This window comes from Schistocerca serialis, chromosome 3 (assembly GCF_023864345.2).
Source record: "Schistocerca serialis cubense isolate TAMUIC-IGC-003099 chromosome 3, iqSchSeri2.2, whole genome shotgun sequence".
In the NCBI taxonomy this organism is placed as follows: Eukaryota; Metazoa; Arthropoda; class Insecta; order Orthoptera; family Acrididae; genus Schistocerca; species Schistocerca serialis.
Window position 1 is genome coordinate 583,257,795 of NC_064640.1, and position 72,089 is coordinate 583,329,883.

Below are 72,089 nucleotides of genomic sequence, written 5' to 3' on the forward strand. Positions count from 1 at the left end.
GAAATCCAGGGGGCTATCTGCCTTTTACATAGTCCAAGTTTGTCATGAGCTTACCTTCTTGGTCAACTACATATATGGTTCGGCGCCGATCGTGAACATGTAGACACTTCCCATTTCCCGTCCTCCTCCTCCCCACCCCTCCAGGACGTTTCAGCTCTTATCCAGTGTCAACTTAGAATCTAATTCACCACTCAATTAAAACTACCCTTTTTCTTATCGCTACTATTTTTTACCAAATTGGGATGGTTATTTAGTATCTAATTTATGACCCAAGGTGCTTGCCAGAAGTTTTTTCCAAAATAGCATTATCTTCATTAATATAATTATGACTTGAGATTTCGTCCAAGATGACTGCCACTACGATGTCACGATCGAACGTGGTTGCCCAAGATGGTGGAAGGTCGAAAGGTCACAAAGATATCAGATACGTAAATTGCCTCATGAGTCTCAAACTTTGAGGTTACAGTGGACACAGCCCAATATGAAATGACGGGAAATTAAAAATATCAAAGTAAGATAGTTTGCATGTTATATAGTCTATTTACTTACAATTGTTTCTGTGTTATTCACATATATTGTGTTGAAGACATGCTACGGCCCACATGCAAGACATTGTCAGCGATGTGCTAGGTGTGAAGTTTGAAAGAGCCAAGTGGGACAGCTTGTTTGACTTCTGTATATTGCTTGATCTATTTACATAAATATTTTGGGGACTTTTGCTTAACCGTCTTTCTTAAACTAAGTACAGCCTAACCTTCACATTATGGAGATGCAGGGATGATTTATTTAAAGTTAAAATGTTTAAGTAAACATGCACTTACTTCAAAAAACATTTCCGCAGACCACCGGGGTCAGAACGCACTGCCTACCGCTGCCAGACATTGCCAGTAACTGCACCAGTTGAGAGGAAGTTTCGCTATCTCAGCCAACACCTCATTCACCACTAAACTAGTGCAACTGTAGCCATAAAACCTTTCATGCTGCTGCCAGCTGCGGTCCTTAGCTCATCTCTATCCGATGCTTCGAGTACCCAATATTTACTTCAATATGCGATGGCCCCCTCTCACAAGCCTAGGCAGAGAGATGTTGAAAAACACTAACCAGACATATAGCCATTATAGTGTCTAGGCACTATTCTTTCCAGATATCTGGGGGTCACAGAATCTAGACGTTCAAGGCCTGCTGTATAACCTTCAAATGTCTGAAGATCATAGATATTTAGGGCCAGCAGTATACCCTCCAAATGTCTGCAGACCATAGGGTCTATACATTCAAAGCCACCAGGCAGATACGCCTGCTTCCTCCTCACTCTTTTCTGCCCTGTAGGAATTTCTCCTAGTGGCTGCAAAAATGGTGAACTTTTATCCAACTGGCTAGATTCATGGGAATTGACCCCACCCACAAGGTAGATGGGCAACCTTCCTCCCTGCCTCCCCTTCAACCCACAGCGACTATGTACAGGACACCGTTGCACCAGTATAAATGTGACTATCGGCAATAAAGCATCTATGTAACAATCACTCTGGTCCTGGTGACGAGGGACATAAGCCTCCATGTCTGGATGACGACATTCCGAATAAGTATCTACACATTATAGGTGCATGTGCTTGTGTGTTTGTTCATGTACAGGCATGATATAATGATTTTATCTTACTGACGACGGCATACCAGCACTGCTGATGGGTGACAATATGTTAAGCCTCCTGAAGGAGATAATACACTGGGTGTTCAAAAGTATCCAGACACCTGGCTCAAAATGACTTACAAGTTCGTAGCACCCTTCATCGGTAATGCTGGAATTCCATATGGTGTTGGCCCACCCTTAGACTTGAGGACAGCTTCCACTCTCGCCGGCATACGTTCAATCAGGTGCTGGAAGGTTTCTTGGGGAATGGCAGCCCATTCTTCACCGAGTGCTGCACTGAGGAGAGGTGTTGATGTCGGTCGTTGAGGCCTGGAACGAAGTCGGCATTCCAACACATCCCAGAGTTGTTCTATAGGATTCAGGCCAGGACTCTGTGCAGTCTAGTCCATTACACGGATCTTATTGTAGTGTAACCACTCCATCACAGGCCGTGCTTTATGAACAAGTGCTCGATCTTGTTGAAGGATGCAATCGCCATCCCCAAATTGCTCTTCAACAGTGGTAAGCAAGAAGGTGTTTGAAACATCAACGAAGGCGTGTGCTGTGATAGTGCCACGCAAAACAACAAGGGGTGCATGCTCCTCTGTGAAAAACACGAGCACACCATAACACCACCGTCAAGGAATTTTACTGTTGGCGCTACACACGCGGGTAGATGACATTCACCAGGCATTCGCCATACCCACATCCTGCCATCAGATCGCCACATTGTGTAGCGTGATTCGTCATTTCACACAACGTTTTTCCACTTTTCAATCGTCCAATGTTTACGCTCCTTGCACCAAGCGAGGCGTCTTTTGGCATTTGCCGGCTTGATGTATGGCTTATGAGCAGCCGCTCGACCATGAAATCCAAGCTTTCTCACCTCCTGCCTAACAGTCATAGCACTTGCAGTGGACCCTGATCCAGTTTGGAGTTCCTGTATGAAGATCTGGATAGATGTCTGCCTATTACACATTACGACTCTCTTCAACACTGTCTGCGGTCTCCGTCAGTCAACAGACGAGATCGGTCCGTACGCTTTTATGCTGTACGTGTCCCTTCACGTTTCCACTTAATTATCACATCGGAAACAGTGGACCTAGGGACATCTCGTGTACAGACGTATGACACAAGTGACACGCAGTCACCTGATCACGTTCGAAGTCCGTGAGTACCGCGGAGCGCCCCATTCTGCTCTCTCACGAAGTGTAGTGACTACTGAGGTGGCTGATATTTAGTACCTGGCAGTAGGTGGCAGCACAATGCACCTTATATGAAAAATGTACATTTTTCGGGGTGTCCGTATACTTTTGATCACATAGTGTAGGTGCTACAGAGGCAGGTGGCTGGTTTGAGATGGCTGAAATACCACTACTATCCATTGATGATTATGCTCGAAAGTACCACGATTCTTTTATTTATTCTCTGTTGAGTCTCTTTCTGTCCGCAGATCACCTTGTACCTGATGTCTTTGGGACTTCATTCTCTGATGTAACATTCCACTTGTATACCTTATCTCTGCATATATTTCAGTCATGATCTTCTGTTGGATCAGTTTATGCTTTTTATGGGTCAAGTTTGACTTATGTGATATATGGTACTGTTAACTTGACCCCGCGAGTGGATATCAGAATTATATTGGTGAGTCTCTTCCGTGATAGCCAGCTGATGTGCCTATTGACTTTTAAACATCTTTTTCTGACATCGGCTACTATGTTCCACACCTTCTCTTTGGCTTTTCGAGAGTGTAACCTGTACTCCTCTTCTGTCAACTTTGGGCAGAGAATTTTTCTCATGGTTTTGCGTTCTTCCTTCAGTACGCTTCCATGTCGCATTTCGTCTGGTGCATCAGTGTCTCACTTGCGCACAGTATTTCCGGCATGGTTACTGTGTTGTAGTGTCTTTGTTTGAATGGACACGCATTTCTTATTATATGTTCCTTATGTTCCACCTTTAGCGCTCTTCATTTTTTGTAGTCGAGTTTTCTGTGAGGACTGTTTTCCTCCTGCAGGTTCGAGGATTTCACCTGGGTATTTTAAATGTGTAGCTCTGTTTATATTGTGGTATTTTGTGTCTAATTTTTTCACGTTTAATTTTTAGCAAAGGAATTCACACTTCTGGAAAAATATCTGCAGGCCAACTATTTCTGTACGTTCTTTTGATGTTTCTGGTTTTTTGGTGGGTACTGCTTCTGTATACGAGTGTATGGCCAGGTCGTCTGCAAAATCTAGGTTTGAGAAATCTATCTTGTGCCGGAATCGTCCTAGTCATTGGTTTCCAGTGTCCTTGGGATTTTAAGTTCTTTTTCTCATTCCCTCATCGATTTGTCCTGGAATAAGTTGAACAATAGATGGACAATCCATCGCCTTGGTGTACCCCATTTTTGATCATGAAGGGGTCAGAGACTTGACCCATGAATTTAGCTTGCGATGCTGTTCCAGCCACTGTCTGTTTGATAAATCATAGTGTTTTTGATTCGGGTCCGTGTTCATATAAGAAACTGAATAAGGATTGTCGGTCAACAGAATCATACGCTTTCTTGAAATCTACGAAAGTGTGCATGACTGGAGTACTGCTGATAGCCTTGTATTCTGGAGTACTCCTGATAGCGTTGTATTTTTGAATTGTTTTGAGAATGGAGAATATTAGACCAATGGGAAAAGTTACTTAACAACGAAATATATTGTGCATTATGGCACAAAAGATAAATCATCAGACCAAATTTTAAATGTGACACAATCTCCCACAAAAAATGCATCACTCTGGAGATGGAACAGCCTTCAGTAGAGCTTACAAATCCTGTTTATGTTTGCATGTATTTTCTGGATCTATACACACTCCACATGAACCAGTTTCAATATGAGTTTCCAGATGCATAGTTACGTTGTATGGATGCAGAGAGCTTCATCTATTTGATGAAGTGTTGCGATCCGTGTGAAGCAAAAGATGCCACATTGACAACTTCTGAATTTGTGGCTGATAACCCTTATTGCATAACACCTGAAAACAAGGTCATTGGTCTAACGAAAGACAAGGCAAATCCGTTACACACAGAGGTGTTTGTAGACATTAAATACACTCCTGGAAATGGAAAAAAGAACACATTGACACCGGTGTGTCAGACCCACCATACTTGTTCCGGACACTGCGAGAGGGCTGTACAAGCAATGATCACACGCACGGCACAGCGGACACACCAGGAACCGCGGTGTTGGCCGTCGAATGGCGCTAGCTGCGCAGCATTTGTGCACCGCCACCGTCAGTGTCAGCCAGTTTGCCGTGGCATACGGAGCTCCATCGCAGTCTTTAACACTGGTAGCATGCCGCGACAGCGTGGACGTGAACCGTACGTGCAGTTGACGGACTTTGAGCGAGGGCGTATAGTGGGCATGCGGGAGGCCGGGTGGACGTACCGCCGAATTGCTCAACACGTGGGGCGGGAGGTCTCCACAGTACATCGATGTTGTCGCCAGTGGTCGGCGGAAGGTGCACGTGCCCGTCGACCTGGGACCGGACCGCAGCGACACACGGATGCACGCCAAGACCGTAGGATCCTACGCAGTGCCGTAGGGGACCGCACCGCCACTTCCCAGCAAATTAGGGACACTGTTGCTCCTGGGGTATCGGCGAGGACCATTCGCAACCGACTCCATGAAGCTGGGCTACGGTCCCGCACACCGTTAGGCCGTCTTCCGCTCACGCCCCAACATCGTGCAGCCCGCCTCCAGTGGTGTTGCGACAGGCGTGAATGGAGGGACGAATGGAGACGTGTCGTCTTCAGCGATGAGAGTCGCTTCTGCCTTGGTGCCAATGATGGTCGTATGCGTGTTTGGCGCCGTGCAGGTGAGCGCCACAATCAGGACTGCATACGACCGAGGCACACAGGGCCAACACCCGGCATCATGGTGTGGGGAGCGATCTTCTACACTGGCCGTACACCACTGGTGATCGTCGAGGGGACACTGAATAGTGCACGGTACATCCAAACCGTCATCGAACCCATCGTTCTACCATTCCTAGACCGGCAAGGGAACTTGCTGTTCCAACAGGACAATGCACGTCCGCATGAATCCCGTGCCACCCAACGTGCTCTAGAAGGTGTAAGTCAACTACCCTGGCCAGCAAGATCTCCGGATCTGTCCCCCATTGAGCATGTTTGGGACTGGATGAAGCGTCGTCTCACGCGGTCTGCACGTCCAGCACGAACGCTGGTCCAACTGAGGCGCCAGGTGGAAATGGCATGGCAAGCCGTTCCACAGGACTACATCCAGCATCTCTACGATCGTCTCCATGGGAGAATAGCAGCCTGCATTGCTGCGAAAGGTGGATATACATTGTACTAGTGCCGACATTGTGCATGCTCTGTTGCCTGTGTCTATGTGCCTGTGCTTCTGTCAGTGTGATCATGTGATGTATCTGACCCCAGGAATGTGTCAATAAAGTTTCCCCTTCCTGGGACAATGAATTCACGGTGTTCTTATTTCAATTTCCAGGAGTGTAGAAAATGTACATATACCATACAGTGACAAGTGCGACACGAACACGGGTGACGGGCATGCAGTCTTTGCAGCCTCAGTGGCTCTCACGGTTGACACTTGCAGTGCCTCTGCAGTGATATTGTCGGTCCTCGAACTCTTCCTCCGCATATGGTATGCCAAGTTAATATTCAGTCATGAGGTCATAAGTTACGTACTATACCACTGCTGAACATCTTCCTGTCACCTTATGATGATGAATATGCCAATTGTGAGGATATATATATATATATATATATACATATATATATATATATATATATATATATATATATATATATACAGGGAGAACATAAATAAAACCGACAAACTACAGGGACGGATTATTGACTGGAAGCGGAGGAAGTAAGGTCCGGAAGTGGACGGTATGGATGCAACGACAACACATCATCCCGAAACACAGTACAGAGTAGCATCACATCCACGTCACAACAAATGTTCAAAGTGGCCGCCTTGGACCTGCAGGTTAGTAGCGGCTGTCATGCAGGATACACTTTGGGATTCACCATGTTGGCTGTCCACTTGCCTGGAGATTGTACTAGCATTCGTTTCAACATCCTGTAGAACTTTGGCTCCAAAGCTGGTGTACGCACAGTCAGTCACCTTCCTGCACATTCGTCTGTCTGAAAGGAATAATGATGACACAAACGCCCACAAAGGGCTAGAAATGATGTGTTATGTGGCTGGTGTCTGTGATGGTACTTGTTTTGGTGTAGTCGTTTCGCCTCTCGGACGTTTCCATCTGCTTGGCTGTACACAAAAACACCATCTCGGCTTGTTCCCGACACGAATAGCGGACCAATCTGCTGCTTGCAGTACGCAGAGTCAATCATACAGCATGCAACACACAAGGAACACAAGGTACGTGATCAGAGGAACTGACATTCGTCACCGCCATCCACCGTGGCAATGATGCACCTCTGGACACATATTCACAGAACTTTTCTCCTCTATTTCCATTCACTAATCCGTCCCTGCAGTTTGTTGGTTTTATTAATGTACATTATTGCCATTTTTGTTGTATTCTCTAAGTCTTCAGAATATTCATATGAGAATTATCGTATACTAGTTCTTAGACTAGACTGCTATGTAAACCGTAAATAAGAAAATAACTTAGTGCTCATTCTGACGAAGGGCTCAACAACAGCATGTCCTTAAACACACTGACGTGACAAAAGTCATGGGATAGCTCTCAGTATCATGTCGAGCCTCCTTTTGCTCGGCGAAGTGCAGCAACTCCACGTGGCATGGACCCAACAGGTCCTTGGAAGTTACTGCACAAATATCGAGCCATGCTGCCTTTTTAGCAGTCCATAATTGCAGTGCAAGACTTCTTGCGCAAACTGACATTTCGATAAATGTCCAATGTGATTCATATTGGGAGATTTGGGTGGCCATATCACTCGCTCGATCTGTCCAGAACGTTCTTCAGGCCAGTCGCGAACAGTTGTGGCCCAGTGACATGGCGGGTTGTCATCCATGAAAATTCCATTGTTGTTTGGGGACATGAAGACCATTAATTGCGGTAAATAGTCTCACAGTAGCCGAACATTAGTATTTCCGCTTGAGCTGGATCGGAGGACAGCCCTCACCATTATGGAGCGACCGCCAGCTGAGACAAATGGTTTATTGACATTTTGGATCCTTGGTTTCGCGTGGTCTGCGCCACATGCGCACACTACTAACAGCTCTTACCAACTGAAGACTCATCTGACCAGGCCTCGATTTTCTGCTCGTCTAGGGTCCAACCGATATGGTCATAAGCTGAGAAGAGGCGCTGCAGGTGATGTCATATTGTAAACAAGGGCACTCGCGTCTGTCGTCTGCTGCCATTGCCCATTAACGCCAGATTTCATCACACTGTCCAAACTGACACGTTTGTCGGAGTCCCACATTGATATCTGTGTTTATTTCACGCCGTGTTGCTTGTTTGTTAGCACTGACAACTTTACTTAAATACTGCTGCTCTTGGTCTTTAAGTGAAGGCTGTCGGCCATTGCATTGTCCGTGGTGAGAGGTAATACCTGAGGCTGGTATCCTTGACACACTCTTGACACTTTAGATCCCGGAACATTGAATGCCTTGACGATTTTCTAAATGGAACATCTTAGGCATCCATCTCCAGCTATCAGCCTGCATTCCAAGTCTGGTAATTTCTATCATACGGCCATAATCATGTCGGAAACCATTTCACATGAGTCACCAGAGTACGAATGACAACTCGGCTAATGCGCTGCCCTTTTATGATTTGTATATACGATACTACCGCCATCAGTATATGTGCATACCGCTAGCCAATGACTTTTGCCACCTCAGTGTGTATACAGTGTTCGGACCTAGTGGAGCAACAATATGGTAAGGTACTCCATTCTGATTGTACGGGTTTAATACCTGTGGGGGTAATAGTAGCAGCCTTCAGTACTGAATGTATACAGGAATTTATACGTTCCTGTAACTCATCCACTTAAACAATATTCTCACGCGCGTAGCTCAAAAAGTTAATGAATAATGCCTTGACATTTGGTTACTGCTGATGGAGCCTCTGTTCCACGTTATATAATGCACTGTATAGACCACACAAGGTCGCAACACTTAACTGATGAAAACACTTGCACTGCGAAGAGTATCCAGGTGTTGACTTGAGTGTTGGGGCACCGTATATGTTGATGACGGACATCTTCTTGTTAAAGACGCATATATCTGGAGGAGGACGAGATGGGCCACATTCTGTTGCCACCTGACTATCGATATATTATGCTACATAGACAGTCCTACGCCATCTCAGTAAACTGCACTTCAGCACTGCTTTGAGTGTTGTGAGTTTCCATTAGTACTTGGCAGTCACTATCTGGTGTTATGCCTAGATTTACACGTTTAGATCCATTGGTAGTCAGCTGATAAGTAGTGGTGAATAGCAGCATACATAAACCACTTAACTGCAGCACGACTAATTGTGGTGTAGACGTTGGAGATACTGGAAACTCAATGTTTGGAAGCAGTTGTGTGTCCTGCTCTTTGGTGCACCTGGTAGCCGGTCTGCTGCTTTTTGCTCCATGTCTTCAGGGTGCTGCAGCACTCAGGGAGAAATAGTTATAATAAACGAAGACACATATGCACAATGAATAATAGTAATGAAAATGAGAGAAAGTAAATGGTTAATACTTATGTTTGACTGTGTGATTAAGTTCTCTATTCTTTCTGAAGTTATTAGATCTCTGCTGACAGTTCATGGTGATGACTGGGCTTTTCACGAATGTGTACAGAGAACAAGTGCCGAGTGCATCTGATGGCTAGCAAGCCGAAATGCTGTGGATGAGTGGAAGGTAATTCAAGTGCTATGGAAACTGCTACAGTTATTTCGGACTGGAAGGGTGGTTTACGTATCTGCCATCTTGGGCAGCCATATTTGATAATGACAACATAATTCCACCGTGTCTCGTACTTGCACCATCAAGTTTGATAGTGATGTCACTATGTCAGCCATATTGGACGCCATCTTGCGTCATAAATTATACTAACTGAGATAACGGTTTCTTGGATAAACATCTCGCAGCTATCTTGTGTCATCAATTACAGGCTAAATATACACATTAATAGGTTAACGAACAGTACAAAAGGAAAGGGTAGCATAAACAGAGTAATAAATTAGATCCTAAACAAACACTGGGTAACCACTCAAGTGACCTAGACGTGTGGGGAATGGGGAGGGGGCAGGAGAGTGAGGTCGAGTTTAGATGACGACGGTCAGCACTTCAACCAATAGAATAACAGACTGCCACTTATGCAATATCCAGTTGGCTGACAGGGAGAGCGGTAGGTGGAAGGGAAGGGGGAGTTGGCCTTAACTCAACCCACATGCTCATGAAGCAGACACAAGTGGAATGAAAATTGTGCTCAGACCAGCTTTGTCACATTAATGTCGGATAGTGTATCACCATGGTACGTCCACTGCTTTGCCGTTTGTCTTTCAGCATGAACAATGTGGCACAGGCCGCCAAATAATGCCTGTCCTCGACTCCTATATATTTTAGCAGTTAATCGCTTACACAAATTACTCTATCCATTTAGGAAAAAAAGTATGAAAACTTGCAGAATGTACGTTGTTACAGCATTTGTTGTTGAATTTTATGTGTAGGATGTTGCAAGTCAAAATTACGTAGGTAGAATATGATTGTAGATAATGCAGTGGCGTCCAGATGGCTTGGGTGGTTATGGACCTCGTTATATCTTGTCATGGTGGTTCTACATATCTGGTTGAGCAATAAATATGTAGAGACAAGTGAACAACCATTATAAAGAGGTAGAAGCAGTGAGAAAAGAATAGTGCATTCAATCATTAAAAACAGAAGAACAGTTTTAAACCATGACTTGTTGTGGCGAGTACCCAGTGACACAGGCTGTCCCCAGAGTGTGGTGTGTGCTTAACTCAGCATGTGGCCATAGGAGGCAACCAGTTTACAAAGCCGCCTAGCCGAGCAGAGGGCAACTGTGAAGTAGCACTGTCATCACCTTGGCGAGTGCACTGCATCAGGACCAGCCAGGCAGTAGTCATGCACTGAATACGATCTCTGCAATGTGTTGTTCAATCCATTGGTGCATAATCACAAGTCAGTGAAGGGAGCACTTAAGTATCGACTCAACCAAGGACACCAGCACAGAATACAGCTCAAGTGTCCTTTAAACTCAAGCTTCTGGTAGCAGAGTCTATGCACTGAGGACAGGCAGCTGCTCGGCAAGAAAGAAGGTGCTAGTGGTAACTCTTGACTCCCAGGTAGAAGGATGAAGTAATCTAGCAGATGACCTACAGCTGGAAGCCACTAGTTCAGATCCTGACATCAGGTCTAGGGATCTCCCATAGTTCTGCAGCTAGCGGAGGCACTGTGTAGTAGCAGTAGGCCGGGGACACACAAAGATCAACGACTGTCGTCGAATAGCTCTTGCAGCTGCCTGCAGGAGATGACTTCATAGCCAGGGCAGGTGGTATTTGGAATTACTCCAACCCATCCTCTTTCGACAGGACATCATTTCTGACCAAGTAGGCCCAGAAGCGGCTAAAGGCCAGACTTGGTCGTGGTTTAATCAGGGTCACCACCACAGCTGTCTGGCCCCTGTGCTATGCTTTGTCAACAGTGATCTGCCAGCAGCAATGAGGACTTCACATGTAACTATTCTCGCTCTACGACCACGACGAAGACTTCCGTCACATCAATGTGGCAGCTCTACAGCTTCTTGCATCAGAACATGGTGTCAGCTTCCTGTTTGTTTTGTCACAGATTACAGTCTCCAGCCTGAAAGCCAGTGGACCAACAATTGAGTACTGTTAGATAAGCAACAAGTGGCCCAGAACAAATTTTTTTTTCTTTTTATTTACAGAACACTGTTTATGTCATCATCCACTCAAACACTCACGGCATTTTCAACCTATCGTGGCCAGACTGGGATTTGAAATCACACGTATTGTTTTCGGCAAGCTGTCCTATCGCAGGCCGAGGAGTGAATGAGGTCTTCAATGTCTTAGATATTTCCCTTCTACGATATCTTTGTACACGACTGATCTGGGTATGACCGAGAGAGATGGCGCAAATACATGGCAGAACCCAAGCATACGGGAGGACGGCGGTGCAGAGATTTAGATCTTCTGTGATAAGGTAAATACTGGAACAGTTCTTCTGAAAAGCACCACCGAGTTACTTCTCTAGCGTTCCCACATCCGAGCCTGTGCTCCATTTCTTAACGATATTTCCGTCGACAGGACGTTAAACGCTAGGCTTCCATCTTTCTTTCTCTGCCTATGGGTCCAAATCATATTATAAAATGCGTAGGTGGGATTCTACAATGACTCATTTCTCGGGTCCTCATAGGTTAACAGCCGAAGTGAACACACACACATACACACAGTCACACAGTTACCCACGTACTCACGCTCTTTATCATAAATGCACACATACATTCATTCATTTATCCACGCACACATCGATACACACGGACGTGTCATAAACACGTGCGCACGAAGGCGTATGTGCACTCGGGCGTGTACTTATCTCATGACAGCGGAATTTCGCGCGTTGCTGCTCTTCGATTCGGCATTTGCCGCCGCGCTCATCTGCGGCCTCTCACTACCCTTTGAAACGTCACAACAAAGACCGACGCCTTGTACCTCCAAAATTATAAACAAGCACGAAGCCACGCTGGAGATGAATTCTGGGTTACCGCGCTCCATTGTTTCGTGGCGAATACCCGCTGACCGGCGGGAGTTTCACGCTGTGCAAGAAATGTTCCAGGCTAGTGGCTAACAAAGGTGCGATAACATTGCGTCTTATCAGAGGAAACCACTGTGAATTCTGGAACACTGTCGGGTACGTGTGAAATGAAACTCCTGCACTTCTTCACACTTTATAAAAGACTGCGAGAACCTGTGTACTACGACAAAGCAGCATCTATTCCTAGCACTCACATCCCTGGAAACGTCTGCTCCTTGATTTGGCTGCACTACCGCTTGTCGACCAGAGCATTGTAGTAATAATTTCCTGGCAAAGTAATAAATTCCTGCACTTCCTCTCATTTGATCAAAAACTGCGAGAACCTGTGTACTATGACAAAGCAGCCTCTATTCCTAGCACTCAAATCCCTGGAAGTGTCTGCTCCTTGATGTGGCTGCACTTCATCTTGTCGATCAGAGCATTGTAGTAATAATTTCCTGGTAAAGCCTCCTTTTCTTACGGAAAGTCGGCCGGTGTGGCCGCGCGGTTCTAGGCGCTACAGTTTGGAACTGCGCGACCGCTACGGTCGCAGGTTCGAATCCTGCATCGGGCATGGATGTGTGTGATGTTCTTAGGTTAGTTAGGTTTAAGTAGTTCTAAGTTCTAGGGGACTGATGACCTCAGATGTTAAGTTCCATAATGCTTAGAGCCATTTGTCACGAAAACGTCTGCGTGATAAACCCCAATACACAACGTCTCGCCCGACTTTGAATAAAGCTAGAAGTTGATTTGCCTGTATCTATATGGAGGTTAACTACGTTATAAAGAGAATGAAATGCAGCTGCCAGTTCGTCACTCTCTACATTACCTGACAGTCTCAAATACCATAAACAAACACACAAAAGTAATACCTAATATTGAGTTTTTAGAAGTGCTTGAGACTGATAGCAGTCTGGTTGACAGATGTAACAACGTCACCCTCCACCCCCCTCCACCCACACCTCCAAATTGCAGGTGATAAACCGTAACAAACCCAGTTGTTATGCCAATGTATAAGCTTGAATTTCTCTAATTTGAATATTATACTCATTATGTGAGATGTGGGCATAAGTAATTTATGTTTTTATTCACAATGGGATGTTCGCTTTCGACGAGAGCGCTTCCCGTACTGTAGTAACAAAGAAAATGAGGTGTATAGAACTCTCATGCTCAAAAGTATCCAAACGATCAAAACTCCATGCACATGCACCCCATATAACGTAACCTTCTTGCAGGTCGCCTAATCACTCTTCGGTGCAGTCGTTTGACTACACAATATGGTTACCACAAATAACCACAAGAGAACACAGCTCCTTTGGCAATACTATGCAGAGTTAATCACCTAAAATTTGCACCGCAAATATTGCGGAAATGAAAAGGGCTGTTGATGTGAAGTTTTCACACAATGGATTAGTAGTCAGGGGCTTATATTTTTAACAAATACACAGACTATAATAATACTTAGAAAGTGCATTTTTGTGCAAACATAACCTTTTTAAGTGGAGCAATACCGGTTGACATTAACAAACAAACGTAGGGTATATTAGAATGTAAGTCTAGTTTGTTGCAGAAGTCTAGTGCGAGTCTTCTACAAGATATTGAATTGTGTAATGTTTTCACACCAACACTTATTTGTGCCATTCAATCTGCTTGTTTACCAGGTACGATGTTGTTGTGTTTGCTTACAGTGTGCTTGTGTGTTGCTGGAGTGCAGTGCGACTTGCGAGACAACTAGTGTGTGGCAGTCCAAGCAATAGGTTGTGAGTGGGCGATAGGATTTACCAATGCAGAAAAGCCAACCTGCTCATGGTGTATGGAAAGTGTAGGGAGAATGTAGTTCGTTCTTGTACGATGTACGCGGCATGATATCCTAATAGACGTCAACCATTTCGGAAATTATTTATCAACCTTTTCAACCAGTTACGTGAAAGTGGTAGTGTAACATCAAGACAACGTAACAGAAGGAAAGAAGTGATGACAGGAGGGGAAAAATTAACATTCTTGCTGCTGTTCTAGTTTATCCGCACGTTAGCTCCCTCACAATCGCACAAGGAAGTCGCATTAGCCAGGCAAGTGTCCTACGCATTTTCCGGAGACATACGATACATCCCTATCGCATCTCTCTCCATCAAGAGCTACATGGAAACGATTATGAGAATCGTGTTAAATTCTCACCGTGGCCATTAAGACAGGCTGCTCAAAATGTATCAGTATCTTGTTTAGTTACGAAGCCACATTTACCAATCATGGCCAGTAAACTGCTTAAACACGCACTAGGGTCTATTGATAATCCTCGATGACTTCGTCAGACCGAACGTCAGCGTCCATGAAGTGTAAACTTGTGGTGTGGGATAGTGAAGCATCAGCTGATAGCCTCATGTTTCATAGACGGTACACTGAATTCGCAGAAGTATTGCAGACTCCTAACAGGCCCTCCACCAGGGATGCTGGAAGACGTTCCTCGGCAGATTAGGAGGAACCTGTAGTATCAACATGATGGCTGCGCAGACCATAATGCATAAAGTACTATCGCATGTCTTCACAAATTGTTTCAAAATCGTTTGACTGGGCGCGGGGGATCTGTACCTTGGCCGGCCCCTTCCTCGGGTTTGACGCCTGTACACTTTTTCTGTGGGGATAGCTGAAAGACGCTGTCTACAAGGGCATACCAACAACCGTCGATGAAATTCAACGATGCTTTACTGCAATCTGCTCTGACATCTCCGCTGAAATTCTAGCGCGTCTGCATCAGTCGTTCCATACCAGACTGGAAGCTTGTATTGCCGTTGCCGGTTGAGCACGATAAGTGATGGCCAATTGTCTCGTTACTGGTCAGAATCCACATAACTAGTGTATGCATTAGTGTTGTTCTTTAGTGTGTGCTACCGCAGGTACTGTACAAGTGTCGGTGTGAAAAATTTTGAAAGTACTATACCTCGTAAAGAACTCCCACGAGAATCCTGAAAAGAACACCACTGACATTCTAATTTACCCTATTTTTAGTTTTCTAATGTGAATGGGCCGATGTACACTTACGAAGTGTACGTTTGTGCAAAAAATACACTTCCTAACACACTTATTGCAATCTGTGCAATGCCTAACAATAAACGAGCACCTAACTACCATTCCATTCTGTGAAAACTGCACATCAATAATGTCACTTTCCATTTCCGCAATGTCTGCGGTGTAAGTTTTAGGTGATTCGCCCTGTATATCTAAATTAATACCATGATACTACGAATAACAGGGAACACCTTACTAGAGGTGACACTCCCATAAACGCTTGTAAACTTAATTTTATTACAGTAAGTGTCTTCCCCCCCCTTTTTTTTCAAATAAAAAGGTTTTAGAGAATGTAACGACTCCCAAAGTTGAATGACAATTCGAAGTGATCTTCCTACCTAAAAGGTTTTACAAACACTAATTAACCGTCGTTTGCTTGGTAAGTGATTTTGTATCAAGGGGGTAAATTAGCTAACCACTTAGAAACAGCGTCCAGAGCTCTATAGCAACAACACTGTCAACAACGTATCACTACTGATGTCACAGTATTCATGACGACAAGTGGTTCTAAGTGCAGCTCAAAAATCACCTATCGTCCTTGTAATCCAACACGAAGTGATGTTAAACATGCAAGTTATTCTTGGGCAACTACTTGCGAACATGTTTTAACCTTAAATGACAGGACGAACAGTTGTGTTCTGGATATGGACTCAATCCTAGCACCAACAGGAAATTGTAGCTAAAAAAAGTTTTCGTGTCTGGCCAAGATTTGAACACGCCACTGATCGTCTTTGCCGACTAGGCATAAAGAGACGTGGAATACCTAATTTTTAGCCGGTATTAGTTTGCAAATATTAAATTGAAATTATATGAAGAAAATGTGTGTACTGGCACGGGACTCTTACTTTTCTAACCATGATTGACTCTTAAATGTAGATTTCTTTTATCAGTTGCTCTACAGTACCGACCGACCGCCGTGTCACCCTCTGTACATTGGCGCCATTGGTTGTGGATATGGAGGGGCATATGATCAGTACACCGCAATCCCGACCGTCATCTGTTTTCGTGGCCGGAGCCGCCACTTCTAGAGCAAGTAGCTCCTCAACTAGCCTCAAAACGTATGAGTGCGTCTTGCTTGGGCTTCAATGCCTGTTCGGACAAAGACTGTTTACCAGTAGCACAACATGTACTATTCTCAACTATAAACAAAGTAGTGACAAAGAGCTGAGTGCTGACTTGGAATCGAACCCCGCACATATCCTTGTCGACCACACATGACGAGATGTTAACTATCAACCTCTTTTTCACCAATGGCTGGAACTGGCATGTTTCAACCTGAAATGATGTGACGACTAGTTCTGTGTCTCACTGGGAGTCGGACACGTCATGTCCCTTCATTGTTGACTACGAATGAAGACAAGTATGTAATCAAAATAGTTTTCCACCAGACTTTAGGCGTGCTCATACTAGAACTTTAAAAGACATAGTGAAAATTTTTGTGTCGGACTAGAATTCCAACCCGGACATCCCTCTTACGTGGAGACCTCGAGCAATTTTGATCTTGGCGATTCAACGAATTGATGGAACCGTATCTACACAATGACGTCAATTCACACGAAAGGTAAGATCCGATTTCGAAACCCAGTCCAATATATTCAGCTTCTCAAGCTCAAATAATGTATGGAATAAATGATCCACAAGGTGTTTCGTTCACTATTTAAAATAAAATTAGTAATGTTAAGAAAAGGTTTTTAATAACAGAGCTTTTACATCTCGCCACTTACGTCACTGTTGTGGCCCAACATAAACTCTCGCTGGGACATCACCTTTAATGTGAATCTGGAAGCACGGTGCAGTCCTACGTACTTCATTTTGTGTGACCAGTGGTGAACAGCATCTGCTAGAGCCAATTAAAAATCGCAGCCTAATGTGCGAACTGAATCCAGATTCTACGTATACTAACATAGCATCTATACACCACATCACCAAACACCACACGGGAGACCAGCATGATTCAGTCGTAAGTTAGGTGCAGCACATCGTGGATTGGATTACAACCAGTTCAATGTATGCACTTCCTTGTTCGATCAAATCGCCATTAACCAGCTACCTTGACCACCCAGTGCTTACATCTGACTCGAATTTCTAATCACACACTGAAATCACAAAAATTCAAAAATGGTTCAAATGGCTCTGCGCACTATGCGACTTAACTTCTGAGGTCATCAGTCACCTAGAACTTAGAACTAATTAAACCTAACTAACCTATGGACATCACACACATCCATGCCCGAGGCAGGATTCGAACCTGCGACCGTAGCGATCGCTCGGCTCCAGACTGTAACGCCTAGAACCGCACGGACACTCCGGCCGGCTGAAATCACATAACAGCTATCTATATAAGCTGGAAACTTTGTAGGACGTGAAAATTTCCACAGGAAGTGCTACCTTCCATTTGAGCTACTCTGCTGCACAATCTGTTAGTGGAAAACTTCGCGAAGTGCAAAATATATGCTGAATTACTGAAACCACTTGTACCGTAACTTTTTAACTACAGGAAAAAAGTAGGTTGGTGCTTCTCCCCTTAAAAAATACTGAGCCATGCCGCCTCTATAGACGTCCATAATTGCGAAAGTGTTGTAGGTGCAGGATTCTGTGCACGAACTGACCTCTCGATTATGTCCCATAAATATTGGATGGGTGGCCGAATTATTCGCTCGAATTGTTCAGAACGTGCTTCAAACCAGTCGCGAAAAATTGTGTCGATTTTGTTTGCCGTGTTGCTAAGCAGCTTCCTACAAGTTGATTTATCAGCCATCTTTTTACATTCGAGGTTGTACTTTTGTTCTTGTGATCTGGAACATTGCCTATTTGACTGTTGTGAATAGCGTTGTTTATGGGTTAAGAAATGGAGCGTTAACCGGGAAAAAGTTTAACATTATCAACATGATATTCTCTTTGGATTTAATAGAGTGGTGAAGGCAGTAGAGGAAGCTCAAACATCTGCGTGGTCTATGAGGTGAGTGCTATCGAAGAAATCACATCGGAACACGGTTTACACTTTTCATGTAGGATTGTTTAGCATAAATTATTTGCCACACTCAGGAAGCCTAACGGCTGTAACTGTGTTACGGGGTAGGTAAAACGCTGGTTTCCTACAAGACCGGAACCTAGAACCAACACAGCTTTGGCTTTAGATCGTGACGAAGTTTCCACTGGCATAGTGAGCGAGTGTGAAATCTACTGCTCCTACGTTAACCTAGTGATCGCTAACAGGGACAGTTCGCAGTGAAACAGACCGTATTGATCGTTGTTTGTTCTTTACACTTCATTCACTAAAAAAAATACGGTTTATAGTTAGATGACACACCGTAAGACAAATTCCTTCAGAATATTTGACTGGAATACGAAGAAAACAAGTGAATTTAGGAGGATGAAATTAGTGTATGGCATCGTTGCCCGGAAGGCCCCTCCGGGGCAGGTCGGCCGCAAAGTGCAAGTCGTATTTCAGTCGACGCCACATTGGGCGACTTGTGCGCCGGTGATGAGGATGAAATGGTTACAAGGACAACACAACACCCCGTCCAAGAGCGGAGAAAATCCCCAACTCGGTCGGGAATCCAACCTGGGCCCGCTGCACGGGAGGCAAGCACGTAACCACCCAGTAAAGCAGGCGGACATTTAGGACGATAATTCTGTGTCATTCCAGGAAGTAACTTGACTAATAAAAGATTTCCAGGCATACTCAACAATGTTGCTGAGTCCCAATCATCTTCGCAAGCCTGCATTTAAAAGAAAGATAGGAAATAGCCATCATATTGACAGATTCTTGACACGCGAAAAGAATTTATATAAGCAAACGTGTATAATGCAACTGGCACACCCTAAGTTCAGATCAAAGGTACTAAATTGCACGGCTCTCGTCTTCATAGCTGTCATTATTTTATTTTAGTTTTATTCACTAAGTTTTCAGAATATTCATATGAGAGTTATCGTGGAGTAATCGTTAGATTAGACTCCTATGTTCAGTGGAAACAACAAAATAACTTAATGCTCATTCTGATGAAGGGCTCAAAAACAGCAGGTCCTTAAGCACAATGACGTGAGGTCGGGGATATTCTCTGCCTCGTGATGACTGGGTGTTGTGTGCTGTCCTTAGGTTAGTTAGGTTTAAGTAGTTCTAAGTTCTAGGGGACTGATGACCATAGATGTTAAGTCCCTTAGTGCTCGGAGTCATTTGCACCACAATTACGTGAGAAAAGTCATGGGATACCTCCTACCCTCATGTCCTCATGTCGGACATCCTTTTGCCCGGCGTAGTGCAACAGCTCGACATGGCATGGACTCAACAAGACGTTGGAGGTCCCCTACAAAAATACTGAACCATGCCGCCTCCATAGACGTACATAATTGCGAAAGTGTTGTCGCTGGAGGACTCTGTGCACGAACTGACCTCTCGATTATGTCCCATAAATGATGGATGAAAGGCCGAATCATTCGCTCGAATTGTCCAGAACGTACTTCAAACCAATCACGAAAAATTGTGGCATGGTGACATGGCGCATTGTCACCCATAAACATTGCATCGTTGTTTGAGAATATGAAGTCCATGAATGGATATAGATGGTCTTGTAGTAGTCGAACATAGCCATTTATGGTCTCGATAATCGGTTCAGTTGGATCAGAGGACCCAGACCATACAATGCAAACACAGTCAACATCAGTTTGGAGTCACCACCAAACTGCACAGTGCCTTGTTGACAACTTGGGCCCATGGCTTCGTGAGGTCTGCGTCACACTCGGATACTACCATCAAGTCCTACAAACTGAAATAGGGTCTCATCTGACCAGGCCACGGTTTCCCAGTCGTCTAGAGTCCAACCGACGTGGTCTCGAGCCCAGGAGAGACGCTGCTGACGATGTTGTACTGTGAGCAAATGCACTCGCGTCGGTCATCTGCTGCCATAGCCCCTTAACGCCAAATTTCGTCGCACTGTACTAAGGACCGTACGTCCTACATTGATTTCTGCGATCACGCACTTTTGCCTAGCTGTTATCACTGACAACTCTACGGAAACGCTGTGTTGTCTTGGTGAGAGTGCAGACCGTAGGCCACTGCGTTATCCGTGGTGAGAACTAATGCCTAAAATTTGGTATACTCGAGACACTCTTGGCACTGTGAATCTTAGAATAAAAAATTCCCTACGGATTTCCAAAACTGAATGTCCCATGCGCCTAGCTCCAATTACCATTCAGCGCCCAAAGTATGTTAATTCACATCGTGCGACCATGATCACGTTGGGAACCGTTTCACATAAATCACCTGAGTAAAAATGACAGCTCTGTCAATTCACTGCCTTTTTATACCCTGTGTAGGCGATACTACCGCCATCTGTATACGTGCACATCGCTGTCCCATGACTTTTGTCACTTCAGTGTAGAGAGAAATATAAAAAGCAGCCTGGAGTGGCTTTTACACATAGCGACACACAGCAACATCTGGGAGTAATAATTCGGTGAAATACACTCCTGGAAATGGAAAAAAGAACACATTGACACCGGTGTGTCAGACCCACCATACTTGCTCCGGACACTGCGAGAGGGCTGTACAAGCAATGATCACACGCACGGCACAGCGGACACACCAGGAACCGCGGTGTTGGCCGTCGAATGGCGCTAGCTGCGCAGCATTTGTGCACCGCCGCCGTCAGTGTCAGCCAGTTTGCCGTGGCATACGGAGGTCCATCGCAGTCTTTAACACTGGTAGCATGCCGCGACAGCGTGGACGTGAACCGTATGTGCAGTTGACGGACTTTGAGCGAGGGCGTATAGTGGGCATGCGGGAGGCCGGGTGGACGTACCGCCGAATTGCTCAACACGTGGGGCGTGAGGTCTCCACAGTACATCGATGTTGTCGCCAGTGGTCGGCGGAAGGTGCACGTGCCCGTCGACCTGGGACCGGACCGCAGCGACGCACGGATGCAAGCCAAGACCGTAGGATCCTACGCAGTGCCGTAGGGGACCGCACCGCCACTTCCCAGCAAATTAGGGACACTGTTGCTCCTGGGGTATCGGCGAGGACCATTCGCAACCGTCTCCATGAAGCTGGGCTACGGTCCCGCACACCGTTAGGCCGTCTTCCGCTCACGCCCCAACATCGTGCAGCCCGCCTCCAGTGGTGTCGCGACAGGCGTGAATGGAGGGACGAATGGAGACGTGTTGTCTTCAGCGATGAGAGTCGCTTCTGCCTTGGTGCCAATGATGGTCGTATGCGTGTTTGGCGCCGTGCAGGTGAGCGCCACAATCAGGACTGCATACGACCGAGGCACACAGGGCCAACACCCGGCATCATGGTGTGGGGAGCGATCTCCTACACTGGCCGTACACCACTGGTGATCGTCGAGGGGACACTGAATAGTGCATGGTACATCCAAACCGTCATCGAACCCATCGTTCTACCATTCCTAGACCGGCAAGGGAACTTGCTGTTCCAACAGGACAATGCACGTCCGCATGTATCCCGTGCCACCCAACGTGCTCTAGAAGGTGTAAGTCAACTACCCTGGCCAGCAAGATCTCCGGATCTGTCCCCCATTGAGCATGTTTGGGACTGGATGAAGCGTCGTCTCACGCGGTCTGCACGTCCAGCACGAACGCTGGTCCAACTGAGGCGCCAGGTGGAAATGGCATGGCAAGCCGTTCCACAGGACTACATCCAGCATCTCTACCATCGTCTCCATGGGAGAATAGCAGCCTGAATTGCTGCGAAAGGTGGATATACTCTGTACTAGTGCCGACATTGTGCATGCTCTGTTGCCTGTGTCTATGTGCCTGTGGTTCTGTCAGTGTGATCATGTGATATATCTGACCCCAGGAATGTGTCAATAAAGTTTCCCCTTCCTGGGACAATGAATTCACGGTGTTCTTATTTCAATTTCCAGGAGTGTAGATGTAGAGATGGTGATGGAATGTGTGGAGACTATCCACGTGCTGTAGACTTATGATTTTAAATTATCACGATTCATTAACAGCGTTCGTTCTGAATCTCATAATTACCAAAACTTAACTTCTGCCTTTGAATGAATAGTTCAGCATTGTGTCTTCGACATCAACACCTTTGTATCCCACGCACAGCAGTTCCCATTATCGTTAATGCCAGCTATAAGCCTTAAGCTTGAATCTCTCTGTAGGCGATTTAATTTCTTCCTGACAGACGGTACCCTCATTTTGGAAGGGATAAAGAGGACTGTCACACCATGATAGATGTCTTACACCCATACCCATGGCCAGCTCTATGGCCGAGCAATCCGAAAATTTATCCGGGACTCAAAAATTTAGGGGCTACAATTTGGCTACAAGGGTGAGAAAAAATGTTAGTCTCAAATATTCCGTAACAGAATACTGAGGCAAATATGAAATATAAGTTGTAGCCGTATGAATGGCTTCTGTCGAGTCCGTTACCTAATTTTCATTATTGTGATGATGTCTCTGGTTGCGCGGCCCGTTGCTAGGCAATCGAGAACGTCATATTTTCACCGCTCTCTGCAGTCGTGAAGGTTCTTCGCTGGCTTCCACGTATTACGTGGCTCGCGGTAAGTCGAGCGGCAGCTGCGCCGCATTCGCATAAGAATTCACCATAAGAATAAAAGCAAACTTCTCGTACGAAGCACAAAATTAATATATCAAAGATCCAAAAGGATAACATAGACTACATTTTCCTTCTAAGTTTTAAAATCGACCAACCACAGAATGCACTTGGTGACAGATCTGCACAACTTAGTAGAATATTGCTAACGACACCAGTAAGTGTAGGAAGTGGCGAAAGAAATTCCTCTAAGTTAGAATTTTAATTAAAAACATTTTAGTTTCGACCATAGAAAATCAGCTAAATTGTTTGGCCATTTTGGCAGATGAGCGTGAAACTGCTGATCAAGTACATTTGAGAGATGTAATAAGAAAGTTGGCAGAACTGATAGTAATAAAAAGAAACTGTTTTTGTAATTTTGGCGTAGTTGATACTACTTTGTTTCATTTTTAAAGTAGTAGTATTTAAAAATGTAAAAATTATGCAGTTAACAATTTGTGGCCGGATGCAGATATTTCTTAACTGACATCCACTGTTTTTTACTGCTTGATTATCATTGTTATATATTTCATTCTAAATATATGTTTTATTGAAATTTAAAAAAGCTAATTTGATTTTTATTGGGAACATATACACATACTTATGAATTGGCGGAAATCTGTCTCTTCTGTGGGGCGGTGTAGCCGCTACAGCTGGCCCTTTCCTTACCACTCCGCCCCTCCCCTCACTTCCATAATGGATTTCTCGTAAATTATTATCCAACGCACATAACATTAACTGAACTCTTGTTCTCTTTCCATACTCAAAATTAGGTTGGCAATTCCTCATGGATCTCAAATGTCTGTCATACAAAACTAGTTTGCTACCTAAAACGTTTAACATGTCCTGTTGCCATCTGCACTCTGGAACCTATATTATACCCTCAACTGTGTAAACCACCGACCCATTCATTGCACGAGCTGATAACGGAGCATGACTTTGTCTACGGTCTAAGCATTTTCGGCGATCAGCGTTGTAGGTACAATCTTAGCCGTATGAATGGCTTCTGTCGCGTCCGTTACCTAATTTTCATTATTGTGATGATGTCTCTGGTTGCGCGGCCCGTTGCTAGGCAATCGAGAACGTCATATTTTCATCGCTCTCTGCAGTCGTGAAGGTTTTTCGCTGGCTTCCACGTATTACGTGGCTCGCGGTAAGTCACCCATGGGATTTTGCCCGTAAAAGTGTAAGTAGGCTGTTTATGTTTTCTTTATGTAAGTAGGCTGTTTAGGTTCTTATGTAAGTAGGCTGTTTAGGATTTCTTATTGGTAACGCCACCTCTGAATGAAAATCACTGGCTGTGCTGTGTGCAGTCTGTGGCTGCTTTGCATTGTTGTAATACTCGCCATTGTAGTGTTAGGCAGCTGGCTGTGAACAGCGCGTAGCGTTGCGCAGTTGGAGGTGAGCCGCCAGCAGTGGTGGATGTGGGGAGAGAGATGGCGGAGATTTGTTATTTGTCATGAACTGCTATATTTATATATGATGATATCAAGGTAAATACATTGTTTGTTCTCTATTAATATCTTTCATTTGCTAACTATCCCTATCAGTAGTTAGTGCCTTCCATAGTTTGAATCTTCTATTTAGCTGGCAGTAGTGGCGCTCGTTGTATTGCAGTAGCTTGAGCAGCGAAGATTTTTGTGAGGTAAGTGATTTGTGAAAGGTATAGTTTAATGTTAGTCAGGGCCATTCTTTTGTAGGGAATTTTGAAAGTCAGATTGCGTTGCGCTAACAAAATATTGTGTGTCAGGTTAAGCACAGTCGTGTATAATTGTTCAAAGGGGATGTTTCATATGTCGACCCTTGGCCTAGGATACCTCACTGGAATCTTCTGATTTTTCTTGTAGTTTGTGTAATTAGTGTAGATTTTGTTTATTGCTAGCACGTAACTGTAGAAAGAATCTCCTTTGTAGTTGCAGTCTTTCATTGTTGTACAGTGAAACAGTTGTATCATGCATGTAGATTTGCACCAAGTATTTCGCAGCTGCAATTAACTAGATATTATTTTCAGTGCTATTTTAATGTGTTCTCTTATTTTTTATCTTCAAATTGTGTTTTTCTGTGTTGTCGTGTGAAATACTGTAACAATAATGGCGTGTGAAAAACGTAATACTAGGCTCCAAAGTAAACTGAGAAATGACAGTGAAAATGAAAGCAGTGTGTTAGCGCCACCGAGTAATGAATTAACTGATGTTCAAAGTAGTAATTTGGTAATTTTGCATAGGGAAATGGAGCGGACGGCAAACAATGGTGTAGACAGTGAAACAATTAGAGAACAGGGAAGCATTATCGATCGATCGGTCGGCAATAGCTCGCCTCAGGAAGCCGAAATGACACGACACGATTTCGCAAATACTGTAGATTCAGGTTTTGGATCCTCACCGTTTTCTCAAATAAGTCAAGACACATTTTCTGCTTGTCAAAATGTGAATGTTTCCGGTGCAAATTCACTGCCGAAAAGCACTGAGGAACATGTTTCAGACACCAATGCATTGTTATTACAATTAATACAACAAATGGGACAAACACAGCAAAAGCTTCAAAAGTTAGACTCAATGGAACAAAATCTTAAAAAGTTAGACGCAATGGAACAAAATCTTCAAAAGTTAGACTCATTGGAACAAACTCTTGAACAAACACGTGAAGATTTAACTACTGAGTTACATAACATTGAATCGAAATGTCAAAAAGTCAGTAATGACGTAAAAACACAAATTTGTGAGCATTTCCAACCTATTTTTTCGCGGCATGAAAATGTATTACAGAATCATGAAGCAGCCATAAAAGAACTGCAAACTATTGTTCATGAAAATCACGACACCTTGCAAGCTAAAATTGACTCAGTTGCATCTACCGATTCGGTTACGCAACTTGCAAAAACTCAGGAAAACTTAAAGGACACAGTAGATACCCTGATACTTGGTTCAGAAAAACATACAGAGGAAATAATTTCGCTATCGGATAAAGTAGCAGAACTTTCAGATCAGTTCACTAACTTATCTACAAAGGTAGATGATGATCTGAATAACACAACACCTGTAGCCTTCACTGACACAGAAGAGTATGAACAAATTAGAAAATTCAAACAGAATCAAAATCAAATCAATACACAGTACAAAAGAGAAATCCGGGAAGTACAAGATCAGCTGACACAGGTAATTCAAGAATTACGTATTTCAGAGGATACTCGCGCCCCAATACGGGAAGAGGGACACAGAAATACGGAACAGCCACAAAATAATAACACAGGGCATTTCGGAAGTTATGAAAGAAATTGGCAATGTGCACCGAATTTTGATATGGAACGGCCGACACGACCTAACAATGACCGATATGCGACTCGCCGACATGATGATTTTGACTATAAGCTGTTCATTACTACACGTAAATTCAAAACATTTAAGAATTCTGGCAACGACATTCATCCACAAGCATGGCTCCATCAATTCTCTCATTGTTTTCCTCCCAACTGGTCGTTAGAACACAGATTAGAATTTATGTGTGGCTACTTAGAGAATGAACCAGCTGTAAGAATGCGATCGGTCATTCACGATTGCCACAGTGAGGGAGAATTTTACCATGCCTTCCTCTCAGCATATTGGTCTCAAGCCACACAAGACCGTGTAAAACATAGCATCATGATGATGAAACACTTTGAACAGTTTGAATTTTCCAGTCTTGTGAAATATTTTGAAGACATGTTGCATAAGAATCAGTATCTTTCAAACCCATACAGCCCCTCAGAACTCATCCGCATTTGCTTACTCAAATTGCCTGAACATTTACGGCATATTATTTTAGCAGGACGTTGCAAAGACGACATTGAAGCCTTTCAGGGACTGTTACAAGAACTGGAAATTGACACTGACAATCGCGGAACGTGAAAACAGGAACACAACAATTACAGGTCACATCTGTCACAATTCCGTGACGACAGAAACGATAACTGGACGCGACAAGGCTATTCTCACAACACAAATCGTGACCGAAACAGGCACCACCCGTATTACAACCGCTGGCAGAGTAGTAATAATTACAGGGAAAGATCACCTCTCCGCGGTAGTGACTATCACAGAGACAATCAGAGAAACAGACAATTTGGGAACCAAAATAATTATTATCAAGGGAGACAGAATAACTTTAGACGCAACGGTCCAGCGCACAGTTACGATTCAGGGAGAAATTCTCCACCACTTAACCGACAAGAAAGAAACTACAGGAACTACCAACATGACGACAGACGATGTGATCGTAACGACAGACCTGAATTGAATCAGAACTGGCGGGATTTAAACAGGGCAGGGCCCTCTCGTCACGGTGAATTTGTAGAAGTTAGGTCTCCAAATCCCAATAACAACGCGCGCCAACAAAGAGACAGACAATGACTCGCGCCGCAGGCACCCTCGTGCGCCGGTTGGCTCAGAGAAAAATAACATAGACGCTAACCTTGTGAAAAATTCCAGTATTCTTTACTGACGTATACGGCATGATAATTGCGTTCAAGCTGAAATTCTGAGTACTTTGAAGAGTAAAAGATTGTACCACATTTCACATGTAAAACCGTTTATTGAATGATAATCTGCTGTTTAACTTAGTCTTTGCCATAAAACTTTTCACTTTACATTACTAGTATGCTTTGTCAGACTTAGAATCTGTTAATATGCAACAATGTTTGAAGTTAAATATCCAGTCAAGAACCAAGAGAACTTATTTAAACAGAAATTACGAATGCATTGTTATAGTGAACTGACGACACAGTGTTATTGTGTGTGTACATTCTTGCTTGTTAGTGGCACGATTACGTAACGACCATAAGGCTCACATACTTAAAACATATACTGGTACTGCTAATGAGATTTTAATGCAACATTTTGGTTTACTTGAAAATACATTCTGGGTTTAAAGTACTTTCAGTGAGATACCAGATGGCACAGTGGTTAGTTTATGTGACAACTACACGGTTTTATCACGACGCTACTAATGAGTGACAATTTACAATGTTGCTTTTGCAGTGTATCTGTTTTATATCTGCACAGTTTTCTGAATTCTTCTAGGAAGAAAAACATTTTTTAGTAGTAACTTTTGCGGTATAGCAACAATGAGACAGTCTTTTTCGTGGCATAACAATACGTTACTGTACAGTACTTTCTTCATCACGCCAATAAGCATAATAACTAAGATATCTATACATAAAGCATTTCACTTTTGTTTATCATGAGGTAAGTACATTGGCTTCTGCAGAACTTAGCTTAGGACACGCATTTCAGTGATTAATGTTGTACTTAAAACATTTATTTTTAAAGATTTTTGAATTACAAAGAAAGTTTTCCGTGATACATTTCATTCCATTGCTGTAATCTGTAACACCTGAGGGTATAATTACATTTATCCTCAGGGGGGTACACGCTTACTTTGTGTACCATGTGTGTGGCAACCACAAGGAACCCTAGCTAATATGGTATTTGCTTATACAACTTTACACATCGGTACCATATTTCTCTAACACAGAATTACACAGCTACCTGATTATTTGACAGAGAGACAAACATTTATTTTACTATATCAGTGACAGATGTTTACGTAATTACACAGTTGGATAACTTCACACTTATGAAACTGTATTTTGTCTGTACTTTGTAAACTGTTCATATTTTTCGGAACCATTGTGATACTATGAGAGCTTTGAATGATGTATTTGGTATGAGATCATGATTTTTAAAGTACGTTTGAGGTAGATGACACTATTTAAATGAGCAGAGAATTCTTTTTAGGCTTAGAAATTATTGGAGGAAGTTACGACGATTTTGAGATTTGACTGAAGTTTTATGATGTTATTATTACGACGACGATGTGTATTATGTTGTTGAGGAATGTTTATTATGCTACGTATTTCTCATGATGAAATATTGAAGAAGTGTCGACGAATATGTATATGTATAATGAGGTAAGGAATAATGAGTAGTGTTTAAGGACTCTGATTTATGAAAAGGATGTTGGAAACCAAGAAACGTACTTTAAGAGTTATGAAATGTGTGTGTATATTCGTGAATGTATTACAATGCAGACGAAAATTTTTTTGGACACTGTTATATCAATAGCATTTTGTTTCTACAGATTTGTAACGCAAATTCTTGACCTGTGAAATATTTTTATATGAGACTGTCACTGTAGCGGTAAAGATTTCCATAAGAAAGTTAAGTGACCACCTGCACGTAATGCGTCGTGGGCACCCAGCTGTGTCAGACGCCTGGAGAAAAAGCCATTAGCGCGTGCCTTTCAGAGCACAGGAAGGAAAAAAAAAGGGAGGCCATTATCCTGGCCATTGTCATTCCTTTAGAGAAAGCATCGCAAATCCGACACGCTAATTACTTGGAAACATATCGTACTTTCTGATATTTACTGAAATGCCTAATGAAATGACAAGAAATAGTTTGTCTACACACCTGACTATGACTACTGTCTTTCTAGATGAGAGATTTTTTTACTACTTATGAAATGCCACATGGCTATTGAACGATGTTCTTACGCTTTGCTTTGTACATAGTTGCTTATTTCATTTGATATCTAGTTTCTAGCTGCACTGCAGCATTGGTTAAAATAAAATTTTATAGATGTACTAATATAAATATTTTCTGTCTACAGATCGAGTATATAATAATTTTTTTCAAAAAAATGAGGGAGCACAAAGCGACATTTACCTTCACAGGAACTGCATTCATAATTTTCTTTTCAAGTACTTGGTAATTTCTTTTGTAGAATAATTTGTGGTGCACCACTTTAATTACTTAGACATTGAGATGTGATTATACATTTCCCTTATCTGCATTGTTATCTTTAGTGTACTATTTTTTCTGCTTGAGCTATATCATGTTTAGATATAAGCTGCTGTTTGCCAGGCATAGTGCTACTGAACTTTAATTTGTGTTACTCTGCTAAGCCAGATTTATTTTTTTTTGTTTTGTTTGCTGCTCATTGCCTTATATTAGTTGTAATTTATGCTGCTTGCTTTGCCTTTTGTATTTTTTATCATTGCTGTTTGTATTAATTGTTTTGTGCTGCTGCATTGCCTCGTCCCTTAGTTTAATATCTGAGCTCAGTAGATTTAAGTTAGCTTAAGAGGGGTAGACTATATAAGAAACTAACTATGATGAATTGGAAGAAATGCATTTAGACGCTATAAGAAAATGGTTTGGCCAAAAAAAAAAAAAAAAGTATTTTAGGTAGGATTTTCTTGGAAATAAATGATGAGGTAAGATAATGGAAAATAAAAATGAGGTAAGAGATGTGTGAACATATAAACACAGAAAGCATGCTTAGTTAGAATTTTTTTTGGTGGAAACAAAGGATGAAATAAGCGGAAAGATATATGAAGTTTTGGGTTGGACTGCAGTACCAAATGTTACACTGAAAACGAACCCTGTCCTTTCCTATTGGTGTTATCCCACTATGTGTGTGTGTATCCTTGTGTATTTGTTTTCTTCCTGTCTCAGTGTAGTTTCATAGAATTTTTTCTTCTTTTAATATTAAGCTACATTCACTATGATGAGGAATACTGTTATCCTCAAATATAATTGGCACTAATAATATGTTATTTACCTTATAAATATGCTTACACATTATTTATTCTGTTTAATGCTCATGTGTGAAGTTGATGTTTCAAAAGTTATTGTGATCTTTTATGTATGTACTCATGTCATAATTCCACTGATGTATATGTTAGTTCGATTCTTTTGTAAAGCCTGTACTACAAATGTTATCTGTATTGTTATGTTCTTTAATGATGTATTTTGTACCTTTGTTATGGTATTCTTATGTTATAAAATTGTAATTGTCACCAGTTCATGATATTATTAACTTGTTAGTTACATTTCACTGCACACGTTTCTGTTGGTCGTAGTATATGGACAGTATGTGAGAAGTTGGGACTGTTAGTGTTTGCACGTGTGTTACTAATTCAGCAAGGGACTGGATAACAGCATTGCTGGTTCTAAGGACAATTCCAAAAACTTTGTGAGCGCACAAGTGGTGGTTATGGACTTGCTACATTATCCGCAAGACTCTTCAGTGGTGATTGTGCACCTGCACAGTCACAACAGATGGCTGCTGGCCATCTCTTCAAGGACTACAGTGGGTCTGCATCTATGATGACCCACCAACGCGATTATTTCTACAAGGACTGCAGTGGGTCTGCACCTCTGGTGGCCCACCAATACCATTATCTCTACAAGGACTACAGTGGGTCTGCACCTCTGGTGGCCCACCAATACCATTATCTCTACAAGGACTGCAGTGGGTCTGCACCTCTGGTGGCCCACCAATATCGTAATCTCTACCAGGACTACGGTGGGTCTGCTCTGTGATGACCTATCTACTAATACTCTTCAAAATTTCGACTGACTCTGCTGTGGGTTTGCTCTGTTGTGGCCCATTACCTGTATGCATGTCAAGAGTCAGCACTGTCGTTCCGTTGGAAGGACAACACTACTTCTTCAAGACTGCATGGAAATCCACTACTTCCGTGTGCATTTACTTCTACTGCTCAGACTTTGAGAAAAGAAACGGCAGTTTTACTGTGATGAATCAGGACTATCTTTATGGACTGTGAGAAATTTTTAGCTTTTGACCAACATTGTATCAATAAGTGTGTGCATTCTATATCTTTGTTACTGTAATTGTGAAAAATTTTTGTCAAATCTGTATTGGCCAGTGCCCAACACCATTTATAAAAATTTTTTGTGGGGAGCATGGGGGCTATGTAAGTAGGCTGTTTATGTTTTCTTTATGTAAGTAGGCTGTTTAGGTTCTTATGTAAGTAGGCTGTTTAGGATTTCTTATTGGTAACGCCACCTCTGAATGAAAATCACTGGCTGTGCTGTGTGCAGTCTGTGGCTGCTTTGCATTGTTGTAATACTCGCCATTGTAGTGTTAGGCAGCTGGCTGTGAACAGCGCGTAGCGTTGCGCAGTTGGAGGTGAGCCGCCAGCAGTGGTGGATGTGGGGAGAGAGATGGCGGAGATTTGTTATTTGTCATGAACTGCTATATTTATATATGATGATATCAAGGTAAATACATTGTTTGTTCTCTATTAATATCTTTCATTTGCTAACTATCCCTATCAGTAGTTAGTGCCTTCCATAGTTTGAATCTTCTATTTAGCTGGCAGTAGTGGCGCTCGTTGTATTGCAGTAGCTTGAGCAGCGAAGATTTTTGTGAGGTAAGTGATTTGTGAAAGGTATAGTTTAATGTTAGTCAGGGCCATTCTTTTGTAGGGAATTTTGAAAGTCAGATTGCGTTGCGCTAACAAAATATTGTGTGTCAGGTTAAGCACAGTCGTGTATAACTGTTCAAAGGGGATGTTTCAAAAGGACTACCCTAAAAGCTCAAGTAACTCCCTCAAAATGTGTATTAGAATAGTTCGCTTCACGGCACAGGAGACCCTCCCATGAACTCGCGGACAGGTGACAAAAGTAGCATCGTATCATTAATGAACGTATACAAATGGAGGCATCTGGCTTGCGTACCCTCATCTCATAGCTTGTTTAATTCTCTGAAGCTCTTTCCGTTGTTGAGAGATACCACTATTCAATTGTGAATTATAAATTGATAGGGAAGTATTCCTTCTCCATCAGTTTGGTCCTATAAGCTTACAGATGGAATTTTACAGAGCAGCTTTGTACTCCCAAAGCAGTCAACTATGGCTATTCACACAATAATGTGGATCATGGTTGTCAAAGAGCTTCTGAATTCCTTCCAGTATCATACGTCGTACAAGTATGTATTACCCGATAATTGTAGGATTTTGCCCCAAACGCAGAAAGTGGCTTACTCAGTACTTCACCCTTTTCATATTCTGTTACGAACGGATCAGAATGCCAGTGACACGAATATTTTTGCCATTCCCAGTTAATTCAATGGATTCAACAGGTGAAACAACAGAAAACCATCCTAGGATATTCAAGACCGCACATTCGAGGCTTTCTGGTACTTACAACGCATTTATTAATTCAGTAGTTGGCAATATGCTCTGACGTGAACTGCTTTGTCGTCACAATGATGAATCACAAGAAGTGGTTGTTGATTTGTACCTACCCTGTTATCGGTTTTTCTGACTGTGTGTTCTCCTTTCACTGCGAAAATTAAGTGAACAGCAAAGGTAAACGAGAATGTTGGGTATGGCAATCATCCTACTCTTCCATCCTACTAGCTCACTTTACTGATGTTGTCCCTTCACTAAATTCACATTGAACACCGTGACCGGTAGATGCACAGACAGCAGAGCATACATGGGGAGAGTTATAGTGGTGGGTGTTGCTGGAAAGCGCTGTAGGAGAAATGCTGAGCGATGGAGGGGAAGTGTCACTCTAAACTGAAGCCTACACCCGCATTTTTTGTAAATTTTAAGTGGGCCCCCTCCACGCCCACGATTGCATTATGACCATTCAAAAAGATCTGTCATATTTGCTTTGGTTAGTACATGAAATGAATTTCGCGGAAAGTGCAGCGATTTATTTTCGCCTGATTTGTGAACCATTTGTAACTTTCAGAGAAGCATCATGAGTGGCGGATTTTGAGTAGGACCTACACATTTCTCTTTTTGCCAAGCTAAAAAATGCTTCTTTTCCCAAAACACAGTGGACTTCACACAGTCTCACCTCACTAATATGTTGCGCAGACGCAATTGCGAAAAAATTTAGAAAAAAGAGGTTTACTAAGTGAGGAACTGAGGAAAAGTAAGGTCAGTATCTTATAAAAAAGAAAATCCTCAGTTCAAAGAAATATTTAATGTCTTCATTTATGTGGTTCCAAAACCCACAGCATTCCTTGTTCCACCAGATATCGATGACCCTTAAAAATTGCTCTCTTCCATCGGTAAACTTTGTAATTAGTGGAACAAAGCGTTAGATAATGAAGTTCTACATAATAACCATATGGAAAAATACTCTCTTCTTTGTGTGCTGCAATTTGCCTAAGTCCCATTTCGCTATGTCAAACCGTTTATGAAATAGGAGGACTGTTGCGGATATTTCACTCTGGCTTTATCGCTAGCGCGGTGCGATTGCGAACGAGTGTCCTACGTCAGATCAGTTTTCTCGAGATCGGTGACAGATATAGACCTTCAACCGCGTCCAACAAAAATTCGGTATGTTAGCTAAATTTCATACATAGCATATTCTGTCATATGCACCAAATTCAAAGTCATAGTGACACTTATTTTTCATGAAAACTTTTTCGAATTCCGCGCAGTGTCTTTCTGTCATATAAATATCACAGTAACTATGACCGTTAACAAAATAATGGGCGCATCATCATGAACCTGACATATTGAAAGGGTACAGTACCGCCCGACATTGAAAATAGGTACGAAATACTTCATTATTTTTGTCAGAACAACACATATTTTTGTAAAATAACTCAATTTCAATTAATACAGTGAAGCCGGATACCAGTGTGGGAAAGAATGACAATTTATTTATTTAATTGATCAAATGTGCACTCCCACAAAGTAAATCCCTACATCCAGTTTGGTGAGATCTGTGAAATGAATGAATGTATGGTCGTCTGCTAACCGCAGATAGTGAATGTGAATATATGATCATCTTTGAGTCGATCCTTTGGCCACCTTTGGTGGGACCAAAGAGATGAAATTTATCAGAGCTTTGAGCGCCTGAAATGTGGCTGACCAATACGATAGCAAGGTGCTTCCCCCACCTCCACAGAGGTGTGAGAGCACCTAGAGAACGGCCATGTTTCAGCACTCTGCCGCTGGATCTTGTGCTGTTAAGACCTGTTTTAGTTGTGCTCCGTAATGACGAAAGAGTGGAGATATGGTATGCATGTGGAATATTTAAGAGTAGTTTGATATAATAATTTCTCTATTTCAGGAACTTTTGTGGGGAGAATTAAATGTCAGGCAGGTAATATTAAAGGGATTGTAGTAATCTTCGGAAGTGACCAACAGTCACAATGAAACCACGTGTAGCAATAAGTTGAAATACTTCCGTGTGCTTAAGTTAAGCTGAATTACTAGGGTGTGTACAATTAGTTGAAATATTTAAGAAATAGCGTGTGTACCATAAGTTGAAATATTTAAGAAATTGTGTGTGCAGGACTTGAAATTAGAGACGAGTACTTCCACGTGGTGAGTGCTGTGTGAGTCTCAATCTGTGTATGAGACAATGGATAAAGAGAAGTACTCGTCCATGGTATCAGTTGAGGACTCGCGTGTGTGATGCCCTTAATATTACTTTGCGCGATATGATTCCGTGTGACGCTTGATTCAAACTCTGAGAGAGAAGCACGGTGAGTCGGCCGTCTATCCAGCAACGCCACTTGGCTTGCATTGCACAGGAAGACGTGCAAATATCTCCAGAGTTCATAGTAGGAAAGTAGAATTACAAAGTGGGGCAGTCTCGTGTGAAACTGGGATAAATACTAACTGAAGTGGGAAAGCTGAAAGTGGTTGTGACTATTCTCCGTGTAGTATTTCATGTTGTAGTGTGGTGTATGTCATGTAATTTGGGTATGTGTGGTTTACATGGGAGAGTAGCGAGGTAGTTTCAAAAGATTAGTGGGTTATGCTTGTTCCTTCGGTACCGTTCGGTCTGGAGGAAAGTTTCGTGATGATGATTGTGAGAGTCGAAGTGTGAGGTATAATAAAAGATCCACCATCCTATCCAGAAAGTGCACTGTAGCGTTAAAAATAATTACGAGACCATAATATAGAGATTCACCATTGTAAAGCCATGCCCACTGGGCGGAATTTCACATGTGTTATTGTTGTAGGTTGTAGAATTTGTGTGTTTAGGTTAGAGAATTTATCGGAATAAATAAGATAGTGAAAAAAAAAGGTTGGTGGGCTTTTCCTTTTGTATGTTGTCATAATGTCCCGAATTTATAATGTGTGCGCCATTCATATCCAGTGCGGCGGCCACGTGTTGACAAAAGCCGTTAAATAAAAGACAAAAAAGAAAATGTGGTATTGCCAGTGCGTAGTATACAGTCAGAGTTCTGTAAATTACTGATAGTCAGATGCGTGTTTCCGTTGCGTATTAATCATATAGGAGGATAACTGGTAACTTAAGTGTGAGTACTAGAGTTCATGTTACTCGATAAATAAGAATGAATCCACTCGCTTGGCAGACCACTCATCTTGCAGGCCTGACTGCTTGATGCCACAGTATGAGCAAGGCATGTGGGTGCCTCTCAATATAAAGCTACAAGTAAAGGAAAAATGACTTTTTTGCGGAGCAGGTTTCAGGGGGAGCTCCTCTATAATGTCGTCGCCGACCAGTGGTAAGGTGGCAGACACTGTCGGCCTCTCCTTTCGGACAAACGAATGAACTCGCCCAGCGCTTTGGACAAAAATTGGTCTCAGCGCATCGGCCACAGTATACTGCACGAACTCTACTAACTAAAGGATAGTTTGGGCTATGACAAAGATGCAGGAGGCGGCATGGAAAAGCTGTGTCAGCAGTAACATTTCTTACACTAATATTTTTTCTTTTAAATAATGAACCAAACGCTGTTTGATACCTTCATCAGGATCCATGATTTCACTGTTTGCACAGGATTCCAAACTTCTCAAGGTCTCCACGAAATGCACATGTCTGCTTTCGAATTTTGATTCGGAATAAACTTTTCATCATGTATTTTCAAGCTCTTGCATGAACACATCTAACTACTAGTGCAAAAAAACAATTATTTTTAACATTCCTTCATTGATTGTCAACCATAACCATATATGACGGTTTCGACTCCCAGTGAGACACAGAAGTGTTAGTCACATCATTTAAAGTTTAAGCGTGCCACTCCCAGATACTGGTGTAAAAGAATTCGATAGTTAACTTCTCGTCGTGTGTAGTCGACAAGAATATGTGCGGGGTTCGATTCTCAGTCAGCACTGAACTCTACGTAACGTTACTTCTAGTTCAAACATGTACACGCTACAGGTAATGTCTATTCGTGGTTACAATAAATAGGGGATTGGTGCCAGGTTAGAAAGGCGAGAATCCCAAAATTATTTATTCGTCTCGTGATTTCAGGTTCAGACATCTAGCTACCGCGGAGAAAATTATGTATCTGACATTTGATGAGTTTAGTTAACAGTCCAATTACGCGCTGGGTTCCAATCCGCGGCCAATACATATCTATCTGTATGCGTCATTTCAAGTTGTTTCATGTGTATGAAACCATGTTTACCATCTGTTGTACTTAGTTAACAGGAAAAATAGTTACTTGATAGGAGTCCCGGTCCAGTACAAAAATCTTGTCATGTTACTTCAGGATCAGATTTTCTGACTGACACTAGTTGAATAGTCAGCTGTGAAGATCTGTGCTGTGTTCGAGTGTGGGCCAGACACGACATCTTAGCTTGACGTCTATTGCCTACAGATGATGAGTTTCAATCCATGTCCAGAACAAAACAGTTCGCCATGTGCGTTAAAGTTCAAATATATGCACAACTAGCTTTTCATGAATAACTAACATATTTAACACTAGGACAGTCATTAATGAACTACTTGGAAGGACCGCCACCAGTCAGTTTGACTGACATTCACCTTTCTTGTTTTTGAGTTTAACTTGTTAAATTAATTCAGTATGTTGTCTTTAAATATAGCTAGTGTATTTTGCTCACCCTACTGATGTGTTATGCTTAATTTTCTCCATAGGAATTGTAACCAGATGAAGAAAAAGATTCATAGTAAAGAACACAGCGTAACTGAACTACACTCACGCTCATAAATTAAGGATAATGCTGATACATGGTGAAATAACGCTCTGGTGGGCGGTTTTCGGGTTTAAATCACCTCGGGGTATGACCATGCGGTGCATTTGACCTGCGGTCGTCGCACATGGGCGCTGGCAGCAGTCCAGATACGCAGAGGTGTGTAGGTGCATGCCAGAGTAAAGTGCAGCGATTAAGTGTGCAGACGTTTCGAGACGTGCTAATGGTGACTGTGTGTTGAAAATGGCTCAAAGAACATATATTGATGACGTTATGAGGGGTAGAATACTAGGGCGACTGGAGGCTGGTCAAACACAGTAGGTCGTAGCACGGGCCCTCCGTGTGCCACAAAGTGTAATTTCAAGATTATGGCAACGATTCCAGCAGACAGGAAACGTGTCCAGCTGCTACAGTACAGGACGTCCACAGTGTACAACACCACAAGAAGACAGATATCTCACCATCAGCGGCATGTTTGTGTGTGATGTCCTTAGGTTAGTTAGGTTTAAGTAGTTCTAAGTTCTAGGGGACTGATGACCTCAGCTGTTAAGTCCCATAGTGCTCAGAGCCATTTGAACCATTTTTCTCACCATCAGCGCCCGCCTACGGCCACGGAGTACTGCAGGTAGCCTTGCTAGGGAATTTACCGTAGCCACTGGAACAGCTGTCGCCAGACACACAGTCTACAGACGACTGAACAGACATGGTTTATTCGCCCAGAGACCTGCAAGGTGCATTCTACTGACCCCTGGTCACAGGAGAGCACGTAAAGCCTGGTGTTAAGAGCATATTACATGGTCATTGGAATGGTGGCCCCAGGTTATGTTCACGGACGAGTCCCGGTATAGTCTGGACAGTGATTCTCGCTGGGTTTTCATCACGCGTGAACCAGGAACCAGATACCAACCCCTTGGTGTCCTTGAAAGGCACCTGTATGAAGGTTGTGGTTTGATGGTGTGGGGTGGGACAATGATTGGTGCACGTACACCCCAGCATGTCTTTGACAGAGGAACTGTAACAGGTCAGGTGTATCGGGACGTAATTTTGCACCAGTATGTCTTCGTTTTCAGGGGTGCAGTGGGTCCCACGTTTCTCCTGATGGATGATAACGCACGGCCCCACCGAGCTGCCATCGTGGAGGAGTACCTTGAAACAGAAGTTATCAGGCGAATGGAGTGGCCTGCCTGTTCTCCAGACCTAAACATCATCGAGCACGTCTGGGATGCTCTAGGTCTACATATCGATACACGTCTTCACACCCCTACGACATTTCAGGAGCTCCGACAGGCACTGGTGCAAGAATGGGAGGCTATACCCCAGCAGCTGCTCGAGCACCTGATCCAGAGTATGCCAACCCGTTGTGCGACCTGTATACGTGTGCATGGTGATCATATCCCATATTGATGTCGGGGTACATGAGCAGTAAACAGTGGCGTTTTGTAGCACATGTGTTTCGGGACAGTTTTCTCAATTTATCACCAATACTGTGGACTTAAAGATCTGTGTCGTGAATGTTCCCGTATGTGCCTAGGCTATTAGTGCCAGTTTTGTGTAGTGTCACGTTGTATGGCACCACACTCTGCAATTATCCTTAATTTATGAACATGAGTGTATGTTTCTAAACTTGCAAGTCCGAATAAATATATAATTATAAAATACCATTTTTTGTCTCCATGACTCGTTCTCAATTAGGAAACACAAAGAAAAACTTTCCACTATCTGTTGTGGCAATTACGAGAAAGTAACATTTTCTTGATATGTTTTCAGTCAAAGTCACCATCTTTATAAAAACATTTTGTACACCCGTACTGAACACTTCCCACACATGGACCGCAGATAAATTTCTTGCACTGCACACGCAGATTTTTAGTTGTGTTTGAACTTCTACGTCTTCCAATTGGGCAAGTCTTCCGCTCTGGTACCTTACATATTTCAGTTGTCGCAATGAACGTATGAACAAACCCTTTCCTTGATTATACATACAAAGAAAAGTGGTCATCTACTACTCTGGGAAGAAACATTCGGCAGGTAATTTTTTCTCCAGTTCTCTCTCTGTAAAGGATTCGTGTGCCTATTCCGGCAAGGTCTAGTAGATTGAAAAAAATGTGCATAGGCCATCTCCGGCAGCCATACTGGACAGTGTACAGACGAGACATCTGGTCCAGAACATTAGCTCCAAATTTAATGGAATTGTAGAAGCTCATCTGAATGAAAACACCGATGCACTATGTTAATGAGGGGCACTAAACTTCCGCACAACACAACACATTGATAAAGAACAGCGACTAAAGTACGTCCACTGTTCCGCTAAAGAAAGTAAAATGTAAAGAAAAGGAGCGACTGAGATCACAACAATGAAATGCTATGGGCCTATAAAAATCCATTATTACGTCTTTTAGAGACATGAAACCTAAAAAATATTGCACTGGTCAAAATGACAGGCTGCCGTCATTTAAGGTAAAATTTTTTGTAATTCGTTGACCTTTTGCAACAGATGCTTGTCTTTTGCAGAAACTATAAACCACCGAAGTATATTAAAAGTCACGAAATACAAGCCCCCTGAATTCAAACTTACGGTGTTCATTAACTATTAATCAACACTCACCGCTTACTTTGATCTATACTACCCCTCTAGTGTTAATGGAACTTTGTGTTAGATAACAAGTGCAACAGAAGACTTTCGATCTTCACAAGTATTCACGCGACATCATGAGTACAGTTTTATTAGCAGTGATACGTTTGTGATGGTGAGCTGTCCATGGACCGAGTGACGCAGTTAATCGCGTTTTTTCTCTGTGGTTAGTTCATTAACCAGTTTATTCAAAACCATTCGGCAAGCGAACGACGGTTAGTGGGTGGCTGGAAAACTTTTAGACAGCAAAAATATTTATAGTTATCACACAACTCTGGGAGTCTAGATAATGTTGAAAAATCTCTTATCTGGGCACGTAAATAATTTTGTGTAAAGATTACGGAGTAATTTATGTAGTTGTCATAGACACTAATGAGAAAGTTTACATGTTATATATGTAACTTACTGTAACAAATTTCAATTTACAATCATTAGGGACTATCTCATCTTTAATAAGGTGTTCCCTGACATCTGTAATATCGTGCTGTTAACATACATGTATAGTTATTTCCATACAGAGCCGCGTTCTCTGCACCCAAATCAGACGGAACACAATTAGGGTCGCTCGGATACTTTTGAGCATGGTGATACTTTTCATTTCTTATAAAACGTATCTAACTTCACACTCTCGGGTCATTCGCTGGAAAGTATGAGGTGAGATGTTAGTTTCTTTCATGATATCCAAGGAGGTATTCGTCTAAACAGGTAAAAAGTACAACGGTGTGGATCTTAGTCACTGACAAAAGAAAAATACTACGTAAGTTGAGGCCCCTATCCCATATAAAAGTAAGAAATTAGTTGATTTGTCTGAGACGCACAGAACATGTGCAGGTAACATGTGGCAACTGAATCCACTTCTCTACACTAATAGCTTTCGAGTACATTTTAGCACACAAATCAGAACCAACTATATTTTATCCACTGAAATCCGGGCCTTCTATTTCCGATTTTTCTACCTTACATAATTACGTAGGTTGGAACTTAAATAGACATACCTACCTTATCTCCGAGCAAATGGACTCGCCTGTCCCACATCACCGGTGTGCCACAATCGAGGGAAACGTAGTCACTTGTGAGCGAGCGGTTTACCATAACGGTGTCACTATGTTTTCGAAACAGTAACAACGGATTTGGATCATGATTGAATGTGCCAGAGGTCGTACAGCACGACAGTGTCATCAAGGTCTTCAAGAGGAATGCGATACAGTGGCACGTTGTGTAAAAGCCTTCAAAGAAGGTTGGCAAACTGTAGCAGATATGCATCGGGCAGGTTGTCCTAGAGTCTCTGAAGAAGAAGTGTATGCTGTTGCTCGTCAGTGCACAGTAATCGACGCAATACGGTTCGTGAGCTCGTCCATGAAACCGGATTAGCAAATACGACTGTGCTTCGTATCGTGAAGGAACGCCTGGGCATGCGAAAAATTGCATCACGATGGTTTCCGCATGACCTGACGGAAATGCAGAAATGTATGCGTTACGATGCACTTGGAGCGCTATGAGCGCAAAGGAGAGGCTTTCTTACGGCGTATCGTAACACTGGATGAGACATGTGCCACATCGTACGAGCCAAAACTGAAACACCAATCCAACGAATGGAGTCATTATGAGTTACCGCGAAAGTGGAAATTCCGTCACAGCTCCAGTATGGTGAAAGTTATGGTGACTCTCGTGTACGACTGTGATGGTGTTATCCTAACGCATTACGTTCCTCCACAGCACACGGTCAGTGCACACTATTACTGTTCATTTTTGGAGCATCACCTGCGACGAGCTTTGCGAAAGAAGCGGCGACACTTTCTGCGCAACTCACCCATTATTTTGCACGACAATGCGCGGGCGCATACAGCGCAAGCTGTGACTGCTCTGTTCGGTCTATGGGAGTGGGAAGTACTGTACCATCCACCATACTCCCCGGAAATAAGTCTTTGTGACTTTGATTTGATTCCGAAGATGAAGGAACCACTTCGTGACAGTCGCCTCGGAACTGTTCCAGAGATTCGACAGGCAGAAGAGCGCTCCATTTGCACATTTTCCAGCTGAGTTTTGAATTTCTTTTTCTGGAGCGAGGCTTTATGTTGATATTCCATAGACTGATATTTCGTCTCCTGGTCGAAATGGTGTACCCACGTTTCGTCTCCTGTCACAACTGAATGGAGATAGGCGTCATCTTCATTCTCGTAACGCGAGCGGAGTTCCTGGCAAATTTCAAGTCTGTGCGCTTTCTTTTCAGGGGTCAGCACCATCCGGGGTACCCATCATGCACAGATCTTCCGATAGCCAAGCAAAGCATTAATGTGACCCACAAGTTCTTGCGAAATACCGATTGTGCTTGCAGTTTCTCTTTGAGTGATACGACGATTGTCCTGAATCAATCTGTCAACATTTTGCTTTTGAAACTCGGTGCTTGCTGTTGCAGGACGTCCAACACTTTTTTTGTCACACAGATCGGATGTTCCCACCTCAATATACTTAAACTTAATCGCCCAGCGACGCACAGTGCTCACATCAACACAATCACGATAAACTGCTTTCATCCTCTGATGAATCTTCTTTGGGGTGACACGTGCTGTCAAGAATTCAATGACTGCACGGTGCTTAAGTCGCATTGACCGACAGTCTGCGCAGGGTTCCGTACTTTACACTGTAACAACACAACCGCTCAATGCTAAGGCTTCACGCCAACTGGAACTGTAGAGAGAGAAGAGGCTACGGAACAAGCCAGTACCTGCCGCATACCAATACTACCAACTTTTGAAGAGTTACGAAGGTGAAGGCATTACTTTTCAGTCAACCCTTGTATGAAACATTAATGTACGCCAGTAAAGTGGCATGTCTGGTCAGTAATGTGCTGCCGGGAAGCTTTTCTAAATTGAAATAAGTATTAGTGACAAACGCAGCACACGATTTCGATTTATCGTAAGTTAAATAACCACTGAAAGTAGCCCTTGTTACACACAACGCTGAACAAAGCATTCCAGTTAACTTGCGGAACACTTGCGTAAAATTTTCTCGCTGTATTAACTGTACCGCAGCTTTCAGCAGTTGTGACATGTCTCATTTTACTCAGAAATATTCACAATTCATTGAAATGTGCCAGTTATACGACTGGATTAGTGGGAGAGGTTTTCTGGAATGCGTTATATTTAGTTGCGTTCTCCACACTGCTTAAATTTAGTTTACAAAACAATGCAAATAGCTTTCATTGAGTGTCACTTTAGCTTAACAAAACTGTTACGTTACCAAGCTGAGACATTCTCTTTACAGGGCAAGGCCAGTTGTAGTTAGGAGCTGTTTCTGAATTCGCACCGCTGTCCACGTGTGTGGGTGGAAGCGGCAGGACGCGAAGAAGAACCGGATTTCCAATTGGGGCTGCCGTAGCTAGATTACGAGAACAGGAATGCCGATTAAGCCTCGCCTGGTTTACGAGAGGAATTTCAGGCTTCTGCGTCTCTTCCGGTGATGAGATATCGAATTTCTTCCCAAACTGGAACCGAAGCGTTCTATCTGTCAGACATTTTCCTCTTAATATTCCTTAAGTTGACTGTCGCCTATCTGGTTTGTACATATATTATGAACATTTTTCTAAAATGAAATTGTATCACTTTTTTTTCTGGAAGAGGGTTTTCTCTCAAGTAGTACGTCACACTTATTATCAGTTTAAACACAAACAACATGGTTGTTATACGTTATCTGTATTATCCATCTTTCCATAAAGCTTATACCAGTTTTTCAGACAATTTGAAAGATCTATGTTACGTTGTGGAACGCTATTTTTAGGTATATAAACCCAAAGAAGGTGTCTTGGTTTATCTTCAGTCTTGCTTTCAGTATCATTCATATAGTCAGACCCTGCTCCCTGGTGCCTTTACCATTCCTACAACGAAATTGAGCGTCATATACCTGTTCCTCAATTAACTTTTATATTATTCTGTACATTTCTCTTGCTAAAATATTGGTTTAAACGGCTCGGAGCACTATGGGACTTAACATTTGAGGTCATCAGTCCCCTAGAACTTAGAACTACTTAAACCTAACTAACCTAAGGACATCACACATATCCATGCCCGAGGCAGGATTCGAACCTGCGACCGTAGTGGTCGCAGAATTCGAACCTGCGACCGTAGCGGTCGCGCGGTTCCAGACTGAAGCGCCTAGAACCGCTCGGCCACATCGGCCGGCGCTAAAATCTTGGATACGAAAGCTGTGCAGTAGTCCTTTCATTTACCAGCATCTGATATCTTATGGAATGTACGGACGACGTTCTTCTAACAGTCCGATGGTATATCTACAGTCCCATGGATCTACACGCTAACAAGAAAAATCGCTTAGTTGCCACTTCCCCTAATGATTTTAGGAATTCCGAAAGAATGTTCTCCATCATTTTTTCTTTTTCCTTGCAACACTTCAAAAGCTCTGTAAAAGCACTGACGAGATCTAACAACCGTAGCTAGCTCTCTCATCCGCAAAGTTTCTCCAGACCGCTTAGGAAACACACTAAATATTCCATCCAGTGGAAGCATCCAATACTGTCACACGTTGCTCGGGTTTGGGAAAAAGTTCCCCTCCCCCTTGAGTCTGCCTGTAGAGAAACAGCGCAGTTCGGAACGCTTTCTGAAAATTCCTTAATTCCTTAAGACTCGCGTGCGTCTCAAAAACAGGGATTTGCCGACCGATAGTTAAAAATGTAAAATTACTATCCGGATTGAAACACAGAACGAATAATAACGCCTGCGACCAATTAACAATTTCTGCAAGAGAGAAATACATTCCACGCATTTACCTTAATATTCCTTAAAAAAAATGCTGTGCAAAGCGATAGGACAGCCTAAATAAAAATTGTTTTCTTTATGATTCATCAAGCAGTCGACTCATGACGAAACGATATCACTACATGCATTCCTGGACGCTGCGTTCTTCTGCTGTGTTTTATGTCATATATCCATCTTGTCTCTGTTTTTCCTAATCGGTATTGACATGCTATTCTTCCAAACACTGCAGCTTTTCCTAGAGAATGCTCTCGTAACTTGCCCAGTTATCTTATATTGGTTTTGCTTTTCTTTCTTATTTTGCAGTCTTTTAAACCCTTTAGATCTTCTTTCAGACACGCAATTCAAAAGAATCAATCTACAAACAACTTACTTTCCTCGTTGCTCATGAGTAACATCCATACAAGACTACTACAAAGATTGGAGTTCCTATTATTTTTACTTTGTTTTGTAGTAGAGCTAAACGATTACTTTCTTTTAAAAAATTGGTTAATTTAGTTACAGCAGCTTCTCCAAGCTGTACGTCTTCTCATTTCTTTAGTGATGAGCTGCTTTTTGATACTAAAAGTTATGTATTTATCCAGATCCTCAATGGTGTGTGTGTGTGTGTGTGTGTGTGTGTGTGTGTGAATTCCTGAGGGACCAAACCGCTGAGAACATCGGTCCCTAGACTTACACACTACTTAAACTAACTTACGCTAAGAATAACACACATACCCATGCCCGAGGGAGGACTCGAAACTCCGGCGGGAGGGATCCTCAATGGTCTCACTATTTATGACCACATTATCCTTTATGCCCTTTATAATAATTTTGCGAATTTACTTACGTAAGTGCATACGAGCATCTACGAAAAAACATGCACACACACACACACACTTAAGAACAACAACACCGACGACGACGACGAAGTGACTAATTCATTGTAGAGCAACTGTCAGTTGAACGGGACTACGTCACAAAGGAGCAGATTCTACCAGAGTGATTCCCGTATGACAGCGCACACGCCGCAGTTCGTATGAATCACACTGTCGTGACATAAAACAAGGAAAGAGATATTGGTCGGTCCCGAAAACAGTAACTTTTGCCGAGTGCGCAGGGAGCAGGCAGCAGTTACCGAATTTCAAACAGCAGTGGCCTCGCTGGCGACTGCCATCAGCTGTAATTTTCTCAGCATGCTCGTCGGTTTCGTCGGCGCACTCGCAGCCACCGACTGGAATCACGTTACGAAAATCTCTGGATGATTGCCTCATTAATGCCAATCGAATTGCTGATAACCATACGTATGCTCCGCATGAAACTGTTAAACCTACACGTGCAGATCCCGTCTGCAAATAACAATGAGCAACGGGGCTGGCATTTTTCGTGTAATGCTACGCTCGTTAGACGCTCCTTTCCCGCCGTGTTCGCGATCGTCAATTCGAACGTTGCAACTTTTTCTGTGCGTCTTGTGGTGACGCTAATTTGCTACGGCCTATTCGCTAAACCTTTGCTCTTCTGTTGGGTTTTTATTGTGGCTAATTTACTGCCCAGGGACACTCTGTTTTGTCGCTGACGCTACCGAAAAACATCACGAAAATGTTCAGTGATATTTCCACTTCAGTTTTACCTGTAGCTTTTATATTAGCGGATGATGATCTAAATCTCACTGGAAGTTCTAGTCTAGTTTCGCGAAATGTGTTGATTTTATTTGGTGCAATATGCTGAAGCACGTGCTGTTGGTGTACATAATAAGAGGTACAGTTCTAAGCTATGAACTCGGCAATATTAAATTGAGAACAACTGAAAAATAACATTCTCCTTGAGCATAATTGGGGTACCAAAAGCGATGAAAATATAAACACGTAAATAACCACATTAATGGCCACATTGTAAAATGGTTTATTGGCAGTATCGATTACCTTTTTAGAACACCAACTGCAGTTCGGAATGGAAAATAAGGCTCATACCATGGACACTGTTGCTATGAAAATTAAACGACAACTTAACAAGGTACATGATACTCTACAGTGTCCTATATACTGTTCTTACAACTGAAGTGATTCTATTTTCCCATTATTTTCTTTAATTATCAGATGAAGATATCTCACAATTTTTACGATTTTAATTCTGTATTATGTAGTCCGTAATTTCTATACGTATTCCGTAATTGCCTCTGTTATTGTGCGCACTGACGATACAGCAATTTTTTTAACATATCTGCTGGGACTGATCTGTCGTATAAGTATCTTACTTTTCGTATGTTACTTTTGCACTTTTACCTTGACTATAAGTCCACTCTGCCACATTTGGTAATGTGCTGTGGGTAGAAGCACATATCGTTAAAAAGATCTAGATGTTCCTTTCGAATCAGTCTGTACTGACACGTCAGGCACAAGTGTGTAACTTCAGCAAACCATACAAGAAGAATGATTTGTGGTAAAGTGATAACTTTTTTTAACTTTTACATTGAGACGCTCAACAAAATAGCCAGTCCTGACAGTAAGGTCTGCGGCTTCAGTCCTTGTCTTAAAAATCTGAAAGGCGCACCTTAAACACACGATAGGACTTCCTCACTATTTCTTCGTTCTTTCCTGTAGGAGTTGAATTAGAGCTGCAAAATCTCATCTTGCGTTCAGGTATCTAGTCACTCTATTTAAGAAATGGTGGGACTTAATTTTACAGCGTTAATTTTAATACACTGTTTTAAGAAACCAACCAACTAAATACTCTGACGGCAATATGCAGAATTCATTCTCAACAGACGAGCTGAAGAATTTGCGAAGTAATCAATGTTGCTAACCGCCTTTTATATTTGAGGCTGCTAACAGTGCATCGTATTACTGATACTCTGTTAATGTAACATGAAATCTTGACATAGCCATGGCTGCAAGCGTGTTAAAAATCCACCTGAAAAACTGTGCCTGCAAAAATTCTTAGGAACAGGATCAAGCCTAATGTTAGTATGCCATAGCAATCACCGTATAAACTTTCTTACTACAAAACACAACGAAAATTTCCACAGTTGAAGAAGGACAATAAGAAGTTATTATTAGCATCTGACGTTTCAGTTTGGTTACTCCAATTTGCTACATCTGCTCTGCCCATATCGTCTGATGAATGAGTTCGACATAGCTCTGAAATTTTCTCAACCTCCTCATCCAGTCTGATAGATAATTGTAGGCTGGTATTACATGAAAATGTTGGTGCCTATTTATCGGCTGTAAGAACTGTCAAGTGGATGAGGCAAAACGAACGGAATAGTAAACATGTTCTTCCAGTGTTTGTTAACGGGGGTGCGATGCAATTATCCATAGCGTCAATATATTTGATTCAAGGCATAAGGGATCATGAAGTAACTAATGTGATATAAGAAATTATCACTGACGTGTTTACGATGTTTAAAGTTCGGTGATCTGCAAAATGAACTTCCTACATTTTCCTATTAAATATCTGACCCATTTACGTGCAACCACAGACACTTCTTAGCTCATAAAAAATTAGACTCTGGGATAAGATCTTTCGTAGCATGAACGAATAATCTTTTGGTATGCATTTACTGTGATTTCGCTAGATAGGAAAACTGCGTTAATGTCCACCAGGAGCAATAAGATATTCTAACGGCATTTGTACACGGACTTTTTCAGTAAGATGTCAAAAAGCCGTAGTGTGAGCAAACGAAACATAAGTCTCATTGATTGGCGACTCTATGGAGTGCTTGTAGCGAAGGAGCCTACTCACGCCTTATAAAATTCACATTGCTCTTTCCATTGTGTGCCAGCCTAGTCCGCTGTAACTAGCTCTGACGTCATAAATGTTGCGCAATACTTTAAAATCAAGTAAATAACCTGAAACGGTTCTAGCATGTCAGGAGTAATATTAAATCAACATGTGTTGAATGTCAGTTCAATAATTTTAACCATTTTTGAAATTTGAATGTTTTTCTGTAAAAATCATTGGCGCAACAGAAAAGAGCTAGAGACTTAAAAATTTATATTTAGATTCTTTTTTCATAATAATTTAATAGAAACAGTTCTTTGGATCTCACAAATTAAAATTTTTGGTGGAAATTCATGATTTTCTGGTTTTTGTCTTAAAAATTAAGGAAGCAAGATATATTAAGTAGGCGAATAAATAAGGCTAGGGTGTTTAAATTTAAGTAGAAGGGAGATCCGCTATAATCATAAAGATGTGAGAATTTTCAACTGAATAACTATAAAACTATAGCGATTGCGTATTTCCAAAGGGCAAGTTCAGAGCTCGTCTACTGCATGTAGTGTAATTAAATTAATTCTCTCACCCAAAATATTTTACTTAGCCACGTCAGACTTTTATTATGATTACTTACCTGTGTGCTGAATGCACATTTAAATTGAGAGCTTCATCGGCCATCAGCAAAGGAAGCGATGATTTATTCAATAACTTAATGTGGTGCATTACTAGCCCAGTGGCTAGTCGGGAGAGCCGATTTGATCAGGCGTTCCCATAGCCGTCCGCACCGCGGCTTTATATATAAGAACGCTGCGCGAGGAAGAAAGGCCCCAGTTCTCTCCAGACGCTGAATGGCACACCACCTGTGTCGGGAGTCGCGTCGCGTCGCGTCGGTATCATTGCTATAAACAGCCTCGGAGGCCGTAATAAGTTTCTCGGGATACGTGTAACCATGAAATCGTTTTCGAGTGAAATGTTAATTCTGGGATGACTTTAATGATCTATCTTCAGTTTGCGTATGTCGTATTTTCACGTGCCGCCGCGGGACAAACATTCTATCATTATTTAGCGTGGCATTTGATGAGCATATTCATCAAATTATGGCGAGCATTCACTTAAACATTTAATTAGGACAGTTATAGTTGCATCAGCCCATTAGAATCTGAACTGCTCTGGTAGTTGGATTGTGTGGATTCCTTTTTTTTCATCTGTGACTTTCAGAATATAGCGAACGTTTTTACAGGATCGTTTTTGATTATGAATCCCAGACAATCTCCTAATTCCTCAGAGCTTTAAGCTGTAGCTATAAGTGTATTTCTCAGATGAAGTGGGCACTAGGAATTCTAATTACAAGCTAATCACTTTCTGGTTGCCAATATTGTAGTTAGAGAGCCAGTGTTGAGAACGGCAAAAGACAGCATAAATAATAGGAACATTTAACAACAATTAATTCCACCCGGCGCCCCACATATGGTTAATCGGCCAGGAAATGCATCTTTTCAACATTACAAACCAAACTATTATTAACAACAATATAATTCCACCCGCCGCCCCACATGCTGTGTGCACAACGACCATATATGTTAAATTAAGAGGAAGGACAGCATTGGCCATAGTATTGATGGTTTATTGATAGCAAAATCGATTTTCAATTACATAATGATCATCTTCAGTGCTGTGGTGTACAAATTAAACTCATAGGCACTGGTATCAAGTTATCAGTAGCCACAACTGAGAAACGATCACAATAACTGAGTTATAGTGTGCAGAAAACAACTGATAGATGGGTAGCCAAGAAATATTGATGGGGAACCAGGAAACATTATACTGAACAATATATCAGGGGCTGATCTTAGTCACTGACAGCTTCCATTGCAAAGAGTATAAGAAGTGACTCGGCCATTTCAGGTGCTAGGAATGGATACTTCAGGCCCATTTGATCGGATACCAACACGTCATACATACATATTTATAATAATAGACCATTTCTTATGATGCATCGAAATGACTGCAGTCTCTAACTAAAAAAACGAGTACAGCTGCTCTAACATTGGTGAACTATTGGTTGTTCACATTTGGCATTCTGGATACTCTAGTCACAGGTCAGAGCAAGGTTTTTACGTCAAACCTGATAATGCAAATGTGTATTCTCCTCTGCATTCACAATCTGTGGACAAACTCCTTTCATGCTCAAGCCAACGAGAGTGGAGTGAATTCACTGCAACATTTTAACGATGTTCATCTATTATATCAGCAGTAATCATGAAAACTGGGATATGTTCCTAAATTATGTGATCACTGCATAAAATTCCAAAATACGCATGGCCACAGATCTTTAGCCACACTACGTAATATATAGGAGGAAAAGGCCTTTGCCTTTTGAAGTATAAGAACTTAAACTTGGAATCGGTGCTTAACCGCTGAAAAATTCACGAAAAGGTAACCAGACGACTGGCAACAAGTGAACCAAGCAAGAGAGCTTTAGAATGCCAGGAGCAGATAGCACAATACCTTGGGGAGTTACCGCAATGTAGGGTTGGTCAGCTAGTACTAGCTACAGATCAGTACACATCCATGGGCCAAACAAAGAAATCCTTACCCGATACCATGGGCCATACTCACCATGGACCATATCCGCCACCACCTGTCAATGTTAAGATACAAACATCAACAAAAACTTTGGTTATTCATACCTTGCCACAAGTATTATCTCCACCTACAGTGCAGAATAGCTAAATCTGGGAAAGTGAAGAAGGAACAGACGTCTTTTGAACGTAGTATAAGGGCTATTCGGAAAGTAAGGTCCGACAGAACGCGAAACAGAAACGACAGAGGAAATCCAATGATGCTTTGCACATATGTGTCAGGCAGTGTCTCTAATATGCCCATCGATTGCGTCATATCACTCTTTTCGGTTCTGAGCATACAGTGAGCGTCGGCCGGAGTGGCCGAGCGGTTCTAGGTGCAACAATCTGGAACTGCGCGACCGCTACGGTCGCAGGTTCGGATCCTGCCTCGGGCATGGGTGTGTGTCATGTCCTTAGGTTAGTTAGGTTTAAGTAGTTCTAAGTTCTAGGGGACTGATGACCTTAGCAGTTAAGTCCCATAGTGCTCAGAGCCATTTGAACCATTTTTGAACACAGTGAGCATGTAAAGCTGCCAGAAGAATAGTGTCTCCTGCCAGGTATGTCTGCCTGTTTCGAGGTTTCGTCTGATTTCATGCAGTCCCATGTAAGATACCTGCCATCGATTTCGTTCTTCATGGCGATTCTCGTCCACACATTACAGGTGCAATGAGGATGCCCCTGTAGCGTTTTTGATGGGAATTGTTTGATCATCTACCATGCAGCCTGGACTTGGCTCCCTATGATGTTCATCTCCTCTCACATGAGCCGTTGGCCGTGAAAACATCATTTTGCCATAGACAACGAACTGCAGACCAGTGTAGAGAAGTGGCAGATAACGCAAGTGGCTGCCTTCTGTAATGGGGGTATTCGAAAGTTGGGACCATGTTATGACAAATGTCTAAGTCAGAGTGGTGACTATGTAGAGAAGTGGCTGGCAGGTGTAGCAATGTGTTGCAAATAAAACATTTTTGATTTTCACAGTGGTTTCCATTTCGTGACCGATCAGACATTACTTTCTAAATACACCTCGCACATGCAACGTAGTACAGTTTAAAATAATATGATGGGCTGAATTACTAGATCATATCATTGACTTCTTCTGTGTTATCACAGATTATATATTAATGATCTCATTTGTTATAGAAATACAGTACACACAAGAAGCCTAGTTGCTTAACCACCCTGAGTGAAATGCATAGAGTTCTGTTATGTTGAGATTCATTGTGTTGAGGCTGTAATGAGCTGTTAGCGAGGAACTCATGTTGCTTAAATGTCTGGTTTGTTCGTTATATAGGGATGCCACCCATATTTATTTTAACAGAACATGATGAACGGCAAGTTACAAACATTACTTATAGCATTTTAATAAGCCGCACGTTATTAATATATCTTGTTGCAATATTAACTGATTATGTGTTGCAGAATCTTAAACTGTTCTAGGCTTATTATTCCTGCACAAAATTAAGATACGACGAACCACACCAGACAACACCATGACTACCCCTTTCGGTTTACTTAAACTTCATTGAATTTGTAAAAAATTTAAATATATTTTTTCATGTCAGACACACGTTTATTTCCCATGACTACCTCTTTTGATGAGATTAGTACTTTACTGAATTTAGACAAAAACTGTAATAGAACTGTCTTAGACAACATGTCTGTACCTCTTGACTACCTCTTCCAATCTGTTTAGGTGGCACCTCTACTTCGGTTGGACGTATGGTCAAGGGGAGCCCTGAATACATCTGAAGAACTTCATCTTCCTTTTTTGCTTAGCATGTAATTTTGACTTTCGAAATATATAGGCGATAGCTTGCTAATAAAAGATACTTATTCTAGTAATTCAAGAAAGTTGAGTGCACCATTATTAAAATATTAAAGTAAGAACGTTAACATTTTAATGCATACCAGACAATAACAATGATAGGACTACAGTTCTGGCGGTCTTTCCACGATAAGGGTTCCATCTGCTACTGGTACCTCAAGCTACTGATTACAACATATGAATTACTATGCACCCTCTATCTCTCTGAGGAAAGAATCTTGGAGCTAGATACGATGGCTGCTAAAATAATAAATATCACACACTCCCTGCGTTCTGAGATTTCCAAAAATTGGGACGTTTTCGAATACAACACTCAGTTTGGAAATAAGTAAGCTTAATGACTGCTGAATAAAGCTGAAAGTGTGGTGTCACTGCCAGACACCACGCTTGCTAGGTGGTAGCTTTAAATCGGCCGCGGTCCATTAGTACATGTCGGACCCGCGTGTCGCCGCTGTGTGATCGCAGACCGAGCGCCACCACAAGGCAGGTCTCGAGATACGGACTAGCACTCGCCCCAGTTGTACGGACGACGTAGCTAGCGATGCACACTGACGAAGCCTCGCTCATTTGCAGAGCAGATAGTTAGAATAGCCTTCATCTAAGTCAATGGCTACGACCTAGCAAGGCGCCATTAGTAACATTGCATGTATCTAAAGAGTCTCACTTGTATCGCCACAATCTCCAGATGTACCAAAAGGATGGATTAAAGTTAAGTATTCCAGAAGCTACGTACTTTTCTTTATAGCATTCATTACGTATCCTGTTTCAGACCTCACGCCATCCTGCTTTAGCTTAGCGCGTGCCTTTCGGCTTCCTCTCATTGTGTCTAGGTTGTCTTGTCTAGACACAACAGAAAGTGAGTATCTCTCAATATCCATGCTATCCCGTCAATCTGATTAATCTTTTATCTAGATCCTACCATGTTTTTAAATTGTTCACCATGGTTTGGTAATGATCATTAATAACGTTGCCACAAGAAAATGTTATTGTAAATACTTACCTATTGTTTATGCCCTGAATGACTGAAAGTTAGGGGCATCTAATAATACTAATAATAATCGCATCTGTTCGGCATTCCATCAATGCACTAATGCTGTTATACTATTTGAATTATGCTGCTATCATACTTTGTGAGCAGTATATTGTTAACGCTGTATTTCACTAAATTATGTGTGATTTTTGTTAAAAATAATGAAAGAAAATTTTACAAGAATTACTCTGCTATCGGCACACTGCAATAATTTTACGTATTTCTTAAATAAAAAACACTTGTAACATGAACATGTCTTTACATCGTACTCACCATTTACATTTCGGCGTATTGCCCTCCTTCATACAATTCAACACTTTCTTACATGAAGCAGACGTTTCATATAACAGAGTAAAAGCCGGCCAGAGTGGCCGTGCGGTTCTGGGCGCTATAGTCTGGAGCCGAGCGACCCCTACAGTCGCAGGTTCGACTGCTGCCTCGGGCATGGATGTGTGTGACGTCCTTCGGTTAGTTAGGTTTAATTAGTTCTAAGTTCTAGGCGACTGATGACCTCAGAAGTTAAGTCGCATAGTGCTCTGAGCTATTTGAACAGAGTAAAAACACACATTTCCTATCGGCTCATTGCCTTCATTTAACTTTATAAAAAACAGACATGTACAATTCATATTCTGCAATCACAAGCTTGCGATAAACAGACGCAGACACTCCACAGTAAACATACTCAGGCATGATTCCGTTGATTGAGGTGTGGTTTCCCATGTAGATTTGCCCAACTTGTTCCTGCTTCAGTAACTGTCTGTCTACCCTCCCGTCTCCAATGTTAGCTTACTGGACCATGTAACAATTCAGCATAGCTTAAATTCATTTCTTGTTGTTGTTGTGGTCTTTAGTCCAGCGACTGGCTTGATGCAGCTCTCCGCGCTACTCTATCCTGTGCAAGCTTCTTCATCTCCCAGTGCCTACTGCAACCTACATGCTTCTGAATATGTTTAGTGTAGCATCTCTTGGTCTCCCTCTACGATTTTTACCCTCCACGCTGCCCTAAAATGCTAATTTAGTGATACCTTTATGCCTCATAATATGCACTGCCAACCGATCCCTTCTTCTAGTCAAGTTGTGCCACAAATTTCTCTTCTCTCCAATTCTACTGAATACCTCCTCATTAGTTATGTGATTTACCCATCTAATCTTAAGCATTTGTCTGCAGCATCACATTTCGAAAGCTTCTATTTTCTTCTTATCTGAACTAATTATCGTCCATGTCTCACTTCCATACATGTCTATACTCCATACAAATACCTTCAGAAACGACTTCTTGACACTTAAATCTAGACTCGATGTTAACAAACTTCTCTTCTTCAGAAACGCATTCATTGCCACTGCCAGTCTACATTTTATATCCTCTCTACTTCGACTATCATCAGTTATTTTGCTCCCCAAATAGCAAAACTAATTTACTACTTTAAGCGTCTCGTTTCCTAACCTAATTCCTGCAGCAACACCCGACTTAATTCGACTACATTCCATTATTCTCGTTGTGCTTTTGATGATGTTCATCTTATATCCTCCTTTCAAGACCCTGTCCATTTCGTTCAGCTGCTCTTCCAGGTCATTTGCTGTCTCTGACAGAACTACTATGTCATCGGCGAACCTCAAAGTTTTCATTTCTTCCCCATGGAATTTAATTCCTACTCCGAATTCTTCTTTTGTTTCCTTGACTGCTTGCTCAATACACAAATTGAATAACATCGGCGATAGGCTCCAACCATGTCTAACAGCCCTACCACAACAAAGGTCAAAAATTAATTATGATTGTAGTGTTGCTCACGCTGCTAAATATTGCATTTTCTGGCAACAACGAAGTTATATTATGTTACAGGTGTCATTAGAGCACAGTTAATAAAGTAATTTCTTGAAATAATGGATAAATTAGGCACTCATCTTTCCGTGTTTCCCACGCTGGTCTCGTTGTGAACTCATGGCTCAGTCGTCGAAAATCTGGGTAGTGATGATTCCAAGCTCGGATGCAAAGAGGCCTAGGTGTTATTCTGCGATACTCAAAAGTTTTATAGATGTGTTTCATAAACCATTCTTGAAGATGAAACGTTTGCAAGTTAGGACAATAGTGATGTAAAAAAGTAATCATCACTCCAAATTTAAGTTACACTTCTTTTTTATTACTTTTGTTGCAATGTCACGTAACTCGTTCCAAAACGTCACTTCACAATATAAAACATACCTGAAAATATCTTCCTCACTGCTAAAGTTCACATTTAATAAACTGACTACAATTTGCGTCTTTTTAACATGACGACCAAAGCTTGACTCTCTAATAACCACATACGCGCCCAAAAATCAGAGTTACAAGTACGTCAAAGATCATAGTGACAAAAGAAAGAATACACATGACAATAATATCATTGCAATATATACATATCGATGTATCGAAGTACCTCTACATTAATGAAATCAAATCTGACTGTTGTCACAGAAAGATGTTAACTATTTTAGAGAAACACAGTAGAATATTGCTGGTATCGAGAGATTGCGGTGAGGTGCGTAATGGTTACGTAATTTAAGTACCATTATACCTGCCTCACTCCCTTTTCAATCACTGCTTCCCCTTCATGCCCATCGACTCATATAACTACCATTTGATTTCTGTACAAATTGTAAATAGCCTTTCGCTCCCTGTATTTGACCCCTGCTAAATTCAGAATTTGAAACAAAGCGTTCCAGTCAACATTGTCAAAAGCTTTCTCTAAGTCTACAAATGCTAGAAACGTAGATTTGCCTTTCCTTAATCTCATTTCCAAGATAAGTCGTAGGGTCAGTACTGCCTCATGTGTTCCAACATTTCTACGGAATCCAAACTGATCCTTTCCGAGATTGGCGTCTACCAGTTTTTCCACTCGTATGTAAAGAATTTGTGTTTGTATTTTGCTGCCGTGGCATATTAAACTGATAGTTCGGTAGTTATTACATCTGTCAACATCTCCTTTCTATGGGATTAGAATTATTATATTCTTCTTGAAGTCTGAGGGTATTTCGCCTGTCTCATATATCTTGCTCAATAGATGGTAGAGTTTTGTTAGGCCTGGCTCTACAAGGCTGTAGGTAGTTCTAATAAAATGTTGTCTACTCCCGGGGCCTTGTTTCGACTCAGGTCTTTCAGTGGTCTGTCAAACTCTTCGCACAGTATCATATCTCCCATTTTAACTTCATCTACATTCTCTTCCATTTCTACAATACGAGCTTACATTTGTCCTCTAGCCATCCCTGCTTAGCCATTTTGCACTTCCTGTCGATCTCATTTTTCGGACGTTTGTATTGCTTTTTGCCTGCTTCATATACTGCGATTTTGTATTTTCTCCTCTCATCAATTAAATTCAGTGTCTCTTCTGTTACCTAAGGATTTATATTTCCCCCTTCTTTTTACGTACTTGATCCTCTGCTACCTTCACTATTTCATTTCTCAAAGCTACCTGTTCTTTATCTACTGCATTTCTTTTCCCCCATTCTTGTCAATCGATCCCTAATGCTCTCCCTGAAGCTCTCTCCAACCTCTTGTTCTTTCAGTTTATTTAGGTCCCATCTCCTCAGATTCCCATCTTTTTGCAGTTTTTCAGTTTTAATCTATAGTTCATAACCAATAGATTGTGGTCAGAGTCCACATCTGCCCCTGGAAATGTCTTACAATTTAAAACCTGGTTCCTGAATCTCTGTCTTACCATTATATCATCTATCTGAGACATTCTAGTATCTCCAGGCTTCTTTCATGTATACAACCTTCTTTCATAATTCTTGAACCAAGTGTTAGCTATGATTAAGTTATGCTCTGTGCAAAATTCTATCAGGCGCCTTCCTCTTTCGTTCCTTACTCCCATTCCACAATCACCTACTACGTTTCCTTCTCTTCCTTTTCCTACTATCGAGTTCCATTCACCCATGACTATTAAATTTTCGTCTCCCTACACTATCTGAATAATTTCTTTTATCTCATCATACATTTCATCAATCTCTTCGTCATCTGCAGAGCTAGTTTGCATATAAACTTGTACTACTGTGGTAGGCGTGGGCTTCGCATCTGTCTCGGCCACACTAATCCGTTCACTATGCTGTTTGCAGTAGCTTAATCGCATTCCTATTTTCCTATTCATTATTAAAACTACTCCAGCATTACCCCTATTTGATTTTGTATTTATAACCCTGTATTCACCTGACCAGAATCTTGTTCCTCCTGCCACCGAACTTCACTAATACCCACTATATCTAACTTTAACCTATCCATTACCCTTTTTAAATTTTCTAACCTACCTGCCCGATTAAGTGATCTGACATTCCAATTATAAAAATACCTGAAACGCACTTAGGATTATTCTGCGTGCGAATATAAAATAAACATATTAGTATTATTTCTTACGCGCGGGTGTGTGACATTCAAACAGCACCACTGTTTGTTTACTATGAATGCATAGCTTGTAATGTACTCTTTGCTTGTAACATACTCCTAGCAACTTTGTCCGCTACCAGTCAGCTGTCGGTAATGACCCGTTATGTCAATCACTCACTTTGCTATACGCCGTAATGTCTCTTGTGATTTAACAACAGGTGCCTGGACGCCGTACAGGCTGTTTCACCCTGCAACATTACTCGTCCACTTTGCTCGTTATTTCAGAAGCAGTACTTACGTCCATAATAAGTCTTACTTCATAGTTACATCACTTTTAGGATTATATGTTTCACAGACTATTTCAAATAGTAAATATTACGTTCAGACTTCACCAGATTTTTTTTCAAAATAGAATGATCGAAGTGGAAGAAGGAACACCGTGAAGGGAAACTGAAGTAATGCGGTTACTTAGTTTGGGCAACTGGTAATGGTCATTTACCTGGGAACGCAAAATATGCTCCCCAAAGGTAACTTTATTCTTAATACTTTTTCAAGCCCACAGTTGATTGAAATTTCATCTAATAATGGTTGTGGCGGTATTTCTGTGGTACAATGAGGCACTTCATTCAAAACTTTCTCATATTTATCCGCGTGATCTACTACCATATGATGCTTCTCAGCATTGAACCGATAGATTCGTCCGCCACAGACGAAAGCAGAGTTCTTCTTGTAATAGCTGACGTGGTCTTCAGTCCAGAGACTGATTTGATGCAGCTCCCCATGCTACTCTATCGTATGCAAGCCTCTTCATCTCCGCATACCTAATGCAACTTACATTCTTCTGAATCTGCTTATTGTAGTCATCTCTTGTTCTCCTACGATTTTTACCCTCGACGCTTCCCTCCAGTAGTAAATTGGCGATCCCTTGATGCCTTAGAACGTGTCCTACCAACCTATCCCTATTTCTTATCAAGTTGTGCCACAAATTCCTCTTCTCCCCAATTCTATTCAGTACCTCCTCATTAGTTACGTGATTTACCAATCTAATCTTCAGCATTCTTCTGTAGCACCACATTTCGAAAGCTTCTATTCCCTTCCTGTCTAAACTGTTTATCGTCCATGTTTCACTTCCATACATGGCTACAGTCCAAGTTATTTTGCTCCCCAAATAACAAAACTCATTTACTACTTTAAGTTTCTCATTTCCTAATCTAACACCCTCATCATCACCTCATTTAATTCGACTACATTCCGTTATACTCGTTTTGCTTCTGTTTACATTCATCTTATACCCTTCTTTCAGCACACTGCCCATTCCGTTCAGCTGCTCTTCAGGTCTTTTGCCGTCTCTGACAGAATTACAATGTCATCGGCGAACCTCAAAATTTTTATTTCTTCTCCATGGATTTCAATTCCTACTCCGAATTTTTCTTTTGTTTCCTTTACTGCTTGCTCAATATACAGGTTGAATAACATCGGGGATAGGCTACAACCCTGTCTCACTCTCTTCTCAACCACTGCTTCCTTTTCATGCCCCTAGACTCTTACGTCTGCCATCCGATTTCTGTACAAATTGTAAATAGCCTATCGCTCCATGTATTTTAATGGTTCAAATGGCTCTGAGCACTATGGGACTCAACTACTGTGGTCATAAGTCCCCTAGAACTTAGAACTACTTAAACCTAACTAACCTACGGACAGCACACAACACCCAGCCATCACGAGGCAGAGAAAATCCCTGAACCCGCCGGGAATCGAACCCAGGAACCCGGGCGTGGGAAGCGAGAACGCTACCGCACGACCACGAGATGCGGGCCCCATGTATTTTACCCCTGCCATCTTCAGACTCTGGAAGAGAGTGTTCCACTAAACACTGTCTAACATTTTCTCTAAGACTACAAATGCTAGAACCGTAGGTTTGCCTTTCCTTAACCTTGCAGAGTACCTTCGATAACTTTTCGAGCAGCCCCTGATAGAAACTAGCTGTTAGGTCTATGTTTATTGATATCTTGACGCCACTGAACTTCGGTGCAGGACTTTAAGTACCTCGCTCTTATCCATTTGTTGTATAATAACCTTTCCACCATTAAAACTCTTGATCCCTAATACTTCACGTCTCGCTCTGTTTTGTTTGCTCCAAAACCGGCATTTACTCAAGAACACTCGTACTAACTCATCTTATGTCTTGCATGTTTTAATAATTTCTGTTCGCTTCAAATTTACTAGCCGCTCATTTCATTTTCTGCATTCTAGCTATTGTTCCGGAGTAACTCCTCAAACTGTCGAATGAAAGCAATTGGATATATAGTCCCATTAATCATGGAATTTGCAAGCATTAATATATTTTACGGAATCATTTTCATGAACATGACTTTTCCTCCTTTCTTGTTCGTTCCCTATCTTTAATGTAATATTTTCATCTTCTTCTTTATATACTTGGTTAGTTACTTTGTTTATTTCATGAAGCTTTTCCACTTGTTCAGTTTCATCTACATGTGCATGGTTGCTTTGAAACTCACACTTAAGTACCAGGCAGAGGGTTCATCGAACCACCTTCGTCAAAATTCTCTGTTATTCCACTCTTGAACAGTTCGCGGTAAAAGCGAAAATCTGTATCATTCCGTGAGAATTCTGATTTCTCTTATTGTATTATGATAATCGTTTCTTCCTATGTAGTTCGGCGACAACAAAATAATTTCGCATTCAGAGGAGAAAGTTGGAGACTGAAATTTCTTGAGAAGATCACACCGGAACTAGAAAACCCTTTGTTTTAATAATATCCAACCCATATCCTTTATCATGTCCGTAACATTTTCTCCACCATTTCTCGATAATACAGAACGTGCTGACCTTCTTTGAACTATCTCGATGTACTCCGTCAATGCTATTTAGTATGAATCCCACACAGCGCAACAGTACTCAAAAAGAGGACAGATAAGCGTTGTGTAGGAAGTCTCTTCAGCAGATCTGTTGCATCCTACCAATAAAACGCCGTCTTTGGTTTGCCTTTCCCACAACAGTTTCAGTATGTTCTTTCCCATTTAAGTTGTTCGTAACCGTAATTCCTAGGTATTCGGTTGAATTTACGGCCTTTAGATTTGATTGATTTATCAGGTAACCGAAGATTAACGAATTCCGTTTAAGATCCATGTGGATGACCCCATAGTTTTCATTATTTGTTGCCAATTTTCGCATCATACAGTTACCTTACCTAAATCGTATTGCAATTGGTATCGATCATGTCATGACTTAACTAGACTATAAACTATAGCATCATTTCCAAACAGCCTGGGACAGCTGCTCAGACTGTCTTCTAAATCGTTTATATAGATGAGGAACAGCAGAGTGCCTATAACACTGACGGCCGGAGTGGCCGAGCGGTTCTAGGCGCTACAGTCTGGAACGGCGCGACCGCTACGGTTTCAGGTTCGAATCCCGCCTCGGGCATGGATGTATATGATGTACTTAGGTTGGTTAGGATTAAGTAGTTCTAGGGGACTGATGAGCTCAGCAGTTAAGTCCCATAGTGCTCAGAGCCATTTGAACCATTTTTTGAACCTATAACACTACCTTGGGGATCGCCAGGAATCACTTCCGTTTTACTTGATGACCTCCCGTCAGTTACTGCAGTCTGTAACCTCTCTGGCAGGAAATCACGAATCCAGTAGCATAACTGTGACGATATTCCATAAGGCGCTTGTGAGTACGGTTCAAAAGCCTTCTGGAAATCTAGAAATACGGAAACAATTTCAAATTCTTTGTCGATAGCACTCAACACTTCGTGTGAGTAAAGAGCTAGTTGTGTTTCACATGAACGGTGTTTTCGAAATCAGTGTTACCTATGTGTCAATACATCGCTCTATTCGGGGTATCTAATAATGTTCGAACACCGTATATGTTCCAGAATCCTGTTACACATCGACAGTAATGATATGGGCTTGTAATTTAGTGAATTACTTCTGTTCCCTTTCTTGAATATTAGTGTGACCTCAGTTTAACTTGAATCTGTACTGCGTTGCTTTTACAAGATGATTCTACATGAGAAACCTTACGCCTAAGTAGCTCAAGATTACTTTTAACACTGTCTACTCGCTCATTTGCTGTGGCAGTCCCTATATTAATCTCTTCGTAACTGTGTCACCTGAAATTTAATCATTAAAACCATGATTAGCGGCAGGCCACTAATACTGTTCACGATAGGCCTCACAATGATTCTACTACGTTTACGCATGATCTTTCTTTTATCGAGATTTATGGCCAGCCATCTCTCGCTACACGTCGTTAGAAATTCGTGTGTAATTCGTTCAGAATTTTCCCTGCAGTTAGTCAACGATGAAACTTTTAATATCGTTCGCTAAGAAGTCCTTATATTCTCTGATGGGTAATATGAGATCCCTGATGTACCTTACTATGTATGGCACATCAGATATTTTTGCATTAGACACATATCTCTGACCGAATTTACTCAGTTGCGTGTCTGTACAAAAACCGCACTCGTCCGGCTGATTATTCGCCATATCGACTCCACAATAACGCACATACTTCTACTTGATACAGGGTTCATTTAGATAGCAATAGAAAATAATGATGTGCGTCAGTTTCAAGTGGAAGTGTCCGACAGTGCTAGAATTTTATCACATTAGATGAAACTGAGGGGTACTTACAGAGATCTATCGGAGAGAAAAGTCGAACGGAAAAATTTAAACGCATACGACATCGAGAGAGTTGGTGCAGTGCTTAAAAAAATGGACTGGCATTCATGGGAAATGGAGTCAAATCCTCTTCGACAATCCAGGTCTAGGTTTTCCGCAGTTTAGCCAAACCTCTTAAGATGAAGGTCGAAATACTTTCGTTAAAAAGGACGAGGCCGATTTCCTTACCCAACATTCCGGAAAGTAAACGTGTGCACCACCTTTCATGACCTTGCCATACACAAGACATTAAGTCATTATCTTCCTTTCGTATGTTGTCAGACTACTAATTACTTATAACTCTGAATTGTTGTCTCAGAAGAATAAATAATACGAAAGTGTTGCATTCAGTTAAGATAGGAACGAAGCACATCTTGATGGACGATATTTCGGTCGGCGAGACATGAATCTAACATTTGGGAATGAGGTGGAAGGGTCAACGCCAGGGACATTCAGCGAGGCTGAGGTGTGCACTGTGGTGTCACCGCCAGACACCACACTTGCTAGGTGGTAGCCTTTAAATCGGCCGCGGTCCGTTAGTATACGTCGGACCCGCGTGTCGCCACTATCAGTGATTGCAGACCAAGCGCTGCCACACGGCAGGTCTACAGAGACTTCCTAGCACTCGCCCCAGTTGTACAGCCGACTTTGCTAGCGATGGTTCACTGACAAATTACGCTCTCATTTGCCGAGACGATAGTTAGCATAGCCTTCAGCTACGTCATTTGCTACGACCAAGCAAAGCGCCATTACCAGTTACTACTGATGCTGTAAAACATATACCGTGAAGAGCGATGTTCACCATTTACGGATTAAAGTTAAGTATATCAACAGCCACTTCCTTTTTTGTTAAAGTCTAACTTCCTTGTCCTGTTCCAGACCTCACGCCAGCCTGCGTGAGCTAAAACGCGTGCCTTTCGGCTTCCTCTCATCGTGGATTGGCTCTCTTGCCAATCCACAAAATGCACCACGCCATGTGAAGTAAACAGAGAGGCAGACAAGAGGAACAGCACAGCCACATCCAACTACAGCAAGAACAGCGAGCCACCTTCCCTGCCGGCGCCCGCAGTCAGTGGTAAATGAAGCGAGACGCTCTGTTGCAGACTTTCAACGACACTCTTGTTTAATGTGATATAGGATTATGTGTATCGTCTTCCTCAGGTTTATGGTTTTGTGAATTGTTTCGTGTGCCATAAAACAGTCAAGGGATAATAAATTCAATACTGAAACTTCTTTGTTTAATACTCTTTTTCTTAAATTGCAGCAACTGAAAAGAATGGCCCTGAATTAGAAGAAATCCTAACAATAACCCATAAATTGCCATGATGGATACACATTCAGACCGCCCACTCGCTGTAATACTGCAAAACCTCCAATACTGCTAATTATTAACCTCTAATCACTATGACTGCTGACTACTCACTCCCAACTTCCATCACTGCTGGCTGTTCACCTCCAACTGCTAGTTCGACAAGCCACAGAGTCTCTTACAGAGTGCGCACAGTGCTGTCAGGGTTATTAATGCAGAGCGCCAAATTGCGCTGCCAACACACAAAAACATGAACAGGCTACTTACATAACCCACTCGCTCCTCTCAAAAAATTTTGCAAAATAGTTTATACAGTGTCCAAGACTAATTTGTTAAAATTTTTTCACATTAACAATATCCAATAGATCAGATTCAGACAATTAGAAATATACTGTTGGTCAAAAGCAATGATTGACCTCACCGTCCCTAAAGTCGGTCCTAATCATTCATCAGAAGAGTAGTCTATGACAGTTTCACGCACAAAGTCTGAGCAATAAAAGAAAATGCACACGCAAGTAGTGGACCACCATGCAGTCTTGAAGAATTAGTGTTGTCCTCCTACTGGAAACATAGTGCTGACTCTTGACATGAACACTGGTAATGGACCACAACAGAGCAAACACACAGCAGAGTCAGTCGAAGTCTTTCAGAATATTGGTAGAATTGGTAGGTTACCACAGAGCAGACCCACAGTGTGCCTTGTAGAAATTATAGTAATAAAGGGCCTCGAAAGGTGCTGACCCACTGTAGTCCTTGAAGAGATGGCCAGCAGCCATCCGATGCGACTGTGCTGGTACATAATCACAATTGAAGAGCCTTTATGACAATGTAGCAAGTCCACGAACCACCACTTGGGTCAACACACGTGCAAGCACTAACGTAGTCATATAACCTCTGAGATTTTTTACATTCAGTACAACCAACAGAAATGTGTGCAGTAAAATGAATCCCTACTATTTACTTAACTTTAAGAACTGGTGTCTATACAACTAAAATTTTACAGCATTAGAATATAATTACATAGGTAAAGAAAACATCATTACAGTAAAGAACATTATAACACAGATAACATTTGTAGTAACACAGGCTTTACAAAAAGAATAAAAATAAGTATATACATGAGTATTACATGAGATATGACATAGGTAAATAAATGAAAAATGAGAATATCCTTTGAAACATTAACTTGACACATGAGTGTTAAAGAACACATTACAGAATGAATTATGTCCAAACATCTGTTCAAAGTAAAAAAAAAGTTAGATTTGAGGATAACGGTATTCCTCATCATAGTGAATGCAGCTTAGTATTAGGATAAATAAGTCTACCATATTTATCTTATCAGGTAACCACACATAGACAGGAAGGACACAGACACACAAGAGTGCACATAAACACTTAGCAGAGTAACACAAAGGGAAAGGACAGGGTTTCTTTTCAGTGTAACATTTAGTACTGAAGTACTTGTGGTACTTAATTTCCAATCAATACTTCGTTTTCCCACAGGTCTTTCTTCTTAGTTCCCACAAAACAATCCTATTTATCTGTATTTATACTTTCATATATTTCTTACCTCAACTTTTGCTTCCAAGACAATCCTACCTAAACCTATTGTCACTATATCTTACTTACATCTGTTCATTTCCTCTTTCAAAATAATTATTCCTCATTACACAATACTCTTTGGCCAAACCTTTTTCATATAGTTTCTCAATGATTTTATTTCCAAGACATTATATCTCATTTTCTTGTATAACATACTCCCTCTTAAACTAAATTAAATCTACTGAGGTCAGATACAAAAACTAGAGACCCAGGAAATGCAGCAGCACAAATCGAAAAATGCAAATTGGCAAAGTAAGCAGCAGTATATCTAAATTAGTAAAGAAAATGCCACATTACAATTAATATAAGTCAATATGAAGCAAACAAGAAAAATAAATCAGTGGTAAAGCTGACTTATCAGAATAATACAAGGTAAAATTCAGTAGGACAGTGCCTGACAAATAGCAGCAGCAAATGGATAACTTATACCTAAACAGGACAAAGCACAAGTAGAAAAATAATATTAAAGATAGCAATACAGATTAGTACAATGTCTATTCACAGCTTAATGTGTATGTCACATCTTAACACTAGAATGGTGCACCACAACATCTTATCCTACCAAAAAATTACTAAATCCTTGAAAAGAAAACTATGTATGCAGTTCCCGCTACTATTCCCTTCTCCTGCTAATATTTCTTTCCTTTCCTAGTGCTCCTTTTTTAAGAATGTGGATCATAAAATTATTATTTCATGGATCTGTTGACAGTATGTACATGAGCATATGTATTAAATTTTATTTTATAAAACCAATGCTACAGCGCAGCTATAAACCAGATATCAAATAAAATAAGCAAATATGCACAAAGCAAAGCATAAAAACATCATTCACCAGCCATATGGCATTTCATGAGTCAGCAAAAATTCTCGCAACTCTCGTAGAGACATACTTGTCATAGTCAGGTGTGTAGACATAGGAGTATTTCTCATCACTTCATAAGCATTTCAGTAAGTAGCATAAAGTACAAGCTCCAAAGTGTAATCGTATGTTTCCAAGTGATAGTGTGTCGTGTTTGTGGTGAATTCTGCAAAGAAATGTCAATAGCGAGGTCAACAGCCTCTCTTTTCCACAGCTATGCGAGCGGTTGCGTGAGTGTGGCATGCTTCACACTGGCTTAAGCGGCACTAGTAAGGAAATCAGCACAACAATACGTTTTTCCATGCAGCTAGCACGCAGCTGGGCGCAGCAGACCATTACATCATGGTCACCTATACTCTTTAGCAAAATATTAACGACAGCCATGACAGTTTCATACAAATAAAAAGATTTCACGGGTTAAAAATTTATGTTGGAAGTGTATAGAAACGAAATCTCATGAATAATAGTGTCCAAAAAGTTCCATCAGCATTGTGGTACTCAAATTCACATATATACACACTTTTCACAACTCTTAAAGTACGATTCTTGGTTTCCAACAGTTTTCTCACAAACCAAAGTCCCTAACCCCTGCTCATTATTCATATACACGTAAACACATAGCATAATCACATTCCTCATATAGCATCACCTTATTGATCATAAACATATCTCAACATCATAATACACATCATTGTCATAATAACATCTCATACCAGAACAATCAAATCTCAAAACCTTCCTTCAATAGTCTCAAAACCTCTATAAAAAATGCTCTTTTGCTTGTGTCAATAGGGTCATCTACCTCAAGCATACTTCAAAAATTATGATCCCATACAAGATACATCACTCAAATCTCTTACAGTATCACAATGGTTCCGAAAATATATAAACAGTTCACAAAGTACAGACAAAGCGCAGTGTCCTAAATGTGAAGTAATCGAACTGTGTAATTACGTAGGCATATGTCACTAACGTAGTAAATGTTCGTTTCTCTCATTAAAATGACCAGGTAGCTGCGTAATTCTGTTTTAGAGAAATATGATACCGATTTCTAAAACTGTATAAACAAATACCATATTTGCTAGGGCTCCTTGCGTTTGCCACACACATGGTACACAAAGTAGACATACCATCATGAAGGAGTCCATTTTTCTCTTTTAAATGACCAGATAGCTGTGTAATTCTGGTTAGAGCAATATGGTATCGATGTGTAAAATTGTACAAGCAAATACCATATTAGCTAGGGCTCCCTGCGCTTGCCACACACATGGCACATAAAGTAAGCGTACCCCCATGAGGGATAACGTAATTATACCCTTAGATGTTACAGATTAAAACTGAGGAATGAAATATATCTCCCAAAACCTTTACTTAATCATTGTAATTCAAAAATATTTCTTAAAAATATTCCAAGTACAAAACGTAATCACTCAAATGCGTGTCCTGTAGCGCTAAACTGTGCTTCTTGCTGTAAGATAATTTCCGCCATTGGCTAGCAGTAAAAATGTATCAAGTGTAGTGCCTTGTCATTTTCAAAAGTAAAGTGCTATGCATAAAAATATCGTAGTTATTATGTTCATTGCCATGATCTTGAAATTACTATACTGTAACGTATTGTGTTACGAAAAATATCTCAGTGTAGCTATCCCACAAAAGTCATAACCAAAACAGGTTTTATTTTTCAGAAGAATGAATAGAACTCTGCAAACAGATACAATGTAAAATCAATAATGAAAATTGTGTCACTCCTGAGCAGTGTTGTAGTATAATCATGTAGCTGCCAAACAAACCAAATACTATGTCGTCTGTGACCTCTCAGGAAGTACTTTAAATAAACATGTCTTTTCAAATAAACCAAAATGTTGCAGAAAAACCTCATTATCAGTATACGTTCCAAGAATGTGGACTTTATAGTCGTCACGTTATCGTGCAACTAACGAGCAAAAATGTACACGCAATAAGACTGTGTCGTCTGTTCTTAATAAAAGTGAACTCTTAAAATCATTTTCTTAGTATGTTCCATAGGTTCTTGACTGGATAGTTGACTTCAAAACATCGCTGAATCCGAAAAGTGACAAAGCGTAACAGTGAAAAATTTAATGTCAAAGACTTTGTTTAACAGTTTTTTTTCTTAAATTGCAATAACTGAGAAGGTGAAACTTCTTTACTTAATTCTGAAACTGCTGAGTGAAATTGCTTAATGCAAGTGAACATTCTTAAACTGCAGAGTGAAACTGACGTACTGAGCCTACTTTCTCTTTACTTATTCTTATCATTTCATTTCTGACCTACAGAATCTGCCCTGACTAGCAGAAAAACTTTTCCTATTCATTAATTGCCCACAATATTGGACGGTAACGCGATCTCATTGTTTTAAAATTAACTTAAAAGAATGGCCCTGAATTAGAAGAAATCCTAACAATAACCCATACACATCATAAGTCACTAATCTGACAGAAAATCTTCGTGACACGAACTATAGCGATACAAGCGCTAGTATGGCCAGCTATATAAGAGGTTCTAACTACTGAAGGCTCTAACTACTAATAGGCATGTGGTTTGCAAACGATGGATTTTGTTGGAGAGTAAATATTGTATTTAGCATATTTGACGTTAATCAGGAGACAGACACTTCAAAAATGTTATATAATCATCAGTAACATATCTCCATGACGGATACAGATTCCGACCGACCGCTCGCGCTAATACTGCAAATCTCCAACACTGCTAATTATTAACCTCTAACCTCCATCAATGCTGACTACTCACTCCCAACTTCCATCACAGCTGGCTGTTCACCTCCAACTGCTAGTCCGACCAGCCACAGAGTCTCTTAAGAGTGCGCACAGCTCTCTCAGGGATATTAATGCAGAGCGCTACATAGAGCTGCCAACATACAAACACATGAACAGGCTACTTACAATATACATAGGCACTATGCCATTAGAGTAGGACAAATATGTCAATGGCCATAGCAAGTGTGTAATTCTTACTTAAAAGCCAGCGCGTTACACTTTAATTTCCATGTAATTAGAAATTTGGCAACTTTTATAATTCACCGACCATAGCATGAAATAATTAGATGTTTGTTTCAAATCTGATTCTAAGTTTAGTTTTTTGAGCTGTCGTAACTGTGTCACATTATTCGCAGGATGCACATCATCCAGGAAGAGACACTCCTGTGAGGGCTACCTATAAAGTTTCTCATAATACAGCTGTAGATACGAAACTGTGTTCTGAAGGTAACTAAGTGAAAAGCTGTAACTTACAATATTTTAATTGATGAAGAAGAATTGTGTCAGCATCCAGTTCCGCAACTGTTGTCCAAGTCGTGTTCTCGACATCTGCATCTACGTCTACATGATTATTCTGCTAATTGCAATTAAGTGCCTGGCAGAGGATTCTTCGAACCACCTTCCTGTTATTTCTCTACCATTCCATTTCAAACAGCGTGCGAGAAAAACGAACACTTAACTGTTTCCTTGCGAGCTCTGATTTCTCTTAGTTTACTATGATGATCATTCCTCCCTATGTAGGTAGGCGTTAATAAAATATTTATCCACTCTGAGAACACAGTTGGTGATTGAACTTCCATGAAAACATCCAGCTGCAACGATAAACGCCTTTGTTTTGATGATTGCCACCTCAAATCGCGTGTTATATCCTTGGATTTCTCTCCCTAATTTCGCGATAATACAAGACGAGCTGATCTCCTTTGAACTTTTCAATGTTCTCCGTCAGTCCTATCTGATGCGGATTCCACACCGCACAGCAATTCTCCAGGAGAGGGCGGACAAGCGTGGTGTAAGCAACAGGTCTACTAAAGAGAGTAGACCTGTTGCATCTTGTAAGTGTTCTGCTAATAAATAGCTCATATCGATTTCTTTAACTTGCTTTCCCCACAAAATTATCTATATGATCGTTCCACTTTGAGTTATTCTAACTGTAATTCCTACGTATATGAATTTACAGGCTTCAGGCTAGTGTGTTTTTTCCTGTAATCGAAATTTAGCGTATTCCTTTCAGTATTAGTGTGAATGACTTCACGTTTTTTCATTATTTAGAGTCAACTGTCACTTTTTGCACCATACAGTATCTTACATAATCGTTTTGCCATTACTCTTGATCATTTGTTGGCTTTATGAGACGGTAAATGACAGCATCATTTGCAAACAGTCTAAGAGGGCTGCCCAGATTGTCTCCTATAACACTTCCTTGGGATACGCCAAATATTAGTTCTGTTTTACTCAACGACGTCCCGCCAATGGCTACCAACTGGCAATTGAGATGGTACTCAATAGGCACTCATTCCAATGATTGTAATGTGCCGCACTGAAGATTAGCTGAGGGGCAGGTGTAGCAAGCTATGACTGTGAAAGACGATGTTGCACCTTCTTTGTCCCTGCATAAATCACTGGATAAACAGAAACAGCACAACCAGAAATTATGTTTAGAACAGTGAATGAAACACTGGGCGTTCCTGCCTCACTCATTTGGTTCGTTGTTACAATTATTTAGTGTAGTTTTTTACTTGCAACTTTTTTCTTTACCTTGTTATATGTTTGTAATCGTATTCACAGCAGCAGTCCTCTTCATTAAATGTTGAGTATGTTTCATCAGTATTTCTGACGTTTTTCTTTAGATTCCCGTACCTCGTAGTAATCGTCAGGTTAGGGTAGGTTAGGTTTGGTTAGTGGTGTTTAACGTCCCGTCGACAACGAGGTCATTAGAGACGGAGCGCAAGCTCCGGTTAGGGAAGGATGGGGAAGGAAATCGGCCGTGCCCTTTCAAAGGAACCATCCCGGCATTTGCCTGAAATGATTTAGGGAAATCACGGAAAACCTAAATCAGGATGGCCGGAGACGGGATTGAACCATCGTCCTCCCGAATGCGAGTCCAGTGTGCTAACCACTGCGCCACCTCGCTCGGTACTAATCGTCAGAAC